Source organism: Panthera uncia, assembly GCF_023721935.1.
Source record: "Panthera uncia isolate 11264 chromosome B3 unlocalized genomic scaffold, Puncia_PCG_1.0 HiC_scaffold_1, whole genome shotgun sequence".
In the NCBI taxonomy this organism is placed as follows: domain Eukaryota; kingdom Metazoa; phylum Chordata; class Mammalia; order Carnivora; family Felidae; genus Panthera; species Panthera uncia.
Window position 1 is genome coordinate 60745711 of NW_026057582.1, and position 72089 is coordinate 60817799.

Below are 72089 nucleotides of genomic sequence, written 5' to 3' on the forward strand. Positions count from 1 at the left end.
CTGAAGTTACAGGCATAGGTTGAAAAACAAGGGTTTTTAATTTGAAATTTGTTATTTCTTAAATAACCTCCTTGTACTCTTACCCTTTCATCTTAGTTATACAGTTAACCATATATTTAATCGTCATCAGTCCTTATTTTGATGTCTTTCTGGTCATTTCAAATGTGTGAAGCTCATTCTCTTGTAGATTCCTTAGGCAGGGTTCACTGGAATAATGTTCCCTGAGTTCTTGCTTGTTGACAATGGTAACCTAATTTTCTTTTCCTTATAAGTCACCTGCTCTTTTTTCCTAGATATGCCCCAATTTGTTCCTTTTCCTTTACGTTCAGTGATTTTACTAGACTATGTCTTGTCGCTGGTCCTTCTGATTCAATATTCTCAGTTATGCTTTCAGTATGAAATTCAAATGTTTGTTTTTTTTTTCAGGAAAATTCTCTTAATTATAGTATTTAGTATTTGTTCTGTTCCTTTACTTTGGCTTTCTTCTTCAAGGATGCCATAATTCATGTAACTAATCTTCTTTGTCCATCCTCAATATTTGTTCCTTCCTCTTGACTCCCTTCAATCTCATACTTCATTGATTTTTGTTGTTGTTGTTTTTTAATTTTCCTCCTTAACCTTCTGTTTCTTCCAAGGCAATATGTAATGGGTTTGTTCAGTCTTGTGTTCCTTCTAATTCAGTCTTCACTTCTGAAATGAATTTTTCCTCTATTGTTTATTCCTTGCTGAGTTGTCACCTCATTTCTGAGTTTTTCTAATTATGATATATAGTAGACACCCCTTATCTGTGGGGAATCTGTTCCAAGGTGCCCAGTGGATGCCTGGAACCACAGATAGTACCAAACCCTACATATACTATATTTTTTCCTATACACACATACCTATGATAAAGTTTATAAATTAGGCACAAGAGATTAACAGCAATAATAAAAGAGAACAATTATAACAATCTACTGTAATTAAAGTTGTGTGAATGTGGTCTCTCTCTCAAAATATCAGACTGTACTCACTCTTATGACAATGATGATGATGATGTGAGACGACGAAATGCCTACATGATGAGATGAAGTGAGGGGATGATGTAGGTGCTGTGACACAGTGTTAGGAGACTACTGACCTCTGATGATATGCCGGAAGGAGGATCATCTGCTTCGTGACCACAGATAACAGAAACCACAGACAGCGAAACCATGAATAGGGGCGGACTACTACTGTGTTTTGTTTTCTCAGGTCTTGTAACATTTTAATATCTTTCGTCATTTCGAAATAGTAGATCACAGGATTTTTGTGTTTAAATATGGAATGCTTGCAAACGTGCATGCCATCCTTGAGCAGGGACCATGCTAATATCTGTATCATTCCAATTTTAGTATATATGCTGCCAAAGCAAGCACAATAGATGACAGTTCTGATCTGTATTGTGGGCATGTCTTTCTGGAATAGGAACAGTAGTGTACTTCTCTTTATCTTTTTATTATAATAACTTTGTATGGGAATTGGCCTTAATACTTTTTAGTTATTTAATTTATTTTGTTTATTCATTTTTGAGAGAGAGAGACAGAGCAGGAGCAGGGTAGAGAAAGAGACACAGAATCTGAAGCAGGCTCCAGGCTCTGAGCTGTCAGCACAGCCCCAATGTGGAGCTCGAACTCAAGCTGTAAGATCATGATCTGAGCTGAAGTCGGTGCTTAACCAACTGAATCACCCAGACACCCCTTAGTTATTTTTATATAAAAATGGCTTTTCTGGCCACCTACACTAAGCAAGTTACGGGAAACCTTCTCTAACATCACAGAGTTCTCTCTTTATTTGTTTTTGTGTGGGGCTCAATAAAACAGTGCCTTAAATTATGGAAAGAGCCCAAATGTCCACCAACTGATGAATGGATAAAGAAGATGTGGTATATACATACAATAGAATACTACTCAGCAATGAAAAAGAATGAAATCTTGCCATTTGCAACAACGTGGATGGAGCTGGAGGGTATTATGCTAAGTGAAATCAGTCAGTCAGAGAAAGACAGATATCATATATTTTCACTCCTATGTGGAAGTTGAGAAATTTAACAGAAGACCAAGGGGGAAGGGAAAGAAAAAAATATATTAAGTTACAAAGAGGGAGGCAAACCATAAAAGACTTTTTTTTAGATCTTTTTTAATGTTTATTTATTCTTGATAGAGAAAGACAGAGTGCAAGTGGTGGAGGGGCAGAGAGAGAGGGAGGCACAGAATTTAAAGCAGGCTCCAGGATCTGAGCTGTCAGCACAGAGCCCAACGTGGGGCTTGAACCCATGAACCGCAGGATCATGACCTGAGCCTAAATTGGAAACTCAACCAACTGAGCCACCCAGGCGCCCTGTAAGGGACTTTTAAATACAGAGAACAACCTGAGGGTGGAAGGGGGGAAGGAGGGGGAAGAGGGGAAAATGGGTGATGGGCATTGAGGAGGGCACTTGTTGGGATGAGCACTAGGTGTCTTATGGAAGTGATGAATCACAGGAATCTACTCCTGAAGCCAAGACCACACCGTATCACTATATGTTAGCTAACTTGACAATAAATTATGTATATAAAAAAACAGATCTGAAAAAATAAACATGTGACAATTTTAAAAAATAATACGGTAGCTTGTTTTCTGAGCTTTTCTTCGTTCTATTGCCATACCCCACTTTAATCTACACCTTCTCTTTTCTTCATCTCTGTTGTCTCTATCCTGCTCAATTTTAATTCCATTTCTTCTTTGGAAGCATTTGACTATACTTAACCTTTTGTTCCTCCACAGACATTTCCAAATCAAGTCTGTCAGTTTCCTGGAAAAATCCATTAGAATTTATTTTCTATATTTCATTTGAGTATTTAAAAATTATATATATCTCAGGACTCCTGGATGGCTCAGTTGGTAGATGGAGCATGCATCTCTTGATCATAGGGTCCTGAGTTCAAGCCCCATATTGGGCGTGGAACTTACTTTAAAAAGAAAAAAAAGGCAATAAATATTATATATGTATCTCTTTCATACATTAGAAGGGTAAATACTGTTTCAAGATAGTTTTGTTTTAGATGCATGTTTGTATATGTGTGTGTAAGTACACATGAATGTATTAGGATATGTAACCGTGTCAAAAAGTATGGAAACCACTGCCCTTGGTCATCCAGAAGGGTATTGCAGCACTGATTCCCCTTTGGGCTCCCTCTTTTCCATCTGGTGTTCATTTTCTTATTGACTACTTTAAAACTACCTTTTATCGGGGCGCCTGGGTGGCTCAGTCGGTTAAGCGTCCAACTTCGGCTCAGGTCATGATCTCGCGGTTTGTGGGTTCGAGCCTCGCGTCGGGCTCTGTGCTGACAGCTCAGAGCCTGGAGCCTGCTTCAGATTCTGTGTCTCCCTCTCTCTCTGCCCCTCCCCTGTTCATGCTCTGTCTCTGTCTCAAAAATAAATAAACATTAAAAAAAAAAAAAAAAAAACCTACCTTTTATTTCTGGGCTCCATACAGATCTCTAGGGGAGAACCACTGACAGTGGTGATGGAGCCTGAAAGGGGGCTGGGAGAAAAAAGCCAGGGAGTTTCCTGCCTCCCTCAAATTTCATACCACAGGACCATCTCTTACACATCTGCTCATGCAGTCAGCAGGGAACTGCTGCTGGATTTTTTAGCTAGCCTTCTCATCCCTTGCCACACGATCTACAGGTTTGTAAAATTAGACAGCAAATCATAAGAGACTAAAAAAATGTTAGAAATGTCTTCACTCTTAGGAAAACAGTTTGAAGACAGTCTAGGCTCCTGCTGGAATTCTAACAGATAAACCTCAAAGCGCCCTCTGCTGGCAGCCAGTATTAACCACCACCTGTCAACAATTACAAAATAATGCAGACTTCATTGGTACATATTTTTAAGATGGTGATCACACATAGGGATTTATTTATGGTTATTTATATTTACTACTATATTCTACAACTAAAAAATTGAATTAAAGCACCACAAGTTAAAATAGCTCTAACTCATACACAATCTACAATTTTGTTCTGTTTTGTTTTTACTACAAGTTTTCAAGTATTACAAACAAATCTAAATGATATTTGAAGATGAAATGGACTAGTCATTTATAATTGTTGAGAATAGTGCTTGCTGCAGCAGCATATATAATTGTTGGGAATAACTGTTACACTGTTTTGGACATTTTTATTATGAACAGGTGTAGTATTTCTGGAATAAGTATATGCTGTGTGTCGGTGCTTCTAACTTCATATTTTTCCCTGGTCAAAACAAATAAACTCATAACTATCCTCTTTCAGTCTTTACGTAAAATTTCTAACTGCCTAAGAGAGATTATCATAAGGAAGAATAAAGACAAATTCTTGGATTTATGAAAATTAAATTTGCATTTATCAAAATTAAGAGTAGTTTATTACTATAGTACAGCCTTAAAATAAAGTTAAATGAAATTATATGGAAGAATGAAATAACATCTTGAAAATTTAAACCATTCATTTTAGTACTTTCTAAACTGATAGTTATTCATATATTAGCATAGTCATAGGAAGATATTTAAAATACCAACATCAAACATCAAATATCTTGCTCAACAAAATTAACTACTTTTTTGTGTGTATTTACACAATGATATACACAGTACTTGCCTAACTTTTTCCTAGAAAGATTATAAAAATTTTATAGTTCCTCATTTTCAAATCTTGTGCCTATCTATGTACTGAGGTCACTAAAACCTCACTATAACTTTGGATATAACTCAATGCACTGGAGACAGTATTTATCCTCAAGAGAAGAAACTATGAAACAATCTAGTTCTAGATCTTTACACAAAGGATCAATAAAGTAATTTATTTCCCAATATGAATATTAATTAATTTGCTATTTACAAATCCTCTATATTAAATTATTAGTTAGGCCATTCCTGATTAATAAGTCTAGAGAGTCTATTGATTTAAGTAGATCATTGGGTAAAAACACAACTGTACAAAATTCTATTTTAAGAATGTTGAGGATAAAATTGGGAAAGTGTGGGGCAAAAGGTTACCAACAAGGTTATAAATTTCATAGGCAAATATAAACTGTTTAATGCCACATCCTTTCAGAGCACTTTGGCTTGTATTAAAGTTCTGATGTTTCCTTTTGTTTAATTACATACTTTGTTTCTATAGTAACTCTAAAGCATATAATCCGTTGCAACGTTCCTAAGCCTTTTACATGGTGATTCTTTTCAGTCAGTAAACAGTAATAACAATATAATCCTTGTTTAGATCTTCATCTTCTTCCTGAAGATCCCTTAATTAGTACACAGCAGAATTAAATGCAACTGCAGTCTCACTATGCAATTTTGAATAATTAGAAGAAAAAATACAAATTCTAAACCAAGTTCCTAAGTTTTCTAGGAATTTACTGCCACCTTCAGGTTTTAATCAAAATGCATTAGTATTACAGCTTTTACATTTTTAGGAGTCCCTGGTTAACGCAGTAGAAATATTAACATTATTTTCTGGTTTTGAAAGCAGAGCGCTCTCTAACTTAGATTGCAGTACAAATGTCTTTCATGAAACGTGCTTTCATTTTGTCTTGTCTTTTATGATTCTTCTATAACATGTAATTGAAAATCAAAGCCTACGGTTTGTTTTACCAGTCATTACAACTATAATTACACACTGGGAGCTCCCAGAAGACTATCCAAAATATACTTAAGGATCTTTAGGTTAAATCTAATGAAAAACCCTTCAACAAAAACAACAAAAAAAAAACTGTCTTAAATGTTCCATGTCTTTAGCCCTCTAGCTAAAGACCACCAGGAACATACCTGTAACTGAACAAGGTGGGCCTCTTGCTCATTGCAGTGAGAGAGAACACATATCAGAGGGAACTGTGGGTGTCTGAGAAAGAAGGTGTTTAAAAAAAGGACTTACAGGGGCGCCTGGGTGATTCAGTCAGTTAAGCATCTGACTCTGGTTTCAGCTCAGGTCATGATGTCAGGAATCGGGAGTTCGAGCCCATGTTGGGCTCTGTGATGACAGCAGGGAGCCTGCTTGGGATTCTGTCTCTCTCCCTTGCTCTGTGCCCCCCCCCCCAAAATAAACTTTAAAAAAAGGACTTAGAGAATTGTATCATATAAGGAGTTTTTAGTAGGGTTCAAAGAAGTGTCAGGAAGTGGGGGCAATTCTATGATTGTGTATCTTAATTAATCTTATTTATAAGACAGGAGGTATGAAACAAGGCCAAAGATGTAATTAATAAAGCAGCAGCAGTTGGTCATATTAGCAGTAGGGGGCAGGTTTAGTATTTTTGTTGTCTGCAGACTGGCCTTGTTTCTATAGTTAAACAAGATTATGAGAGGGAGAAGGTCTTGTGTTCTTTGTCTCACTTCATCACAGCCACAGAGTGGCCTTGTTTGATGTGGGTGCTTTATGAGATTGTTTCTAGTCAACAAGAGAACGCCGAGGCCCAGCAGCGAGGGCCAGGCAGTTCCTGGTTTCTTCCTTCTCACGTGTGCATTTGCGACTCTACCAATATCTTTAGTTTTTATTCCTTGAATTTGTGGTGAAATTACAAAAGTTCATTATCCTTTTTTTTTTTTTTAATATATGAAATTTATTGTCAAATTGGTTTCCATACAACACCCAGTGCTCATCCCAAAATGTGCCTTCCTCAATACCCATCACCCACCCTCCCCTCCCTCCCACCCCCCCATCAACCCTCAGTTTGTTCTCAGTTTTTAACAGTCTCTTATGCTTTGGCTCCCTCCCACTCTAACCTCTTTTTTTTTTTTCCTTCCCCTCCCCCATGGGTTTCTGTTAAATTTCTCAGGATCCACATAAGAGTGAAAACATATGGTATCTGTCTTTCTCTGTATGGCTTATTTCACTTAGCATCACACTCTCCAGTTCCATCCACGTTGCTACAAAGGGCCATATTTCGTTCTTTCTCATTGCCATGTAGTACTCCATTGTGTATATAAACCACAATTTCTTTATCCATTCATCAGTTGATGGACATTTAGGCTCTTTCCATAATTTGGCTATTGTTGAGAGTGCTGCTATAAACATTATCCTTTTTAAGATGAAAGTCAACAGAATATGAGCCCTAGTGTTTGTGATAAATGTTACAAGGGTCAGAAACCCAACTCAGGGGTTGTCAGGCATGTAGGAGGGGGAGCTCTCCTCTCTGCTCCCAGTCACGGCCCAAGCCCGAGGGAGCTCTTAAGGGAGCTCTCGGCACCAGTCATGGCCCAAGGCCGCTCTCTGAGCAGGAATGCCAAGGCAGGGGGAGACCCAAGGAGACACTGCCATTCTGGCCACTCTGCCTGCAACATGCCTCCTGTTCCCTCACCTGGTTCTCTGGACTTTCCCTTTTTTCTACCTCCATTTTGAGCTTTAAAAGATTCTCTGAGATTCTGGCCCTCTATTGGTTCTGTTCCTGCCAAGTGAATAAACTAGGGCACAGCAGGACCTATTATTTACAGTAAAGGAATGGTGTGTGTATGCTGCTGCACTTCTCGTTTTCTTTTTTAATATAATATGTCGTGGTGATCATTCCAGATCAGCCCCCACAGATCTCCTTCATACTTTTTAATGACTGCATGGTATTCATGTTACGGAAACAACCATGTGCAATTCCACCGTATGGAACTGCTGAACAGTTAGATTTTCTCCTTTCCTTCCTTCTTTCTTCTCTCTTATCAAACAAGGCTGAGGTGAATCCTTTTGGACATATAGTTTTGACCCTGGGAGAGTATACTTGTAGCACAAATTTCAAGTAAAACTGCTTAGTCAACTGGTGGGGGATTTTATAGTTTATTAGGTATTGCTACATTTTCCTGCAAATAAATTGTACCAATTTACACTCCCACTAACAGTATACAAGGGTGCCTATTTCTCTTTATCAACAGAAACACAGATTCTGGTGATAATTTTCATCGTCATTCTTCTCCCTTCTCTTTTATTGCTGGTTTTCCTTCACGCTGCATAAGCCGTCCTTTCAAGCCCTTTTAGAAGTTTTTGCTCGCTTCATTGACTTTAGCTACCACTTGTGCTCTCACAATCCCAAATCTAAATCTCTGCCCTCACCCAAGTTATATATTGTTACCTGCTGGGCATTTCCATCTGGCCGTCACACCTTTTGAACTTAACACATAAAAAAGAAACACAAATATTATCTCTTCTTTGCATCCCTCCCGCAGTCCCAGCTGTACTCCTCTTGTGTTCCCACCCTTGATTCATGCAATGATCCACCCAAATTCAGACCTTAGGGATGCTGGGGTACGTGATTAAACTCATGGCCTTCAGGGCAAGACTAACTGCGAACTCTGCCACTTACCAGCTGTGTGACCACGGGCAATTTCTTAACCTTTGTGTGCCTCACAACGTCCTCATCTGAAAATGAAAATAATGACACCTGATGTTTCATAGGGTTGTGAGGAAAACTCAATGAATTAATATATGCCATGAGCTTAAAACAGTGCCTATGACATGATAAATCCTACGTAAGGGCTATTTATATATTTCAACCCCTCATAGATTTTAACTCGGAAACATTTTCTAAAATCACCCTTTTCTCCTGTGCCACTGATGCTACCCTAATTCAAGCCTTTAGTATATTTACAAGGATGATTGTGATGGCCCAACTGGTCTCCTTGCTTCCTGCCCTTTTCTCGATAGCAAATGTTATATTTCTAGAACCCAGAACTGTTTGTTTTTGGTTTTGTTTTACACTCCCTGCTGGACCTCAATTCTTTTATCTGCAGAGCACTGCAGTTCCACTTTTTCCAAGAAAGGCTTTTCCCCCAACCATGTGGCTCCCACAGGAGCACCTGTTTCTCTCAGGCTCTGCCAGTCTTGGTCACAGTTGTTTCAGTGGGCATATAACTCAGGCTGCCCCAATTAGAACCCTTCGCTGGGATCTCTCAAGCTACAACGGTGGAAATAGAATCAGTTTCCCTCTCACATTGATACCGACCAGGAAGGCAACAAAGTTTGAGAACGACAGGCAATTAAGTTTCCTGAGCTGTGGAGAAAGATGACACAGAGAGCCGAAGACACGGAAGATGAGTAATTTCTTGGCATTTAACTTCCTGCTTCCAGCTGGCCCACAGCCCATCTGAACCCCGATCTTCCTCGTGTTACATGAGTCTTCTAATAAATTCCCCTTTGTCTATTTTTCTGAAGTTGGTTTCTGACCCTTGCAACATTTATCACAAACAACAGGGCTCATATTCTGTTGACTTTCATCTTAAAAAGGATAATGAACTTTTGTAATTTCACCACAAATTCAAGGAATAAAAACTAAAGATATTGGTAGAGTCGCAAATGCACACGTGAGAAGGAAGAAACCAGGAACTGCCTGGCCCTCGCTGCTGGGCCTCGGCGTTCTCCTGTTGACTAGAAACAATCTCATAAAGCACCCACATTAAACAAGGCCACTCTGTGGCTGTGATAAAGTGAGACAAAGAACACAAGAACCCCTGGGCATGAGAGGGTGCAACTCACATGGGTGTGTAGCAAAGACCCAGGCCAAGCTGACCCTGTGTAGTGGATACTGTTGTTATAAATACATATATAAAGTATAAAATATAGATTAACACTGTGGAGTGTTAATGAAAATGAAAAACTGCCATAGTCCATGAGTAATTTAAACAGTGCCTGAAGTCTTTTTTTTAAATCAGTTTTCCTTAATAAGTACAATTGCCCATGGATGTATTTAAACACAATGTACTAAAATCATAAACTTATCGTCAAGTGAGTGAAAGCACTTTACTGTTTCTGCCATTAACAATGCCATTTTCGGGGAGCCTGGGTGGCTCAGTCAGTTAAGCGTCCAACTTCAGCTCAGGTCATGATCTCGCCGTCCGTGGGTTTGAGCCCCGCGTCAGGCTCTGTGCTGACCGCTCAGAGCCTGGAGCCTGTTTCAGATTCTGTGTCTCCCTCTTTCTCTGACCCTCCCCTGTTCATGCTCTCTCTCTCTCTCTGTCTCAAAAATAAATGTTAAAAAAAAAATGCCATTTTCAAATTCTTTCAATAAAAATGAAATAGGATATTTCTTTTCACATCTCTCTAATATAAGCCTCAGCTGAAGGATCTGGTTTTCTAAGCAGTTTGACATAAATTGTAATCTGCTCTGGTAGAAATGAAATCGTCCATGTGGCCTGCTTCTGGACTAGTGTGCTGGCAAAGCCACCCACCTCAGACCCACATTAGACACAGAAAAATGGATAGGACAAGGAAAAGTAAACTCCAAAGACTGTTATTACATAACTTTTTCCCTTGACCTTACTTGAATATAAAATGTGTCTTTGAAGACAATACATTAGCTTCAAGTTTGGGAGCAAAGAAATTTTAGACTTACAAGTTGCTTTCTAGTGATGGATAGATAGATGCATGGGTAGATGAGTGGGTGTGTGGGTGGCAAGGGAAGGAGAAAGATAAACACACAGTTCTCAAAATGATTAGCAACTTGAGATAAAAGCAACTGTTTTGGAGCACTCCAAATACAAGTTCTGCCACAGTATATTGCCTCTCATAACTTGTGAAAAACCTCACGAGCAGAAATTTCTAATAATATAGGATAAAGAGTAAACATATTAGAATTCTTACATTATGTTCATTTTGTTTTAAACACGAAAAAAATTAAATAACAATGCTCTGTTTATACATTAAACATAGTTCCTGATACATAGCAAGCATTAAAAATTAAATACTATATCACTGGCTGCCCATGTGTCAGGGTCTACTCTGGGAAAGCCTATGGTACAGAAAGAACTTAGAGCGGGAAAGTGGGCAAGACCTGCAGGGCCCATTAACAGAGGAGAGATCTAGGGGCGCCTGGGTGGCGCAGTCGGTTAAGCATCCGACTTCAGCCAGGTCACGATCTCGCGGTCCGTGAGTTCGAGCCCCGCGTCAGGCTCTGGGCTGATGGCTCGGAGCCTGGAGCCTGTTTCCGATTCTGTGTCTCCCTCTCTCTCTGCCCCTCCCCCGTTCATGCTCTGTCTCTCTCTGTCCCAAAAATAAAAAAAAAAAAAAAAAAAAAAAAAAAAAAAACAGAGGAGAGATCTTGGTTAGCAGGGCACCAGGAAAAAAAAAAGTCAAAAGTAAGATGATAGCAATATATCCAGCACAATACCAGAAATGGGGCAGCCTCACCAGGAAACCGGAGACTCTGAAGTTTCACCAAAACAAATCTTCTGATCACAAGGTGGCTTTACACAGATTTTCCTAGAAGGAAAGAATTGACTTGAGGAGTCAGGTCTCCTTCTCATTTATACTTCCCAATTTAAATGATTAAATTGTCACTTGGCTGCCCCTTCGATCCACTGTGGGTCAGTCAGCCTGACTTACCCAGAAAGCTGTCACGTTGGGGCATGTATCAGTTTGCCAGGGCTGCCGTAACAAGATACCGTAGACTTGGGTGGCTTAAACAACGCAAACTTACTTCCTCACAGAGCTGGATGTTAAAGTCCAGGATCAAGGTGTTGGCAGGTTTGGTTTCTTCTGAGGGCTCTCTCCTTGGCTGGCAGAGAGTTACCTTTCTCTATCCTCAGAGTCTCCCCTCTGTGCACATGTCTGATGTCCAAATTTCCTCTTCTTGTAAGGACATCAGTCAGATTGGATTAGGATCTACCCTAAAATGATCTCATTTTAACTGATCAACCTCTCTAAAGGACCCTATCTTCAAATACAGTCACATTCTGAGGTGCTGGGGGGTAATGCTTCAGCATATGAATTTGGTGGAGGGGGTGGAAGGGGGAAGGCACAATTCAGCTCATAACAGGATATATAAAGTTCAAGTTTCTGGGCCTGTGAAGTAAAGGGCAAGACTGGGCCGCAGTGACCCAATGGGGGAAACTGCCTCAGTTAATCCCACCTGACCTACCAGCCACAATTCCTGAGTTCATCCATAAAGACAATGTAAGGAACATAACGTTTTTCTCTAACCCCATTCTAACCTTTCATGTGCTTTTTAAAAATATTTTAGATTTCCTAATCTTTAGCAATTAAAATAGTTTATATTCCAATTTGGCATGAGACTACATAAATCCTAACTAGTATATTCATCCTGCATCCACTTTTCTTACCTTATAAATTCATTTTAGTTCAGTTTTAGTGTACTGAACTTATTCGGTCCACAAACCAAACCTTGGAAATAACAGCTGACATCCTTGTTCTTCTTTTTGAACAATTATCAGTGAGGTGTACACGTTCTTGGAGTGGTGTTTGAGTTCTGAGTAGCAATAGGTAATATGTGTATCCGAACAACTTTCACATGAGGAAGGCTGCAATGAGAAGTATCAGTGCTCCGGCAACCAATCAGAGGAGTGTGCTATTAATATTTGTTAATCATTATTAATAATGCATTGGATTAGTGATGGTTGGACTTTTTTTAAGTGGCAAATGGCAGAAAGGGGTGGGCTGAACATGAAATACTAGGAGCGGTGGCAGGAAAGGCCCATAAATTGATCCTAAGACAAAGGCTGATCATAAACAATAACAGCAGCAGCAACTGATAAATTGTACTTCACAGATTCTAACAATCCTCCTAAACTAAATCCTCCTAGACTTTTTGACCAGACTCTAATGGCAAACTGCCAATAATAAAACACATTTTATAGTACTTTAATTACAGATGAACATACGCTTACCTGAATCAATGTCAATATTTCAGTTGCTACATGATACAGTATTAGGCTGTATATGTTTTGAAAGTAAATGCACTAAATCATAGTTTTTGAAATAATGATTTTCTATTTAGAATTTCAGAACATATACAGTACATGTTTATTAACCTATAACATATATGCATTTAAAAAAATTTTTTAATGTTTATTTACTTCTGAGAGAGAGAGAGAGAGAGAGAGAGAGAGAGAGAGAGAGAGACAGAGCATGAGCATGAGCATGAGCAGGGAAGGGGCAGAGACAGATGGAGACACAGAATTCAAAGCAGGCTCCAGGCTCCAATCTGTGAGCACAAAGCCTGATGCAGGGCTTGAACTCACAAGCCATGAGATCATGACCTGAGCTGAAGTCGGATGCTTAACCAACTGAGCCACCCAGGCGCCCCATATATGCATATTTTTAAAATAAGTATTACTTGGCCATCTTGAATATCTATACCCCAACAGAGGTTGAATTGTGGTTTAGGGAAGCAGAAACATCAGTTCAACACTCCAGTTCTCTGTATTTATTCATGTAAATTGGCCCAAATCATTCTTAGAGGTGGACAGGTTGTAACTCATAAAGAACTTATGCACCCATAATTCAAGACACTACAAATGACACTCAAACACATCTTTTTATTATATACTAAATTTAAAAATACAAATCTTATTAAAAATGCTTATGAAACATTGTATACATAAGTACTGTCAAATACTATTGGATTATGACATTATGTACATTTGCTAAGGTTAATTAGAAACAGAACAAAGTACATAACTTTCCTGATAACAAATTTCAGAAGTCAAATATTTTAACATTTGGCAACTGTGAAGTAGTGATCTGCACAGGAAGATGTTTGCAGAGGTAAAATAGTAAGAAAACAAACGGAATAATGCAGATATTCCTGCCCTAAGTGTTAATAAGTAGCTCTCTTCCTCATCCTCTTCAGTCTCATTGTAACAGAAATTAAAGTGCACAAGACCACCAGGAATACTTGATTTGGTTGTACCCTAACATATACTACAGCCAACTGTGCTGCCATATTGAGGGCTTCAATTCTTTGTACTGTTCCTGAGGTTTTAGAAGCTAATTTTGAATGTGGCTAAGGGAAGAGAGGTCAATACTTTCTAAATTGCACCAAGTGGCCTTAAAGTGTAGAAACACCAAAGATAAAAATATTAATTTGGGAATAGATTCAAGAAAATTATCCCTGTCTACTTTGCCCTAGGAATAAAATTAAGATAAGAACCTAGTTTTACCTCTGGAAAATGCTTACTAAAAATCTGTTTCAAAAGATCAGACATGTACAGCAAGCACCACAATACTGTCGGTTACTATTCACCACTTATATACCACATCATAAATACCAGGCACAAACACCTGCCCTCTAAAGGTTCACGAGAAATATAGGTAGAAGCATGTTATTACTTGACACTAATTTTACTAATTAACATTAAGTGTAATTTGTAAAAATAGGTCACCACCATACAATCAAGGAAGAGGAGAAGGAAAGCTGCTAGTCTACAAAAGTGCTCCCTTTAGCTTTCAGACCCAATAGCTTAATGTTGGGTAAAACAAGATTGTAAAGTAAGGCCATCAGTTCTAAATTAGCTGATGATGCCATATATACATACTCACGTATATATGTTTAAATTTCAATTCTGATTTAACACTAATGTACTAGTACAAACCATTTATAGGAAACATTTTATGAGGCTTATTTACAAACACAATGAGTGACAAAGATACAGAAAATCAAAGAAACTGCAGACAAATATAGCCACTTAGCAACATAGTTCACTAAAGATAAGACAGATTTGCATAATATTTTTAAAAAACAAAGAAAAAAGTTTAGTAAGAAACCCCTACCATATACACCTATTGGTCATTGGACCTAAAAGGCAAATAAATGTAATGATCATGATTAAGTTTTTATTACTGTCTCATTGACATATCAATATGAGGTCTACTCAGAGTACTACCTACAAATAGTCTCTCATGATTTGATGAGAATATTAAGTTATTGAATACATTTTTAACTCCCATGGCACATCACACTTGATAACACTAATAAGGTAGCTTTAGATAACACTTAAATCATGATTATGAATGTTTAATTGAATATTTTCCTTTCTGTAGCTGTGAAATGTAAAGCTTAGATTTGCTTCCATCAGGCCTCTTAAACCAAACTTCATCATGGTTAATTGTTGTAATTACAGCACTAAAAAAGGGGGGGAGAAAAGGAAGGAATGAATGAATCGCAATATGCCGCCTCCACTCATTTTAGAGTAACTAGTTATAAAACCAAAATAACTGGACTGTAAGAGTAGATTCAGGTATATAATTATCATTTACCACAATGCTGCTGCATTATCAGCAGGGCATGCTGTCAAAAACATCACATTCAGCAATCTCTTTTCTTCCCTTGATAGAATTGGTCATGTTTACTATTAGAACTATTAAATGCACATCATTCCTACTACATCCCTAGCCCCCCATCACCTCCCCAAGAAAACACAGTGGAACTAAGAACACTAAATATATAGTATTACACCTCCAGTTCAGATCAGCCCTGGCTGTAGGATATCTTTCAAATACCAAACCCTAATTCCCAGTATTTCCCAGTATCAAACCATCTGTGGTACTTGTATGGGTTCTTTTTTGACACTACTTATCCAGTATGTAGAAATAGTTTTAAAAACAGATTTGTGTTTAACCCTCTTATACTATTTCATCTCTTTTTAAATCACATTTATGCTAAGCAGTAAGGAGAATGCCTTAAAAGTAGTAAGATAAAGCAAAGAATCTAGGGGCATCACATATAACCTAGTAATTAGCTCAATGGGCTTCTCTGAGAAAAGTTACTATACACAATGCTCCTAGGATCCTAAAATTTTAAAGATGAAATTACAATTCAAGTAAAACCACATTTGGAAAATGAGTATTCTTCACTAAATACAAACACTTCATTTACCATTCATAGCTAGAAAAAGACACCTTCTTACTGTAGAAGGCTACCATTCTGAGAATTAAATCCTAAACTACTGAAGGAACAGAAACAATAATTAGCATTAATAGTTTCCAAATGAGTGACAAAACTTAGATAAACCAGGTAAAACTTAGAAGGCTATAGGGGCACCCGGCTGGCTCAGTCAGTGGAGTGTGTAACTCTTGATCTTAGGGTTGTGGGACTGAGCCCCACACTGGCTGTAGAGATTATTTAAAAAAAATAAAGTCTTAAAAAAAACAACTTAGAAGCCTATATAGATAATTATATAAACCTTACTTAAGCCAGACTGAGTTTTTTAAAAGGCAGCTTTTAGTTTTCAAGTTGTATTGTAATTACTGTTACTCTTAAGGTTTTCATGAATTTTCCATTACTTTCCTACTCTAACTGATACACATTCTTGGTGTCCAAAAAACTGTAACACCCAAAAAAAAAGTTAAGGATTAATATGCCCACCAAAAACTTGTAATGGTCTGATCTAAAGATCATAATATTAAAACCCTGACAATTCATCTATTATAATAACTAACAGACAGGACCACTTACCTGACTAAATAATTCCAACATTTCCTCTTGTGTTAATGCTTGTGCTCAAGAACTTAATATGTGACACTGGTGTATAAATATTAACACTGGTGTACATACATGCTAAACAAATCCTATGCCAAGAGAAAGGAAGGATCCATAGGCAAATAATGGTGCGTTACGAATGCACTACGGACGAGGCAAATATTTATTGACAACAATTGTAAATTTTAATACTGAGCAACACTGAAATGATAGTTTTTACCTTGTAGGACATTCATCTTTTTTATCAATACATATTGTTTGTCCACGTATATACCATTCACCATCATAATATAATCTTCCTTCTTCAGATCTAGCACTGTGCAGATGTTTTTCCAGTTTCACAGGCGCTAAAGGGATCAGTTCAAAAACTGTTACATTAATAAGACATTGTCAGAAGAACAAAAGTGCAGAACATTAAGAAGTAACACCAATCCATGCATATATGTGAAAAAAACACTAAAAATATTTCTTAGATATTAAGTCCAAATCTAATAGAAATAAGAGAATTTAATTTCTTACATTTCTTTATAGAATTCACTAAGTTTTAATATAACTACAAAATGAAGCTGTACAATGTACGATAAATCATCGGTGAACTAGACAAGTGCCAGAAGAAGGGGAAGCAGTTACATTATCAATTATGAGTGCCAATTTTAAGTAGGATTTAAGACATCATAATTCCAAGAGTAGTGTTCACTAATGAAACGAAACCACTGATGGTGGGGGGAGAGCTCTTTAGTATGTGGATGACTTAATGGCCCTGATCCAACAAGTCTCCACAGAAGAGATCCCTGCACTTAGGTTATATGACTTACGTTCTGTCTTCACTCTGTGTGGACCCAGTGTAGCCATTGCCTAATTAAAAAAAGAAGACACTGACTGAGTTTACAGACTGAAAGTATATCTGGGGGTCTATTTAATGTATACAACACTACTCAGGACCTCAAATAACTAACAGTGAAATGTAATCTTCAGCGACTCTAATAAATTGTTAATGTCTAAGACCATAAGGAATATGTATATGTAAAGAACAACCATTTCTCCTAGAGGTGTTATCAATACCTGAAATGATCTCTCTCAACTAAGAAGTTTCTGAAAACGGAAAAATTTTAAGAAAAATAAGTCTCCACCTTCAAACAAGCACAGAAAATTTTGTAATTCTTGAATGTTTAATGACAGAACACAAGACATACAATAAAGTTCAAATACCCCTTTGAATTCATTCAACAGGTATTTATTGAGTGCCTTCAGTGAGCCAGGACTGGGCTAAGGACTAGGCACAAAAAGGTTAATTATTATTTTGGGGCAACCTAAATAAATGCTTTTCTGTACTTTTGCATAAATTATTAATTACATTATTACAGGAAAAAATACAATCAAATTGCTGACATGTCTCTCAAAATATTCTTGCAATCCACTGTTACCTGTATTAGTATTAACTGCCATTAAGAGAATGTTGCAAAGTAAAGTATATTAACAGTAATATTTTGATGTAGTAGTGAAAAACCACAGAATCTTAAAAAAGTAGACTATAAGAAGATACTTGTATTCCATTGCTCTTTAATCATACCTTCCTAATTGTTGTCCAGTCTTCAAGAATATCAAGATCTTGTAGCATATAAACTATATATGGACGTGGAAAAGTCAAGGTCAATTTAGCTGTAAGAATTTCACACTTTGAATTGTATTTCCAAACTTCCGTTTTTCAGAGAATTAGAACAGTGATTTCTGGACATAATCCTTTGGCAGGCTGAATTTTAACTTCAAATTAGTCTCCAAAAAACTTAGTACCAGGATAAATATATTCCAATATTTTAGATGCTATAAACCATATTCTGTTAATTCTTTGATATCATTGATTGTAAGACATACCACCAACCTAATCACTGTATTGAGGTGGGAATGGGAAAAGGTAGTGGGGTTAGGGGAGGGCACCACAGGGAACACCAAGATCGAAAGCATATATTATTTTAATTTAAAAACATTCCGGAGCCCCTGGGTGGCTCAGTCGGTTATGCGTCAGACTTCAGTTCAGGTCATGATCTCACAGTCTTGAGTTCGAGCCCCTCATCAGGCTCTGTGCTAAGAGCTCAGAGCCTGGAGCCTGCTTCAGATTCTGTGTCTCCTCTCTCTCTGCCCCTCCCCTGCTCATGCTTGGTCTCTCTCTCTCTCTCTCTCTCAAAAATAAATAAACATTATTTTTTTTTTTTTTAGGATCTTGGGAATATTTTTTTTTTGAAATTTATTGCCAAATTGGTTTCCATACAACACCCAGTGCTCATCCCAAAAGGTGCCCTCCTCAATACCCATCACCCACCCTCCCCTCCCTCCCACCCCCCATCAACCCTCAGTTTGTTCTCAGTTTTTAAGAGTCTCTTATGTTTGGCTGTCTCCCGCTCTAACCTCTTTTTTTTTTTTTTTTAATTTTAAAGACACTCCAATTTCAGAAACATTGAAAGTGTTAAAAAATAAACATATGAATTAAACAATCATGCTATAAAGAGCAAGTTCACATCAAAGCCTTTGCGAACTACAAAGCCATATTAATGGCTCAACTTCTACTCCCTTTAGAGTAGTAAACTCCCTCCCTACCCCTCTTAATCCTAAACTATATCCTTCTGCCTTCATTCAGTTTTATAAGTCATCTTTTTCCTATTACAGAATCATGTAAATAAAGTCAGTGTATACTAATAAAAATTACAAAGATATGCACAATGCAAAACCATATGCACCAAGGCAAAAACAAATTTAGAAAAGGATATCTGAAACAACAACTGGCTTCTTTTTGTCAGGACTGAAAGGATCCTTCCTCTTTTTTCTTGACTGAAGCTCATCATTCCACAGCTCTGGCAAGTAAATAAAATTGAGTATTAGCTGATTTCTGGAGATCAAAGTGGGGGAAAAGGCTATGTAATTTCATGGTAGCAAAATTTCACTGATAGTATATATATGTGACTATGTAATTTCCTGAGCAGCTATATATTTATAAAATTTCCTCTGCCTTTATTAAAGTAAAAAATCAACTTGGCACTTAATGACTAATAACTGATGAACCACAGGTCAGGTACTTTGTTAAATATACATTACATGCATTGCCTCCTCTAATCCTCAAAGCTATCTAGTCCTATTATTTCAATTTTACAGATAAGGAGACTGATTTAGAAAAGCTAAAGTAACCGTCACTCATATTCACCCAACTAGTAGGGATAGGGGCTCATCTGACTCCACCGTGCCTACCAAGAAATAAAACTTTTAAGAGGTAAAGTAATACACACAAATGACCTGTAGGATAACCCAATATATCTTCAACCCACTGTAGAAAGCTTTTCCATAATACTCCTGAAAATACCAGTTTCTCACTGGACTGATCTAATTATTAAGAAGTTTTTCCTTTTTCTCAGACAAAAATCTACCTCCCTGTAATTTCTATCTAGTTTGTGTGTTACCAAGAAGAAAAGATTTTTATTCCTTCTTCCACCTGATCTTTCAAGATTTAGAGGGAAGAACATATGCTGTAGTTGTCTTTCAATACTATTCATACATTATAATAATATCTTTATTATTCTTACAATATACTGTTCTTACTTCTATAGTTCCTGTCACACTTTCCTTTTGTCCCTTTTCATGTGCTCCATTTTCTGTCTTTCTGAAATGTGAATTCAAATCAAAGCAACAATCACAAACCTATCAAGTTCTTTAGAAGCCTCCCCCTTTCCCCTCTTATTAGGACTTCATTTACATAACATTTATATTAGGAGACTAGGATATTATGAGACACTCCAGTAAGCCACAGGTTCAGTGTCACTTAAAGTAAATATCACACATATCACACCACATCATTCCCATTACCTGAGGTAATTATCTTTTTTTTTTTTTTTTTTTAAAGAGCATGCATTCACAAGCACACATGAGTGGGGGAGGGCCAGAGAGGAGGGAGAGAGAATTCCAAGCTGGCTCCAAGCCCAGCACAATGCTGGGCTCAGTCTCACGACTGACCGTGAGACCATGACCTAAGTTGACATCAAGAGTTGGACACTTAACCAACTGAGCCACCCAGGCGCTCCCACCTGAGGTAATATCAATGCTGTGCCTATCCTCTTCAAGCCTTCTTATCTTCTCCTCCAGTTCACTCTGGACTGTATCATATAACAAAAGCTTTTCACTCTGAAAAAAAAAAAAACAGATTATGCTTAAGTAGAAATAAAAAATCAGTCCATCTTAACTGTGAGTACTAACTTACTCTTAAAGTACTTTAACACATGATGCTTTTGTTTGCTAACTTAAAACCTTTAAAGATAAAATGCCAAATACATGAAAGAAATAAAACCAGAAAGCACAGAATCTAAATACATATTTAAACACATACAATTAAATTGTTTAAGAACATCTAAATTTATATGTGGTATGGAGATGAATGTTTATTAAAAAAACTAGTAAGCTCCCATGGCCTCTTTTAAGTATAACCAGGTCCTACCTGTCCGTATAATGGAGAACCTGTCCTATAAAGTGTGTCATTATAAAATGGGTGTTTTCTCTCTGCAACAGTAATTGGGCCTTTATTCCTCACTAATATCTCAACATATTAAAATAGACCACTGTAACACAGAGATTCAAGTATGAATTCTATAATCGTTTAAAACAATCTAATTATAGTCAAAATCGTAAAACTATACACTACATCCAAAAGACTATTTACTGGCAAATCAGACTAGAACCCAGGTCTACTAGTTCTAGCCAATTGTTCTCTTAATTATAAAACACCATATGCCTTATTTTAAAATCCATAAAAGGTACATAAGTATAACATATAGATTCGTTATATAAAAAGCTTCTGACAGATTCCCAACTCACCACATGCTTACTCTAGTAAGTATAGTAGGCTCCTGAGACATAGATACGGCGTTCTGGTAGAGACTACTGGAATACAGGTAGATAGGATTTCTTGTGAAAGGCACAAGCCACACCCACTTGGCAGCACTGCTAAGTGTGAATCATTAAGTCCTCTCTTACAGGTTTGAAATTTAGAGTCTACACATGCTTGAAGGTTCTCGTGAGTGGTAGAGAGAAGATAGCTTTTGTCAATTTGAGGCGAGCCAGGACCTAGAGAAAGCAAAGCTGAAGAAGACTAAAACTAGATCTCATATGAAAAATCTTCCAGGCTGCTCTCTAAACTCACTTCTTTTTGGTTGTTTCCTCTGCCTTTGGTAAACTGTTATGAAATATTCCGGCCTTATCTACATTGTGCTACAAGCATTGGGAAACATTATATACCAGAGAAAAATGGAGAGCAGGCCCCAGTCACAGTCAAGAGAGTGTGACAACTATAAATAGATCCAGATTCTCCAACCAAAGAGGACTCTGAATGCAGAGTGAAAGTGATAAAGATTTTAAGAATATGAAACCTTAACTGCTGCAGTCTCTTTCCTTGTTACTGATAAATTTGCTCTAGGCCAAGCAAAAATTCTAAAATGAGTCCACTAATGGACTTTCTTTATAAAAACAAAAAAACACCACCACAATGGGCCTGAAATGTTTGATGCTTTGAAGGCATCTCTAAAGATATAAGTTACAGTTTAAAAAAATGTTTTTAAACATTTTATTTTATGTTTTGAGAGACACAGAGAGACAGAGCACAAGCAGGGAAGGGGCAGAGAGGGAGACACAGAATCAGAAGCAGGCTCCAGGCTCTGAGCTGTCAGCACAGGGCCCAATGCGGGGCTGGAACCCACAAGTGCGGAGAGATCATGACCTAAGCCTAAGTCAGATGCTCAACCGACTGAGCCACCCAGGTGCCCCTAAGTTACAGTTTAAAGTGTACAAATAGAAGTGCCTTGAATCTATTCTCAGTCTTATTTCTTTGTCCTTGTCTCCCTATCCCCAAGCCCATAAGCCCTCAAAAGACTTTCCTGAATTGGAAAAGAAGTCATTGAGGAAGCAGCTAGAGGACACCTAGAAAAGAAAGGCTCATCCAAATTCCCTTGCTTTGGTGCTTGTAGAGACTTCTTTGTTCAATAGGTAATTTAGTTTATTTAAAATACTTATATATTTGTCTTCAAGGTCCCATATCCTTCCAATCTCCACACCTAACTTCCCTTTGAACGTGGACAGGAGTTAGTGACTCACTTCTAATGGATAGAACGTGGTAGAAATCTAGGTCATAAAAAACATCGTCGCTTCAGTCTTGTCTCTTGGATCACTCGCTCTGAGAGATGCCAGTCACCAGGTCATGGGGCTCTCAGGCAGTCTTTGGAAAGACCCAAATGACTAAGGCTTGCAACCAAAAACCATTAAAACCTGCCAGCCTTGTGAGTGAGTCACCTTGGAAGCAGATCCTCCAGCCCCCAGTCAAGCCTTCAGCTAACTGCTTCACTGGCTGACCTCTTTACTGCATCTTTATGGGACTCCCTAAGGCAGAACCAATCAGCTAAGCTGCTCCCAAATTCCTGGCCACAGACGCTGCAAAATAACAAATGTTTATTGTTGTTTTAAGTCACTAAGTTTTAGGGTAATTTATTATAACCAATTGGTTATATTGTATTGGATAACCAATACAAGAGGTCTCAAAAAACTTACTCCTATACACCTTGTCCCAAGAAGCCACTCTACCCAAATGAAAAGGAGAAGGAGATCTAGTGGGAATGATCTAGCGGGAAAGATCTAGCAGGAATTTCTACGGTGGTGGTGAAGACACACCCACGAAGACAGATGCTGCTGGCTTAGAAAGCATCTGAAGGAGGCTGCAGGATGGAGCAGGAGGACAGGGGATCTAGGGGTAAAGGGGATGCTCCTCATGGATTATCTGATGCATTTGATCACAGGGAAAACAGCATCAGCAGGGCTTTCATAGATCTGCTAGAGCTCTGAGAAGAATTGACAAATAAGACTAAAAGTAAATGAAGCAATTATTAATTCCAAGGCTACAAATAGAGTTGTACAAGGAGGGCAGTTTGAGCACAGTATAACTCTTGGCTCAACAAACAATATTTACAGTTACAACAAAAACAAAAACTGAGACATAACAGTGTAAGAATAGGATGAGGGAAACTATTATGGAATCTTTAGCTTTCATAACAGGACACAAATAGATAATATTTAAAACTGATACTATTTAGAATTATGAGGGCAAATTCCAGAAGCAGTAACTAAAAGAGGTAACCGCTGCTGGGACGTAGAATTTAGAGATGGGAGAGGGGGCTGCTGTGTTTCATTAGAGGCCTGTGTTTTCGGAAATATGTACATACATTACCTGCTAAAAACAAATGTTTAAAAGTATTTAAGCTGTATTAGCTAAGTATTTAGAGCTGTAGGGAAATCCTCATAAAATGCTGCCTGTAAAAAAGTTATGATACAAAATAGTATATATAGTCATACCAGTGATATGAAAATCAATTATACACACATACACGTAACAGATTTCCTCTGCTTGGTAGACTATAGTTCGTTGCATTTCCTCCTTTAGACCTATTTCTCAAGTTTTGTTAGTACTTATTAACGTTATAATCAGAAAAAAATTAAATAAATAGATAACCAAAGTCAGAGCCCTAAAGAGCCTCAATCTTCTCAAAAACTAGAATCCTGGGGCGCCTGGGTGGCTTGGTCGGTTAAGCATCCGACCTTGGCTCAAGTCATGAGCTCGCAGTCTGTGAGTTTGAGCCCCGCGTCGGGCTCTGTGCTGACAACTCAGGGCCTGGAGCCTGCTTCAGATTCTGTGTCTCCCTCTCTCTCTGCTCCTCCCCTGTTCATGCTCTGTCTCTCTCTGTCTCAAAAATAAATAAATGTTAAAAAAAAAAAATTTTTTTTTTAAAAATTAGAATCCTAACCCTGAACCCTCAGGGTCTGAGATCTTGCCACCACCTGCTGTTGATCTTAACACTCATCTCCAGCTCTGTGGGGAGGCTTAAATGAGAGAACCTAAAAAAAGCATCACCACCTGTCCCAGTGTCTGGCACACTGTAGTATTCTATAAATGTGATCTCCTTCCTTATTTTGACACAAACCATCTGCTAACTCGATTGCCTCTGTGGAGTTCTGGCATGTGCTCTGTATGTATACCCACACAAACATGTCTAATCTCTGGTCCTGGCCCCTCTTTCTACCTGCTGCTAATCAAACTTATTTTGACAATTGGCAGTGAATCTGCCTTCTTCCCACTTCCAGTGCCTCTCAGTTATTTCTATATGAGCCAAATGTAGAACTAAGAAATAAGCAAATAAAAAGCCCTGAATAACAAAGTTCAGATTTAATGGTAAATTGCATGAATGACTAGAAACATCAAAGGATTTCAATCCTGGTTCTGCTGCTAATTGTATGACCCCATGCAAATTACTTAACCTCTCTGAGCCCCATTCATAAAATCAAGATAATTCCTTTCATAAGGTGTGGTAAGGATTAAAATGAGCGTGAATATAAAATTTATAACACTCTAAGTTCCCTTCCAGCCTTTATTTCCTCTGTCTAAAATGCCCTTGAACTACTGGTGAGTATTATATAAGTAAATAGATCATTTATAATATTAATATTAAGCATTTAAAAAACAAGCCATACCTAAATTAGAAGAAATTTAGGTAAATAATTGGCATCTCTATGGAGGAGGGAAGACTTTCAAAGCTGAAAAATGATGGAAGAGAAAGAATATCAATATATTTGTCTATGTAAAAAATATTATTTGAAAATACCTTGTGGACTTTTATTTCTGACAATATAGATGAGATATTGTCAAAACAAAAACAAAAATACTCAAAACCAAACAGAACTTCCCAACATACCTAGACAGATATTCTAAATAAAATACCACAAACATCTTTTTAAAAGTATAGTTAAGCTCTTAAAAAAAGTAAGAGATATCCTCAAGGACCAAAAATAAAGAGCTAAAAACCGGCATGCTAACCTGGTTTGAAGCTATGGTTTCCTTGAGGTTATTTGCAGGTGTCAATAACCTAGAGGCATGGTTTTTAGTGGCTGTTTGGGAAAAAGATCTGGGGCCTAAGCAAAGCAGGGACACAAGAACTGGGATTCCTGCATAGCTCTGAAGGGTTATACCTTCAAGGAAAAGGCAGACTAGAAAAGATTCGCCTGAGGGAAATGCATCTGTGTCAGGCAATAAATGGAAAAGAAGTTTTTCCAGCAAATATGTCATCTTGGGCCTGACCTCTACATATCTGAGATTCAAATATAGATTACCTGCATCTTCTAGGAAATTACAAGCCAAAAAATTAAAGCAGATGTGCTATTGGCACAGCAGGATGCCTAGTTCAAACAAACTAGCAGAAATAAAAGCAGATACTATCTGAAGAACCACATCCTCTGTCCAAGGCTCACAGAATTGCTAACAATAAAGCCTGCTATAGTCCAGAATCATGAAATAAGGAAAAAAGCTGTGAAATTTGTCAGAAATTTAAAAAAACACACACACACAGCAGAAATAGACTCTGAAGAACTTCAGATAATGTTATATTAAATATAATGAAAATGAAAGAAAGGCAATACCAGAAAAGATAATATCTGAGAAACTTCCAGAATGAGTGGAAAACAAATTCTTAGATTCAGAGCACATAACAAATCCAAGTAAGGAGAGAAAAATAATCTCTGTGGAGACACACTGTAAAGGAACTGAATAACAACAATAAAAAAGGCTTAAAAGTAGCTAGTGAAAGGAAGGAAAATAAAGTTATCTAAAAATGGGACTTCTAAGCAGACTGTGGAAAGTAAAACCCTAAAAATGCTAAGAGGAAACAATTGTCATCCTACAATGTTTTATCCCCTTGAACTGTCCTTCCAGAATTATTACAAATAAACCTATTTTGGACAAATAAAAACTGAGCTTACCACTAAGGGACTCTCTGAAGAAATGTTAGGATGTTCTTCAAGAAGCAAAGAATGAATATGCAAGGAGGGGTTGCAACTCAAAAACAGTGAGCAAAAAAAACTAGTAAAGTACGCATAAACCTAAAAAGAACTACGTCAACTAAATCTAGGAGATCAAAATAATGCTTCATTTGAAAGGTAAAAAAGCAAAATGGAACTAAAGTACTGAAAACTGTAACTTGTACTTTGGCGGGAGTATCTAGAGTTAGAGAGTTCAAGTGTCCTTTAATTCAAGAGGAGGACAGAGTTATTAATATTTGATTCTAATGTAGATATGCATGGTGAAAAATTAAGCTAATCATTATAGAAATAGAAAGTATAAATGTATGATAACAAGTTTTAAAACTCAATAAATCACACACAGCCAGGAAAGGTCAGAGAATAAAAAAGGATAAAGCAGAAAAAATAAAACAGGTTGGTATTAAATATCAAAAAATCACTACAAATATAATTGGACTAAATTTACCAGTTAATAGACAGGGATTCTTAAAATAGTTTTTAAATCAACACATTAGCTCTTTATTTACAAATAACATGCCTATAATATACCATAAGAAAGTTGGAAGAAAAAAAGAATAGAATAAAATGAAGAATAAAATTTGGCCAGTAAATGCCAGGCCAAATAAAACTACAGAAGCTATTTTAATTATCAGACAAAATAGACTTTGAGGCAAAAATCATTGTTACAGAGTAAAGTGCTTTTAAAAAGGATAAAATGTTACACTTATTAAGAAATATAAAAATTCTAAAATAAACTGGTAGATATATAAACCATGAGAAATTAACATATGCCATTTACAATAGCATAAAAAAGAACAAAATACTTAGGAATAAATTAAGGAAATGAAAGACTTGTATACTGAAAACTATAAAACACTGATGAAAGAAATACAAATAAATCAAGACCTTCCTAGACTGGAAGACTTAATATTGTTTAAAAAGTCCATACTAAAGTGATTCACAAATTCAATGCAATCTCTATAAAATCTCAATGGAATTTTTTTTTACAGAAATAGAAAAAAAGACTAAAATTAATATGGAACCACACATACACACACACACACACACACACACACACACACACACACCCCAAAGAGCCAAAACAATCTGGAGAAAGAAAAAATGAGGCTTCACATGACCTAATTTCAAAATATATTACAAAGCTATGGAAATTAAAACAGTATGGTACTGGCATAAAGACAGGCATATAGACCAATGGAAAAGAGCTCAGAAATAAACCCATGAACACATGGTCACCTAATCTTCAACAAGGGTGCAAAGAATACATAATGGGGAAAGGCTAGTCTCTTCAACAAAGGTGGTGTGGAAAAAATTGGACAGCCACATGCAAAGGAATGAAATCTGACCCTTACCTTACACTATACACAAAAATAAATTCAAAACGGGTTAAAAATTTTAATGTAAAACCTGAAACTATAAAGCCCCTAGAAGAAAATATAAAGGATAAGCATCATGACACTGCTTTTAGCAATAATTTCTTGAATATGACACCAAAAGCACAGGGAACAAAAGCAGAAAGAGATAAATGGGATTATGTCAAACTAAAAAGCTTCTGCACAACAAAGGAACAATGAGAGTGGAAAGGCAACCTACCGAACAGGAGAAAACACTCAAAAATCATGTATCTGATAAAGGGTTAATAATATTAAAAACACATAAGGAACACAATTTATTTATTTTTTTAATCTTTATTTTTGAGAGAGAGAGAGATACATAGCATGCAGGGGAGGGGCAGAGAGAGTAGGAGACACAGAATCCGAAGCAGGCTCCAGGCTCCCAGCTGTCAACACAGAGACCAACACAGGGCTCGAACTCATGAACTGCAAGATTATGACCTGGGCTGAAGTCAGGACGCTTAACCAACTGAACCACCCAGGTGCCTCTAAAGAACTCAATTTAAAAATTAGGACTTGAGGGGCACCTGGGTGGCGCAGTCGGTTAAGCGTCCGACTTCAGCCAGGTCACGATCTCACGGTCCGTGAGTTCGAGCCCCGCGTCGGGCTCTGGGCTGATGGCTCGGAGCCTGGAGCCTGTTTCCGATTCTGTGTCTCCCTCTCTCTCTGTCCCTCCCCCGTTCATGCTCTGTCTCTCTCTGTCCCAAAAATAAAATAAACGTTGAAAAAAAAAAAAAAAATTTTTAAAAAAATTAGGACTTGAATAGACCTTTCTCCAAAGAAGACATACAAATGGCCAAGAAGTACATGAAAAGATGTTCAACATCACTAATCATCAGAAAAATGCAAATTAAAATCAGTGTGCTATCACTTCACACCTATTAGTATGGCTGTTACCCAAAAACCAAAAGTTAAGTGTTGGTAAGGATATGGAGAAATTGGAACCCTTGTGCACAGATGGCAGAATTATAAAATAGTGTGGTCACTATGGAAAACAGTATGGAAGTTCCCTAAAAAATTAAAAATAGAACGAAATGATCCAGCAATTCTACTTCTGAGTATACTCCCAAAAGAACTGAAATCAGGATCTCAAAGAGATTTGCACTCCCATGTTCATTTCAGCACTATTCACGATGGCCAAGATGTGGAAAACAACCTAAATGTACATTGAAGGATGAATGTGTAAAGAAAATATGATATATACATACAATGAAATATTATTCAGTCAAAAAAATTAGAACATCCAGGGATGTCTGACTCTTACCTTGGTTCAGCTCATGATCTCACAGTTCCAGAGATCAAGCCACACATCTGGCTCTGCTCTGACAGCAAAGAGCCTTCTTGGGATATTTTCTCTCTCTCTCTCTCTCTCTCCTCTCTCCTCTCTCTCTCTCTCTCTCTCTCTGCCTCTCCTCCGCTCACACTCTTTCTCTCTTTCTCAAAATAAATAAACATTTTTTAAAAATTACGAAGTCCTGCCATGTGCTACAACATGGATCAACCCCGAGGATAATATACTAAATGAAATAAGCCAGTCACATACAGACAGGTATTGCATGATACCACTTATATAAGATATACAAACTAGTCAAACACGTAGAAGCAGAGAGTAGAATGGTGGTTGCCAAAGGCTAGGGGAAAGGGGACATGGAGAGTTGCTGTTCAATGGGTATAAAGTTTCAGTTATACATCATGATTAAGTTCTAGAGGTCTGTTGTACAAAAAGTGTGCCTATAGTTAAAAATATTGTATTACACACTCGATATTTGTTAATAGGATACATCTCATATTAAGTGTTCTTAACCACAGTTAAAAAAAATTTTTTTTAAGAAGAAAAAAGAAAAAGATAAAAGAAATTCCACAGGAGATAAGTTTCAGCCGGGAGCTCTGGAATCATGAGCATTCAGTCCCCAGGACTGTACCATCCTTTTTGATCAAAGGAATCCACAACAGTGGACATGCATTGTGGGGCATCTCATTATCAGTACCTTTGGCCTCCAGATCTGAAATGGTGAATGACTTTACTACTGTGAAAAGAACAGTATGTCGATTTTCTTAGGGCATAAAGAAGAAAACTAATAATAATAAAAAAACAATAAAGGAGGTATTAACAAATCCACCATCACACGGAGAATTCTAACACACCTCCTTCAGTAACTGAAAGATGAAGCAGACAAAAAATTAGGATAAGTCCATACATAAATAAATGAACGGAAAGTGTTATGAGGAATAAGATACTCGCACAAAGTATTTCTCCCCAAAGTACTTATTAATCACAATAAGTAAAAAAAGTAAGTTTACTTAGAGAAACTTGGAAGACACCACCGAAGTCAAGTGATCAAAGTGTACATCACCAATAATGGTACATGTCAAAATTGTGTGCTACCTAATAGAATTCAGTGAAAAAAACACATCACTATTGTGATATTCTTACTGAGAGGCAAAACCCAACTCTAATCATGAAGAAAAAGCAGACCAATTCAAAACTGACATTCTATATAATAACTGGACTGAAATTTTCAAATTTGTAAAGACCATGAAAGTCAAGGAAAGACTGAAGAATTGTTCTACATGGAAGGAAACAAGACATGACAACTAAATGCAAGACAAAGACAAGTGATCCGAACTGGATCTCTTTGCTCTAAAGGGTATTGTTGGGACAACGGCTGAAACTTAAATGGGGTCTGAGGATTAGACAGTAATAATGTATCAGTGTACATTTCCTGATTTTGATGATTATAGTATCGTTATACAGGAGAGTGTCCTTCATTTGTTGTATTCAGGGGTGATGGTGCATCATGTTGCCAACTTATTGTCATCTTCATCAGAAAAGTTCTTTTGTACTTTCTTGCAACTTTTCTATAAGTATGAGGCTGTTTAAAAATATACAAAGACAAGATGTACTAAGCACCCATGGAACTGATGAATGCAATCTTAACTATATATTTCCATGGAAGAGAAAAATATGGGATATTCCTAACTCATTTTATGGATCTTGAGATCAAATCAAGGACAGTATGAGACTTAAAAATTAAGTCTCACTGATAAACATAGAAATGAAGCTTCTAAACAAAATATTAGCAAACTGAATCTGGTAATTCACAGTAAAAATAATTATTCCAGGAATCCAAGGATGGTTTAACATTAGAAAATACATTAAGAGCAAAAAACATGACTAATTCAACAGATGTAGACAAAGCCTTTAATACAATATAACAACTATCATGGTAAAAAAACAAAACAAACAAAAAAAAAAAACCTTAGAAAATAAGAAATAAAAGTAAATTTCCTTAACTTGATAAAGAGTATTTACCAAAACCCAACAGTAAATATTGGAAAACCATAAGAAGCACTCCCTTAAAATCAAGAACCCAACCACAATCTGCTTTCACTGCTTCTAGTTTATGATGTTCTATCAGTGCCACTAAGACAAAACAAGTAAGAGGAAGATCAGAATAGAAGAAACAAACTGCCATTATTAACAAATGACATTACTATCCACATGGAAAATCTAATGAGTTTGTAATTAAATTATTAGAATTAAGAAGAGAGGTAGATAAGGTTGAATATCAATATACAAAATGATTTTTTATACAGCAGCAAGAAATAAAAAGTAAATTTTTAATTTTTTTTTTTTCCTTTTTTTTTCAACGTTTATTTATTTTTGGGACAGAGAGAGACAGAGCATGAACGGGGGAGGGGCAGAGAGAGAGGGAGACACAGAATCGGAAACAGGCTCCAGGCTCCGAGCCATCAGCCCAGAGCCTGACGCGGGGCTCGAACTCACGGACCGCGAGATCGTGACCTGGCTGAAGTCGGACGCTTAACCGACTGCGCCACCCAGGCGCCCCTAAAAAGTAAATTTTTAAAAAGATGTTACTAAACAAGAACAAAAAAATTTAACAATAACAAGTATAAGAAGAGCAAGGTAAAATTATCAGTTTATTGAACTACCAAGACTTACTAGACTGAAAGCAAGGTATTATGTTACCAGTGCAGAACAGTCAAACAGACAAATGAAACAAATTTAAATGGCTATAAACAGGGGTGTCTGGGTGGCTCAGTTGGTTAAGTGTCTGACTCTTGATTTCAGCTCAGGTCATGATCTCACAGTCTGTGAGATCAAGCCCTGTGCTGGACTCTGCGCTGACAGTACGGAGCCTGCTTGGGATTCTCTCTCTCTCTTTCTCTTTCTCTATGCCACTCCTCCCCAAAATAAATAAATAAACATTAAAAAAAAAAAAAACAAACAGCTAGAAACACTCTGGCATATAAGTGGACATTTGATATAAAAAAGATGAAGAAAAAAGATGGGGGAAAAAGATGGAATTGCTGATTCCTGGTATAACAACAGAGTATGGAATAAACAGTGTCGACGTTACCTATCCATATGCAAAAACAAATTAGATGCATACTTTATACCACATGCAAAAATGAATTAGAGGTAGTCTAGCAATCTAAACGTTAAAAAGCAAAATTTCAACGTTTAAAAGCAAAATACATTTTTTTTACTTCAAAATGGGAAAGACATAGAAAGCACATATCATAAAGGAAAGATGATAAATTCAGCTACATTAAAATGTAAAACGTTTGTTCACCAAGTTATCAAAAAGAGTGAAAAGACATTCCATTGCCTGGGTAAAAATATTTGCAAAGCACATAACCAGCAAAGCATTTATATCCAGAATATATAAAGAACCTCTACAGTTGATGAGGAAAACACTAACAGCCCAACATAAAGGCAAAAGATATGAACAGGCACTTCTTAGGAAAACAAATCCAAACAGCCAGTAAACATCAAAAAGATGTTTCATCTCAGCTGTAATCAAGAAAATGAGGGATGCCTGGGTGGCTCAGTGGGTTGTCTGACTGGATCAGGTCATGTTCTCACAGTTCATCGGTTCAAGCCCTGCACAGGGCTCTGTGCTGACAGCTCAGAGCCTGGAGCCTCCTTGAGATTCTGTGTCTCCCTCTCTCTCTGTCCTTCTCTCTCTCTCTCTCTCTCTCTCTCAAAAATAAATTAAATAAATAAATAAATAAACAAATAAATAAATAAATGAATGAATAAAATGAAACACATTCCATCATTTTTTTAATCTACTCTTAATATTTTAATAATTTACAAAGATAGAATAAAATAATAAAAGATAAGAATGATGACAGAATTTGTTATCTTATTTCCACTAATGTATTTATGATCTTACCTATGTTATATGAAAAGTTATCTGCAAAATGAGCACTAGTTTTAAGCACTATCCAAAGAGACTTTCTCCATAGAGAAAAATACATCTATTTTTCCCCATAAATAGAGAATTCTGTCCTAAGATGAGGAAATAGATCTAGAGAGTCAAATTAATAATAAGCCCAACATTCCAACTGTACCACTAGATTCACACTTTTTTAGTCTAAACTTGAATATTATACTAATTACACTAATATTTTCAGCAATGCCAAATGACATGATCATGACAAAGTCTTTTTAAGGTAACAGTTGCAAAACTTCTAAAATTATCTCCCTTCATTCTTTTCTATGGTCCCTTCTTTGTGTCCTATTTACAATACAGCTTCTGCTGCACTTGTATTAAAAAAAAAATCATACAAGTGATAAACTAAAGCACAATTTAATTTTGTTTCACTTATTTTATTTACTTTACCTACCACACTCAGAAAGACTTGAAGGGTTGAAATTAGATTAAAAGTAAAAGTAAAATAACAGTACCTCACAATGCTGGCGAGAGGCTTGAATTTCACATTCATATTTGTTCTTTACAGATTCTAAGCAGAGCTCTCTATAGATTCCTGCAACCAAACACAATTACTCTGATTACGTTAGCATTAATGAGTTTCGTTAACACTTCCCTACAGGAATTCTGTCCAACTGTATTTTATAAGATGAGTCAGGAAGAAACTGACAAGTGATTCTAACTTAATCTTTAAAAATTGAAAATAAAAAGGCTCAGTTAAAATCCATATCAAAGCAGCCTAGAGAATTAAGAATTTAAGAGCGAGGAAAAATCAACACTGCAAATTTTAGTTCTTACTCCATTCTTCTAAAGAATACTCCTAAAATGTTTGATAGAGAATGAGAAAAATGAAAATAAAACTCCTTTCCTATGAAAAGTAATCTCTCAGGACTCATAATGGAAATAGTCAATAAACTCTGGTTTCATTAATCACATATTCTCCAAGTAACAAGTGGATACCATAACCAACAAAACCACTATTTTTTTTAACTATTATTTTCAGAGTCCAAACCTTCCAAAAGGATTAATGTATAAACTGATACAACAAAATGTATAAACTGATAATGATGTTTGAGTGCTCCTGACTTTTCTAGAGAATGGATGCTCAAGAGTTTCACTTCAAGCTACCTGAAAGCAATAGTATGAAACAATAGTGCAAAATAGTATAAAACGTGGCGTGCAAATACACCATCACAAAAATGGCAAACAAAGGCTCTAGATGTATACACCAAACTCAGTCCCATAGTTGACCCTAGAAATGTGATTCTTTCTTATACAGTAAAGGCATGGGACAGATATCTGGAACTGTGCCATTAGCAACACATTCGCACACACAATATTCTCTGTACAAGAGGCCACATAGTAGAAAAGTGAATAACTGATTCAAGTAATTCTTCCTAAATATCCAGTAAGTCTCACTTAGTTGTTTTTTTTTTTTTTACTATCTTCTTTTAACCTCTTTTTTTTTTCACTTTTATTTTGCAATGAATATAGACTGACAAAATGTTGCCAACTTAATATAGTACAGGTAGTTCCCTTGGACCTTTCACTCAGTTTTCCCCATGATAATATCTTACATAATTAGAGTACAATATCAAAGCCAAGACATTGACATTCATACAATCCGTACACTATTCAGATTTCACCAGCTTTGTATGCACTTAGTTACTTGAGTATGTATGGGTATAGCTTTATGCATCACTTAGTTCTTTTAGAATGTCAAAGAAAATTAAGGACTTGTTTACTTTTCAGAGTGTGGTAAGCCAACTTGTAAAAATAGCAAGTTAAGTATCATATCATCTACATATTCAATATTAAGCATTCAAGAATAAAATTTGGTTTAAGGTAGAAATGATACAAAAAGAACCTATTATGAACAATGCTTTAGGTATTACATAATAGGTACAGGAGGATCAATTAGTGTCCCCCAAAAAGAAAAAAAAATCAGCACCTCCATTAGTTAAAATTCAGTTTTAGTCCAACTATGAAAAAACATAAGTGATCTTCAAACAGATGTATCCTTTGTCATGTGTGCTAGGACACAATTCTGAGGCTGGATTCCAATAATAACAAAAGACTGAAATTTAACCATACAAGTATAGTATATTTTCATTTATTCATAGCCACAAATCAGTGACCAAACTTATCAAAATAATAAATTATCATTAAATTACAGAGTTGAAGACTAATTCCCTATTCCATAACATCCTGATCAAACGTTTTGTCGATGTTTTTATAAATAAAAAAATCCTTGTCACTCCTATAGATGAAAAGTACTAAGAGTACTAAGTTGAAACTTAATTTAGGTAACAGGAAAATTCAACTGAAATACTAACAGTTGCTCTTAATAAAAGTATCATGTCTCTAATTGTTTCACATGTGGAAGTATCGTCTCAACAACACTGCTAGCAATCTGATATCCCACAGCAGCAGAGGAAAGCAAGAGGCATTTAATAAATGATTGTGGGCTGATTGAGTGAAATGCTCTGTTCACTGTAAATATATTTGTGATTTCACTAACAAGAAACACTCACTTGACAAACACCTTTTAAATCTAGTGAAGAGTTCATATTCTACTAAATGGAAAAGATGTTTCACTTTCCTACCTGCTACCTTTGTACGAATTTGCATATTTTCTTGTAAAGTTGCCAGTGGTTCCAAATATTCTGGTGCTTTTCCAGCTATGACTTCTTGTAGTTTTGCATCCACCTGACTTAATCGTTCTTTATAAAGTCTTAACAAAGCAAAAATTAAAATATTAATTTTAAAAGCCCAACAAAGGCTAACATACCATTTTAAACATTATCTCTTCCTAATATCATTCATATTCTAATAACCTACCAAGTGTATTTTTTTCTTGATCTTAAGTGAAAAACTCAGTTACATTACTTGACTTTATGCACATAATCACAAAGTAGATTTTATATTTAGATATATCATTCTTCAATAATTAACTCAGTACAAAAAATACAACTAAGCTACTACTTTTTTGCACTCTACATGTTTGGTTTTGTTTTAACTGCAGGACAATAAATCAATTCAAGGAGAAAAGGTTATTTAAAACACTTTTAAAAGAAACAAAAGACATCGGGGCGCCTGGGTGGCTCAGTTGGTCAGGCATCTGACTTTGGCTCAGGTCATGATCTCACAGGTTCCTGAGTTTGAACCCCGCGTTGGGCTCTGTGCTGACAGCTGAGAGCCTGGAGCCTGCTTCAGATTCTGTGTCTGTCTCTCTCTCTCTCTCTCTCTCTCTCTCTCTCTCTCTCTCTCTCTCAAAAATAAACATCTAAAAAATTTTTTAAAAAACAAAGAAATCATTTTGAACACTTTAGATATAAACATTACTAGTTGTCAAAATAAAAAATTCCCTGGCTTCTCTCCACCTTTCCTGAAAAACAGTATTATAATATTCAGCCTACTTGGTTTTTAAAGAACAAAGAGGAAGTAGAGTGATGAAGGTAAAAACCAATGGCTACAGAACTTGTGTTCTGGCATACCCAGTTTGTCTGGACTGCAAATGAAGAAGGTATAACAAAATGGTTGCTCAGTGGATGCAGAAATGAAATATGGGGCTGGGAACCCCTGTTGCTCTATTTGTGAGTTTACATACAAATACTCTAATTTGCCAGCTCTCACACCTTTAACTTCACCTTGATTATCAATGACAGACAACTCAAAGTTTACTTCTGGCAATAATCCTACAGGATAGAACTCTTTTTAAGGATGGATGTCTACATTGTCATTCTTTACAAAAGGCACTTGTGATCCTGGCTTTGTGCATTTCATAGATATCCTAAAAATTTCAAAGCAGGTTAACAATTTAAGATCATTTGTAAATTCTTTTTTTTGACATTCATTACTTTATCAAGGGTGAAGAATATGTCACAAGGATGGCATGTAGTAAGTTCTAAAAGAAACCACTGATTATGCTTGTAGGTGTTAGTATAACTAGCAGTTAGCTTTTGAAAACATTACAATACCTGGCTTTCATATAAAAATTATCTTTCTTCGTGAAAATATGAAGTGGGGGCACCTGGGTCCTTTAGTTGGTTAAGCATCCAACTCTTGATTTCAGCTCAGGTCATAATCTCACAGTTCATTAGACTGAGCCCCACACTGAGTGCAGAGCCTGCTTGGGATTCTCTCTCTCTCCCTCTCCTTCTGCCCCTCCCCAACTTGCTGTCATGCACGCTTGCACACACTTGCACATACTCTCTCAAAAATCAATAAACTTAAAAGATAAAGAAAATATAAACCAATACAATTAAGACAATCAGGGAGGGGGCTGGGAGGATGGGTTAAATAGGCAATAGGGATCAAGGAACGCACCTGTGATGAGCACCAGGCGATATATGGAATTACTGAATCACTATAGTGTAGACCCGAAACTAATATAACACTGTATAGTAACTAGAATTAAAATAGAAGCTTAAAATAAAGACAAGAAAATCAATATTGAATGTCTATAATTGATCATTATAATTAGCATAAAGATTTGTATGATTTTGAAGTATTCGAGCAACTTTGAGTATTAATACAATAAATATTTTTCTAAACAAAAATGGAAAAATTATCTGAGTTAACTACCAAAATAATACATTATCATCTCTGGGTTAAATTTTTCTAAAACTCAAGATACAATGATAAATGAATGTGCAAAGTCAAAAAACTATAATGTGGTAGCTACAGCTTTTGAAATCATAAATACAACTTCAGGCAAAATGCTAAAAATTCAATACAAATGATGAATGTACTGGAAAAACATCAGCCTTAAAATATCAATAAGGTATCCTGAATAGGTGAACAGTGTCTTGAATGAAGAGGCTATGTGAATTAACAATATTCAATTAACTACCCTTTTAAAAGAATAGATTCCTCAAAATCAGTATCATTTCAACAACCTTAAAATTCAAGTATAAACTCACCAAAGCCAAGAATCAGGAGTCCCTTAGCAGCAACCACAATACTATTCAGAGTAGATGCCCAATTAATGTTTACTGGATACTGAACATTGAAATACATGAAAATTTGGGCAGTGTAAGTTCCTCTATCTTTTTTAATGAAGTGGAAGAACCTTCCACCAATATCCAAACTGCCAAATGGTGGATTTTCTGCCTTATGAAAGAAGTGCTATTATGCCCTCTGGTGCTAGAACAGGAGAAGCAGGAGAATTTGTTGATGTTGTTATCATATCTCCCACCTCTTCTACAGAGGATTTGAGACTGCTCACAGTACAACAGAATAAAAATAGCAACAATGCAATTGGGGCAGATAAAAAAAAAGATAATTATAAACCTGATGCAAGGATTATTTCTTTCTAAAACACATTTCTGAATACCAATTTCTTTTTTTTAATGTTTATTTTTGAGAGAGAGAGACAGAGCATGAGAAGGGTAGGGGCAGAGAGAGAGGGAGACACAGAATCTAAAGCAGGCCCCAGGCTCCCAGCTGTCAGCAGAGAGCCTGATGCAGGGCTCGAACCCACAAACCGTTTAAGATCATGACCTGAGCCAAAGTTGGACACTTAACCAACTGAGCCAACCAGGCACCCCTGGATACCAATCTCTTGAGAAAGAATCCTATTAATAGTGGTAACGGGTCTACTGTTAATATGTTTCTGAGATGAATGAGGCTGGTGGGAGAAATGGCTGGTAATGAGCCATGAAAATGCAAAATTCAAGGCAACTGCCAGCCCCAAGATGAGCAAGAGTAGGCTTAAAGACTGACTAGGTGCAAAGTTCTCCTTTGTAATATATTATATTAGAGCTTTACAGTACTTTTCATTTCTTGGATAACCATAAAATACACTTTAAAAGCTCAATAGGTGTATCTTAATTGTGTGAGAATTATTCATTCATGGATTACCAGTGCTAAAATATAAAAATACAAATTTGTTTCCTCTTTTCCAGAATGATTCTGGATGAACTCTCCATGTTGCCCAAATAATGGATCCCTTGGGGATCCAAACTGATTCAAATTTACAATCAATAATGTAAATCTTTAGAATAAAAAAATGATACCATGTTTTTTAAAGCCAAAGTTTTAAATTTTGGATTATTTATATCAATATGTTGCACTAGCTTGGAACATTTATATGTTCACCTCTCATACCAATGAAAGTTAAGACCAGAAATGTCATAAACAGCAGGATTCATTTGATAAACAAATCTGTCCCCTTTTAGTCTGGCAATTCCAGATATTAACCATGTTTTCATCTGTTCTCTGGGCCTCTCTAGGGAAGAGGTAAGAGAGAAGAATAAACAGCAAAATTATGAAGAATTAATGAACTGAAGAGCCAGCTTCCAAATAAATTAGGTGTCTATAGTCTCAGAAGTTTCTTTCATTTACAATTCCTGACACGTAGCTATGCCCCATGACCTTGCCAGCAAGTTCTGAAGTAAAAGCTCACATTTAAGATTTTTTTAAAATATGTATCTGCATCTATTCTGTTCTCTCAAATCACTGGGGCCCATTCTTGTGTAACCAACTTCTCATAAGAGTTCTGGCATTATAAAGAGGGGGAGAAAACAGTATCTAATAAGCACCACTATGTGCCAGCCAAGACTAAGAATTTCACCTACTGCTCATACAATCCTAACAGTTCACAATAAAATAGCTACTATTACACCTTTTTAATCTGTGAAAAAAGCCTGGATTCAGAGCCTGTGCTCTTTCTACTCCCCTATATTTCCTCCAAAGTAATGCCTTAGTGGAAGGAATGTCACTAGGAAGTCACTAGTCACTAGTACTAGGAAGCAGAAGGCCTAGCTTACTACATCACTTGCTGATGAACTATGGGCAAATCACTTCACTCCTCTGAGCATCAATTTTCTCACAGGTAAGGATGGATATCTGCCAACCTTACACAGTTGCTTCCAGAGGCAAACTAATGTGAAAACATGTATGTATTACCCAATGTTGATTAAAACAAAAATCACATGCCATTTTGGGGAAATATTCTGTTATTCTAAGATTTTTAAAAAGCTATCTTTATTCAATCATTTAACAAAGAAATGAAAGAAGCAAATTAGAACCAAGGGTCCAACCACCCAGGGAAAACATCTTAATTACCAACATCCACATAGAAATCTTATTATACACCCCCAAACCTGTCTCAAAACCCTTAGTTTAGTTAATGAGGTCTTCAGAAGGCAAATAGTTGAAGCCTCTTTTAGAATAGTCTCATAAAATACAAAAAGGAAAATAGTTCAGTGAATAGAATTTCTCTTGTGCCAGTATACATGTGACATGGTTGAGATTCAGTGACAATGACCTTCTGACATCACTACTTACTGATCCTTGAGATCGGTAAACTGTTTTTCTAGATTGGACATTTCATCTAAACATTCCATTCTTCTTCTTTCACAGTCTTCATCATCCATTTCTATTAATAAAAAGACAAATAGCAAAGAAAAAAATTAATTTTATGTTCCAAATTATCTGAATGTTAATTCAAATGGCTAAAGAAAAAAAAAGAAAGAAAGAAACTGTAATACGAAGTTAGATATGCAAGGCCTATATTAAGCCTTAAGAGAAAATTAATGTTTATCCAAAATAATTTCTACTAAAGGTTTTAACTTAAAATATAATTGAGAGTTAAAGCTATAGCAATCTCTAGACCTTTTTGTTTTTATTCATTTTCAAATCACTTTAAACGGCTGACATCAAGCTTTACTCTTAAGTAATGAATCCATTTTTGGTTTATGTTCCTTCAACTCAACAGAACTTAAACACCAAAACGATTATGTCCATTAAAGGCTAATATTGCTCAAAAACACTTTTAGAATCCTTCTTTCAGAACTGCTTACATGACAGATTTGCCAGTTACAAAAGAAGAAAACTAATCTCATTCTGTTTACCACCAGATTTGTTGGTCTCTTACTCATATTCTCATTGTTCCCTCTCCCCAAATTACTGTAAGTGAGAAAGAGGAAAATGAAAAGAAAAAATAAGCAAACTTTTGAAGGAAAGCAACTGTTAAATTACCAGCTATCTCCTATATTCCTTTATCTTCTATTTTTACATCGCATATATTTCAACATAAGTGAAATAAGCGAAGCGTAAAATGATCTGCATCTCGACCTTCATTAAATAAAGGTCAAGCTATGGTAAAGAGTTAAATACACCAAGGAACAATAGGGTTCATTTTTTTTAACTTTCCTAAAACAGATTAAAATTATTTCTGATTCTTAATAGCTTACTCCTGGGCTATTTAAAACTTGGTCACGCAAGATGACTCACTTCCCAGTATCTCTGGATAGTAGAGGTTTTTTTCTGTAGCTTTAGGACCTGCTCAGTACCAATGTTTGAGAAGAACAAAACTGTGGAAGTTTAACATGAAAGCCATTCAGCAGAAAAGAAATGCTTTCACAAGAAGCAAAACTGCATAATTTATTTAAATAGTTTCTTTGCGCTTAAAAAAATCTGACATAGGGGCGCCTGGGTGGCTCAGTCGGTTAAGCGGCCGACTTCGGCTCAGGTCATGATCTAGCGGTCCGTGAGTTCGAGCCCCGCGTTGGGCTCTGTGCTGACTGCTCAGAGCCTGGAGCCTGTTTCGGATTCTGTGTCTCCCTCTGTCTCTGACCCTACCCCGTTCATGCTCTGTCTCTCTCTGTCTCAAAAATAAATAAAAACGTTAAAAAAAATAAATAAATAAAGATGATACAACTGAAAAAAAAATCTGACATATAGTTCAAATTATTACATTCTTCACAAATTAAGTTGTCCATTATTTTCTGGGAAGGAATAAAAAATCAGTGAAAAATCACTGAGAATTTTAACAAATAGATGTCACTTTGTGAGATCTTCAGCTCTCATCAAAAAAACAACACTTGGAGATAAAATGTTTTACAAATCTAAAAAATGTGTTTACACACAGCCTAGGTGTTCTTTCTCTGTATTGCTCACTTTTGAAATCTCACCTACTTTCACGACTACACGGATGAATGACTTCCAAATCATGCTTCCTAGCCCAAGCAGGTCCCAATGCTACATTTCCATCTGTCAGTTGACACTCTGACTTAAATATACCACAAGCACCTCAAAAGCAACATGTCTGAAATACTCTATCTTCCACCTTCATCTCAAATATTTCACTTTTCTATTTCTATTCATGCTACCACCATCTCCTCGTATCTGGGGTTTTCCTCTTACCTTCACTCCTAAACTCACATTCACCAATTGTGCATTGTGGTTTTTTTTTTTTTTTTCATTTTTGAAATCTTTTACATCTATACTTCTTTCTCATTCTCTAGCTCAAATCCTCCCAACAAAATCGGTTTCTCACTCTTTTGAATAAGCCTTAAACTCTAGTAGCCTTTGCATTTTTTTCTTACATTCCTCCCAAGCCAACATATCACCCCAATCCAAATTCTACCCCCATTCGTCAAGATAATTGAGGTAATCCCACCTTCTTCAACTAGCCTTTCCTGGCCACCCTATTCAGAAAAGATTTCCTCTGGTCTCTGAAATCCTATAGCATTGTTTACAGTTAAGTATTTATTTGGCAGCTTAATCAAGTTCTGGTTTATGACAACTGTTTAATTGAGAACAGATCATAACTATTTATTTACACCTCACAGAGTAGTGTCCAGTGCATCTCAAGGAAGTCACTCATAAAGGCCTATTTAGAATGGCTAGTTTATTGACTGAAATTACATACTTCCATGGAGATTTGCTTTTAAAGAGAAACCTGAAAAGAGGGTGTCCGGGCATTAACAGATTGTCATCAGTCCTTGCTTTACATAACCAATAATCAGGCCAAGACGAGAAAGTTTAAGTTTAATTCTCATCATATGGAAAGAAGAAAATCCAGGCTGGCATATATTCCATTTCTCTTTTTAATAACCATCCTGAAAGTGTGCAAAATCCATCTGTGGTGGTAATCTGCCCCCCCCAGTCCCCCAAAAAACGTACAAAAAACCTGAAACAGCCCCAAATTGGAAAAGATTACAAGAAAGAAAAGATTTGGAAAATTTCAGAGTTGCCCAATATCTGCCAGTTTATAAGTATATGAAGATCCAAAATCACCCCTGACGGGCTCTCAGTCTTGCAAAGTTCAGACAGATGCTGTAAATGGGACAGCTCCAAGTCGGCCCCCGCAAGAACGCTGATGTCAAGTGCTGACTGACAGGCTGACTTGGAAGCTGAGATTAACAAATTCTAAACCAGCCAAGAGCCGGCACAATTCTAACCGACCTCGGCCCTGACAACCCATGTTGAGAAGTAAGGGTTGGAAAGATGAAAAATAAGGAAAGAAGCCGGTGGTCTGGTGGTAAGAGGCATTTCCAGGGTCTCCCAGACAAGCTGCAAGGCATTCCCCACTTTGGTCGACAGCCGTGGGCACTGCCCGGAGGTCCCCAAGGCTGGTCCGACGGCGAGCAGGACTGCGCAGCGTCCGGGAGCTGGGCGAGCCCAGGCCCGCGCTGGGTCCCGCCCCGCCAGCAGGGACCTGCCTGGAGCCAGGCAGCGCCCCACGATGAGTCCGGGTGCTGCCGAGGGCCGGGAGCCAGTCTCCGCCCCTTCCCTCTCTCCCCGCCCAGCACTCCCAGCAGGACGCAGCTGCCCGGCGTGCGGAGAGCGGCCTGTCGTGCGCCGGGCGCAAGGACTCAGGGTCCCGGCCCCGGTGGGTTGCACACCTGAGCTATCTCCATCCTCGGAGACCGACGAGCTCTCCGTGTCCTCGTCCTCTGAGCTGCTCCCCTCATTTTCGGCGTAGTCCACCTCCATCTCATCGTGATGGTTCGTCTCCTTCTTATCCCCTCGGGAATGGACTGGCATTTTCCAGCCGCGCCGTCGCTTCCCACTCCCGGCGCCCAGCCCAGCCACCGCCGCTTCAATGAAGGGCGCGCCGAACGCCCCGACCCACCCAGCGGCCGAGCGCGTTCTGAACCCCCTCAGCTCCTCCCCGCCCCCGGCCCGAACCTCACAACCTAACCCGCAAGCTCTGCGCTGGGAGCTCTGCCATTGGTGGAAGCAGTCCTCGAGCCGGGTGGGGTGGAGCTTGCCTTGCTCGGGTACGGTTGGTTGCCCGTAATTACGGCGCGGCCTTGCAATGTTTGTCGGGAGTTGTAGTCCTTACTGCTTAGACCTGCAGGGGCTGCCGCCTTCCAAGCTTCAACAACCGCTATCATTTCTTGCCTGTGGACTTCAAGTCCCACAAGGCACGAAACCTGATAGACTCGATCGCAGTATATAAACTAAACAGAAACAGATTGTGTGAATTTGGTCTGTATTTATTCTTTTCCCGCCAAGTGATTGTCTGAGCTCCCTGGCTATCCAAGATGTTACTGTCAGATGTGAAAAGGTGTTTTGCCTGAGGGTTTTCCTCCTCGTCGAGCCTGGAGGAACTGGAGAAAAGTCTCTTATACCTAAGTACCTTTATTACTGCTAATAAGCTATTATATTTAATAACTGCAGACGATAACTTGCATTTTCTGTGTTGCACAAAAATCGTTAAATCGTTCTTGAAACGTTTGCAATCAATAATATAGAAGGAAAGGAAATTTTATCTTGTCATTTTCATCTAGTATTTTTTGCATTCATTTTTTACTACTTATAGCCTGGAGATGACACCAGGCTTGATTTAACTTAAGTTTCCGATGGAAAACATACATATTTGACTCAGTGAAATGTTATATTTTCTCAATGATAGGTAAAATAGACAAGGAAGGCTCAGTAAGTATCATAATCACGATAACTCATATTAATTGACTATTTTTACTCTGTGTTAGGTATCCTGGTAAGCTCTTTACATGAGTCATAATGAGTTCAATTCTCAATTTAATAGCCCTGAAGTAGGCGCTATTATTATCCCCATTTTACAGAGAAGGAAACTAAATTTTCAGACAAATCTAAAAACTGTATTTTAGCCACTCAAACTGTATTTTAGGAGACAGAGCTTCTTGTTGAAGTGGCAATTTGCTATTGAAATGTTTCATAGAATATTGTGGATTGTACAGTATTTGTTTCTAAAACAGGAGGTCCAAAGACATTTGAAAGAGGATGGCAAGGGTATCCAGGCATAATTGCATTAAAGTTGGATTTAGAACTTAATGGCAAACCATTTCAAGTTCTATCCATTTCTACAGGGTAAGATACAAACTTTAGGGCTTTTATTGTCTAGTGTCAGCCTACTTCTCTCCTTCTTACTATATTCTCCAAAACTGAGCTTTTCAGTTGCTAAACACACAAACTGTTTCCCATTTCATTGTCTTTGCCCATCCTATTTTCCCTGCAATCCTCTTCTACTACTTTTCTTTTTCAAGTCTGCTTTCTTGACAACATGCATTACCAGCACAGCACCTCCACCATTCAGTATGCCCTCATGTTCCTTCAGACTGCTGCTGTACTCTGTACTTTGCAACTTTGTACGTGTTCTCCATCACACTGTATTGTGAATTGTTTAGAAGATGCATCTCACCTGTTGGATTGAGTTCCTTGAGAGCAGAAACTGCCTTAGTCTAGAATGCAATTTCAAAGGCATGCAGACATCAGGCAGGTAAAGTTTAAAGATGGAAACTGGAAGGGTATGAGTACATGCATATACATTATGTGAGTGGTGTGGACTAAAGGGGGCAGCTATTTTAGCTCCAGCCAATTGTTACTACATTAGAATTCTGACTTAGATGTTGGACCTTCCAATTTTTAAGAGAAATTGGATATTTAGATCTCTATGTGAAATATCCAGATTTGTTAACATTTGCTCAGATATAGTTTTGTTGTTGGTGGTGGTTTGGTTTGCTTTGGTTTTACTTAAACTCCAGACCAAACAAAAGCAGCTATGGATAAAATCCCTGGCCTCTGTTGGGGCACCCAGCTGGCTGAGTCCACAGAGCATATGACTCTTGATCTCAGGGTTGTGAGTATGAGCCCCAAGTTGAGTGTAGATATTACTTTTAAAAAATCGATTTTAAAAATGTCCCTGGCCTCTGTTAATCTCTGTAATATCAGCAGCTAGCAGAGTGGGTGCTGAATAGAAATAATATCTTAGATTTCTGGTCACTCTTTATGTGCATTAATTCATTTAATCCTTATAACAATTCTATGAAGTAGATACAATTGTGCTTTACATTTTGCAGATGAGAAAACTGAGGCACAGAGCAGTTAGATTATGTGGCCAAGGTCACACAGCAAATAAGTAGCAGATTTACAGTTTGAACTTAGAGAGTCTGACATCAGAGCCTATACTTAACCACCAGCATACAGTTCCCCTCTGGCAGGTGCATTCTGTTTCTGCTGTTCAAAGAAAAATGGGAGGCAGGGGTACCTGGGTGGCTCAGTCGGTTAAGCGTCTCTTGATTTCGGCTCCTGTCATGATCCCAGAGTCATGGGATCAAGCCCCACGCCGGGCCCCTAGAGGAGCATGAAGCCTGCTTAAGAGTCTCTTTCTCTGCCCCTCTTCCCAACTCACATGCTCTCTCTCACTCTAAAATTAAAAAGAAAGAAAGAAAGAAAGAAAGAAAGAAAGAAAGAAAAAGAAAAACGAAAAACAGAAGTTGGAGAGGTGGCGTAGATTCTAACCCTGGTCCTGCTAGTCACCAACCACTTAATTTGGCAAACCACATAATCTGTGGTCAGTTGTAAAGTGAGAAGGTTGCATTATATTATCTTTAAGTTATCTTCCAGCACTAAAATTCCTGTCATTATTATATTTGTGTTTAAGGCAGACAGAATAATAGAACATTATGCAATTAGCTACATGATGGTGTTTTGCTTAAAAGGAGAGTTTCTCTCGCACCTCCCCAAACAGAACTTAGAAAAGATGTATAGGGAATGTAAGAAGAACCATAAGGAACAAGAATTAATACAGCTGGGCAAGAATATTGTAACTTTAGAAAATAGAAGTTAATGTAAAGAAAACTAGGAAAGCAAAATGAAGTTTCCTTAATCAAGGCAGTTAAAGAGGTTGTAAGGATGTTTTCCATTTATGTAGCGATTTACATTTTCCATAGGTCCTACACAATCATTAGATACATTCTAAGTCTCACTTTTCATTAATCCTTTCATACTTGGCCATTTATTGAGAGTCATCAGCAAAATCCATTATATCTTCACCCTCTCCTCTGAACAGATCCTTAACTTTCTTGTTCTAAAGAAAACATGGCTTTTCCCAGGACCCTGCTACCTTTGCACCCCTGCTCCCAATGGGCCCTGTCATGGAGTGGGTGTGTTCTTTGTCCTCCTGGTTCCTTCCAGATGATGCTTTCTCCCTCCTGCCTAAAAACCCCCAGCTTGTCATCAGGATATGACACAGGATCTCTACTTGTGGCTATCATCTGCATACCCTTCAGGTCACTCCCCCTCATTTTTTGAAGATTTTAGCTCTTGGCTCATTCTCTCCAATGGGACGCCTATCATAATTCTTGGTCATTTTAGTATTCAAGTAGGTGATTTTATACCACTCCATTTCCTATTGTGTTTGCTTTGGTATAAAGTAGACATAAGATAATTTTGGCCTTATCCTTTTAGTTTTCCTCCCATATCCCCCCTTGGGGTACTTTTAAAAATCTTTTTATGGAATATTTTAATATTACATAGTAATTTAAACACATAATAAGATATTCAGCATATTATATGTATAACACAGTACCCATCTCTTAGTTTTCTCAAATCTTACATTTAACCACATTTGCTCTAGACCCCTCCTCAATCCCAATTCTCCCTTTCTCTTTCCAAAATAACCATTATCCTGACTTTGGTGATTTTGATTGTCACCCACATGTACATACTATTTTTGTATATTTATGTATCCATAAATAATATATAGGATTGTTTAACATATTTTAAAGTGCTCACATTTTATTTTTTAATTTTAAATGTTTATCTTGAGAGAGAGACAGTGTACACAAGAGCAGGGGGAGGAGCAGAAAGAGAAAGGGAGAAAGAGAATCCCAAGCAGACTCCTCACTGTGAGCCCAGAACCCAACTCAAAGCTCAGTCTCACAAACTGAACTGTGAGATCATGACCTGAGCTGAAATCAAGAGTCGGATGTTTAACCAACTGAGCCAACCAGGTGTCCCTAAAGTGCTCATAGCTTAAAGAGGTGTCATATACTACACATCATCCTACAACTTCCTTTTCCCTCATCAATTTTTTGAGATTTATCCATGGTGATATGGGTAGCTCTAATCCAGTTATTTTAATCTGCTGTCAGGTATTCCACTGAGTACATATATTCCTTCAAATGAATATTTAAAAATTTATTATTTGCCTATTAATGGACGTGTAACTTCAAAATTTTTTCTTATTAAAAATAGTTGTCTCAATGAATATTGCATGTATCTTTTGGGCCCTATGTGTGAGGATCTCTCTAGGTCACTGGTCTCCAAAGTGGGGCATATGTACCCAGGGAGTATATCCCGGGGGACAGGAAGAAAATACTAAAACTTCCATGTGTATTATGTTCAATTTCATCTTTGTCTAGAATAAAGTAGATATACAGAAGCAGTTTGAAGTCCATTTTTTACACCGATTCACCCTCATTATGTTCCTTGTGCTTACTTGTTTTTAATCAGCAGATCCTGCCTCTGAAGGGAGACAGACTTAATTCCAATTGTCACCACATGGTGGAGCTGAGACGTCAATGTACAATCCACAAACCTTGTCCCTGCTGAGTGACCCTGGCCAGATGCTGGTGGCTGGAAAAACAAGGGCAGAACACCACAGGCTGCAACTAATAGCTTCAAATCAGGGTAAACATTTGAATCATTCAAACTAAAGGGGCTTTAGGGACCTACACTGACAACTAGATGAGACCAATTTATAATTATACCAATTATATGAGACCATGATTTCAATTGCTTAAGAATGAAACCACCTAAAAGTGCTTTGAAATAGCTTGTTCACTGGCACAGGACCCATCCCTGTATTCTCTATTTGCAGAAATTAATTCTGGGATTAGTTGAAGTATAAATCTGATGACGTTTCTGCTAGCGTATTTATGTTATTGTTATTCCACTGTCTCATGGCTCAAATTATCATGTTCTTTTCTGTAGTCTAATTTTTCCGTTCTTTTCTGTAATTTTTAAAAAAAATTTTTTTAACGTTTTATTTTTATTTTTGAGACAGGGAGAGACAGAGCATGAACAGGGGAGGGTCAGAGAGAGGGAGACACAGAATCTGAAACAGGCTCCAGGCTCTGAGCTGTCAGCACAGAGCCCGACGCGAGGCTCGAACTCACGGACCGCGAGATCATGACCTGAGCCGAAGTCGGCCGCTTAACCGACTGAGCCACCCAGGCGCCTCTGTAATTTTTTTAAGTAGAGAAATTTTCTTTGTCTCTAAGATTTTTCTCAAGGGTAAATATTTTATATGCAGTTTTATTTTTAATCTGTATTGTTCCTCTAAAGATAATTTTTCTGTGTAAAGTGGCTATCTTTTGTTTTGGCCTCCCCACTCCCCATTCCCTTTTTGAGGTAATAGCTTCCTGACTTTCCCTTCAAGAACCCACTCTGCTCCATTCAGCCCATATGCTTCAGGTGACCAATCAGAATATTATATTCTCTAGTTCAGGGAAGGACATGTAGACCAACGTAGGTCATGATGGACATTGCCAGAACTTTTATTGGAACTATCATGAAGGAAGTTTGTCCTGTGAAATTAAAAGTTCTATTAAGCCTATATGAGCTTAAGTTTGCTGGGACCATTTCTCCTTCCACGTGTGACTGGAACAGGGCAGCAGGGATGGGAACCAACAGAGAGGAAAAGTAATGCTGAAATAGAAAGATTCCTGATTGACGTTATTTAAGTGCCTGCATCCACATGTGTTCAATGTTAATCCTTAGACTTTCAGTTACATGAACCAATAAATTCCTCTTTCTACTGAGGCTGTTTTGCTTGGTTTTGTTTGCTTCTTGCAGCTGAAAGTGTTCTGACCAAAGTGGCTAAAAACATACATGTTTTTTGAATGGAAGAAATTAATATTTTTAAATATCCCATTGTAATTTCTTATCCATTCTTATTAAAAGTCCCTTTTCATATTTATATATTAACTATCTAATATATACTACATGCCAGATACTATGCTGGTTTCAAGAGATATTCATTGGTTAACAATACAGAAACAGCCTATGCCTGCATAGAGCTTACAGAAAAGGGGAGGGGTAAATACTAAAAATTAACTATACAAGTTGAGGTATGCTTTGTGTTAGTGATTTGAGAGTATATAACATGGAGACCTGACTGAGAGGAGGAGTGGGTGTTAGGTAAGGCCTCTCTAAAGAAGTAATATTTCAGCTAAGACTTAAGAGGTAGGTAGGAGTTAGCCCAGCTAGAAGGGAAAGGAAGAATCTTATAAGCTGAAAGAATAGTGTATGTAAAGGTCTTGATGTCAGAAAGTGCTTAGAGTATTCATGTTTGAGGAATTAAGAGACTGCTGTGGATGGTCATTAGTGTTCAAGGTTGAAAGGGGCATGGGGTGAGGTTGGTGAAACAGGCAAAGGTCACATATCTGGCAGGGCCGAATAGATTATGGTAAGACAGTTGTTTTGTTTTAATCTTAAACGCAGTGGGTTGCCGTTGGGAAGTTTGTAGGAAGAGATGAGAAGATTAGATGAGTGTTAAGATTGCATTAGTTTTAAGATCAGATCTTTAAATGATCACTGGTTGCTTAGTGGAAAACATATTGGATAGGAACAAGGGAAAAGAATAAATCAATCAGATGTTGAGGTAAGATAATAGTGGCTTGGACAGGGCAGAGGCTGTATGGTGAAAAGAAATGAACAAATCTGAGATAGCTGGGAGGTAAAATCAACAAAACTTAGTAATGGATTGAATTTGGGGCATGAGAGACAGGATATAGGATATAGTCTACTTATCTCCCTTCTCTTAGAATTCATTTCATTTCACTATGCTAATAAATAACGTCAGCAGTCTTTGCTTCAACAGACCTCCTTAAAAGTATATTTCATTTGAGTTCTATATCCATTGTATATGATTTGCAGCTCTCTCTGTCCTTAACCAATTATAATATTTCTTCTAGTGTTTCTTGACTTCTGCATGAATGTTGCGTTTTCTCTAAAAATTAAATCTTAATCTATGAAATTACAAACAGAAAGAAATGACAAAATACATTGACATTGGAACTGATGGTGCTAAAGCAGTGCTGGGTAAAATGGGCTAAAGCAGTGCTGGGCAGGTGAGCATGAAGACAGTGGCACCAAAGTGCACAAATATTCTTTATATTCTTCACTGCCAGTTTCACTTACAAATGTCCTTGATGAAGCAGTAAAATTATTCTGAATGAAATCCCGAGTACTGAGCACACATCTTTTTAACATTTTCTTTGGCAAAATGGGAAGTAGTATAGTGCAGTAATGCTGCACGCTGACGTGCACTGGTGGTCTTAAGGAAAAACACCTGTGCAATTGAGTTGTGTGCTGACCTAGCAACTTTATTCAAGGAATGGCATCTTTACTGGAATGAACTGACCAACTAAAGATATTCAGAGTTGGTTCTGTGACAAATAGTTTCACAAAAAATCAAATAAACAAAGTGAGCCTGTTCCTTTTCGTAAAACCGTTGACACTGTTTGTTTCCCAAGATAAAATCCAAGCTTCCAAATGAAAATTAGGAATTTAGAAAACTTTTACCCACCGTGATGAATGTAACATCTAATACTTAAAGGATTTTCTGATGTATGTGATTTTTTAATTTTTATATTGCTTAATGAACTGTATTAACATTCGGAATGTCTGTATAACTTGTGAACAATTATTTTCCAAATAGCAATTGCATAATGTTACAAAATTATGTCTGGGTAGAAGATTCATGTAAAGTGCAAGATTTTAATGTAAAGAATACCAAAAGTTTACTCATGTGCTTTTGTATTCCACATTGCAACTAATCTTTAAGTTGTTGGGGCGCCTGGGTGGCTCAGTCAGTTAAGTGTCCAGCTCTTGATTTCAGCTCAGGTCATGATCTCACAGTTTGTGAGTTTGAGCCCCACATGAGGCTCTGCACTGATGACACAGAGCATGCTTGGGAGTCTCTCTATCATCCCCTTTCTGCCCCTCCCCTGCTCTCATTCTCTCTCTCTCTCTCTCTCTCTCTCTCTCTCTCTCAAAATAAATAAATACAACTTAAAAAAAAAAAAAGAAACTGGGGTGCCTGGGTGGCTCAGGTCAGTTGAGTGTCCGACTTTCGGTTTCAGCTCAGGTCATGATCTCATGGTTCGTGGGTTTAAACCACATGTCAGACTCTGAGCTGACAGTGCGGAGCCTACCTGAGATTCTCTCTCTTCCTCTCTCTGCCCCTCCCCTGCTCTCCCTCTCTCTCTCTCTCTTTCTCTCAAAATAAATAAACTTAAAAAAAGCAACTACTGCATGTTCATTTTAGCTTAGTTTAGTTTTAGTGTATTGTCAACAATTATCTGAAAGAACCTATTAAAATATTCCTCTTTTCCAATTACATATCCTATGCAACCACATTTTTCTCATATACTTCAATCAAAAGAATATATAGCAGGGCATCTGGGTGGCTCAATCAGGTGTCAGTTAAGTCCGAGTTGGTCACTCATGACTTCAGCTCAGGTCATGATCTCACAGTTTGTGGGCTCAAGCCCCACCTCGAGCTCTGTGTTGACAGTGCAGAACCTGCTTGGGATTCTCTCTCTCTCCCTTTTCCTCAGCCCCTCCCCCACTTGCTTTCTCTCTCTCTCTCTCTCTCTCTCTCAAAAATGAATAAACTTAATATATGGCATCATAAGAATCTAGCTGTCTTCTATTAAGCCAAATATAAAAGAGATTTGCAAAAAAAAGGAAAATAATACTTTTCTCACCAAATAGTTTCTGTTTTGAAAAAATAGGTATTTTGAGGCACCTGGGTGTCTCAGTTGGTTAAGCGTCCGACTCTTGATTTTGGCTCAGGTTGTGATCTCACAGTTTGTGAGTTCAAGCCCTGCATTGGGCTCTGTATGGACAGCACGGAGCCTGCTTGGGATTCTTTTTCTCCTTTCTCTCTGCCCCCCCTGAACTCACATTCTCTCTCTCTCTCTCTCTCTCTCTCTCAAAATAAATAAGCTTTAAGAAAAATAGGTATTTTTATTTTTTCATAAACATGTCTGTTCAAAAATATATATTTCTAAAAAAATCATAAATGTTATCATCCACTGGCTTACCATTGTTATTTTTAAGTATTAAACTAATTTTAAATTTTCTCAGGTTACATTTTTTAAGGAGACTTTCATTTATTAGGGCAGTTTTATTTTTATTTAGTTTTATTTTAAGTCATCTTTACCCCCAATATGGGGCTCAAACTCATGACACAGAGATTAAGAGTCACATGCTCCACTGACTGAGTCAACTATATTTCCCTAGAACAGTTTTAGATTTATAGAAAAAAACTGAGCTAATAATACACAGAGTTCTCATATGCCCTGCATCCAGTTTCCTTTATTTAGAGATGATATGGTACATCTGTCACAGTGAACCAGTAATGATACATTATTATTATCTAAACTACATAGTTTATCAGATTTCCTTAGCTTCTATTTAACATCTTTTTTCTACTCCAGCATCCCATCCAGAATACTTTATAAAATTCAGTTATTTCTCCTTATGTTCACCTTGGCTGTGATAGTTTCTCAGACTTCCCTTGGTTTTGATTACCTTGACAGTTTTGAGGAATTAACTGGTTAATTGGGGATTTGGCTAATATTTTTCTCATTATCAGAATGAGGGTATAGGTTTGGGGGAGGAAGGACAATAGAGGTGAAGTGCCATTTTCATCACATTATATCAAGGACGCACACTGTCAAGGTAACTTCCCACTGTTAATGTCGACCTTGATCATGTAGCTGACGGTGTTTGTTGTTTCTCCACTGTAAAGTTATTCCTCCCACCCCTTCCATTCTGGACACTTTGGAAGAAATTCATCATGTGCAGACCATATCTAAGATGTAGGGTTATTTTCCATATCCTTGAGTATCTACATATGTTTTTTGGAATTCCTTTTGCGTGGCAGATTTGTCTTCTCTATTTATGTGATATTGATATAAATAATAATTTTAAATATTTTAAATAATTTTAAATTATTGTTTATATCAATATGCACTCATGGATATTTATGTTATATTTTGAGTTATAATCTAATACTACTTTAATTTTTTTTTGTCATTCACATTGTTTCAGCTTTGACCACTGCATGCTTTTTTAGTTAACATACTTACATCGTGTGTGTGTGTGTGTGTGTGTGTGTGTGTGTGTGTGTGTAGCATTTCCTTACTTTCTGGCACTACAAAATGGTCCAGGCTGATCTTGTACTTTCCTGCCCCAGTCCTAGAATAAGCCATTGTTCCAAAAAGCCTTGGTTCCATCAGAAAGTAGTATTAAAAACCAAGATCTGGTGCTAGGCATGCTTGCTGCTACTAGACTATCATTGCTTCTAAGCCCTGTCAGCTGACAGAGCAAGGAAATACATAGGAGTTTACTACTCCATCTGTAGAAACATATCTGTAACTATTTCTATATGTAACTATCTGTATCTATATTAAGCTAAATATGTGCTCATATTGATGTCTCCAACTGGAATCCACTACCAAATGGATCATTCTACCTTCCTCCCCGTGCTTATCTTAAAAACTCCTACTCCAGGGGTGCCTGGGTGGCTCAGTGGGTTGAGTGTCCGACTTTGGCTCAAATCATGATCTCACTGTCTGTGAGTTGAAGCCCTGCATCGGGACCCGTGCTGACAGCTTGGAGCCTGGAGCCTGCTTCACATTCTGTGTCTCCCTCTCTCTGCCCCTCCTCCACTCATGCTCTATCTCTCTCTCTGTCAAAAATAAACAAACATTAAAAAAAATTTTTTAACTCCTACTCCAACAGTGAGAAACTTGAGTCCCACCATCTGTCATCTATTTACTTATTTAATTTCAGTATACATGTGTAGTAGTATCAGAGTAACCCATACCTACATGGGAATCAACTTTATCAACTAGAATGCAGTGTTTATGTGCATTTTCTTTAGCCTGTAATCTCATAGATTCCATTCATTTCCTTTTCACCCAGCTTCTTCAGTGAGGTTATTTCATACATTGTAATACAGTTAGATTATTTTGTCACATTCTGTGTCCCAACTTGGGATCCTCTGCTCTCCTAAATGATCTTTTAATTTGCATATATTAGTATTTACTCTATGTGCTATGAAGTTCTATGAATTTTGATAAATGGATAGAGTGAAGTATCTACAACTATAGTATCGTACAGGGTAATTTCACCACCCTAAAAAAATTCCCTGTGCTTTACCTATTCAACTCTTTCTCCTTCCCCCTAGGTCCCTGGCAACCATTGATTTTTACTGTTGCCATAATGCTACCTTTTCCAGAATGTCATATAATGACAATCATACAGTATGTAACTTTTGCAGACTGCCTCCTTTGCCTCCCTTCACTTAGTAATATGCAATTTTTATTAAAATTTTTAATGTTTATTTTTGAGAGAGAGGGAGGGGGAGAGAGAGAGAGACAAAGAGAGAGAGAGAGAGAGAGAGAGAGAATGTGGTGTGAGTGGGGGAGGGGCAGACAGAGGAAGACAGAATCTGAAGCAGGCTCTGTGCTGTCAGCCCAAAGCCCAACATGGGGCTCAAACCCACAAACTGTGAGATCGTGACCTCAGCTGAAGTTGTACACTCAACCAACTGAGCTCCCCAGGCACCTCTAGTAATACACATTTAAGATTCATCCCTGTATGTTCATGGAGGAACCTTGGTTTCTTTTTAGTTCTGAGTAATATTCCATTGTATGAATGCACCATAGTTTGCTTATTCATTCATCTGTTGAAGGACATATTGGTTCTTCCAGCTTCTGGAGTTATAAAAAAAAAGACACTATAAACACTGATGTGCAGATTTTTGTAAGGACTTATTTTCAGATCAATTGGTTAAATACCTTGGAGTACACTTGCTGGTTCCTATGGTAAAACAATGTTTAACTTTACAATAGACTACCAAACTGTCTTCCAAAGTGGTCTGTACCATTTTACATTCCCACCAGCAACAAATAAGAGTTCCTGTGCCCTGCATTGGTGTTGCCAGTGTTTTGAATTTTAGTCATTCTAGTATGTATGCAGTAGCATCTCGCTGTTGTTTAATTCTTCCCTAATGACAAATGATATTGAGGATCTTTTCATATGCTTATTTGTCATCTCTATATCTTCTTCGGTGATGTGTCTGTTCAGCCTTTTGCCCATTTTTCAATTGGGTTGTTGGTTTTTGCATTATTGAGTTTTAAGAGTTCTGTGTATATTCTAATCAAGTCCTTTATGTGTTTTGCAAAGATTTTCTCCCAGTCCATGGTTTTTCTTGTGATTCTCTTAACAGTATCTTCGCAGAGCAGAAATTTCAATTTTAATAAAATCCTACTTGTCAATTTTCTGTCCTACATAGATCATGCTTTCATGCTATATCTAAAAACCCATCATGGGGCACCTGGGTGGCTCAGTCGGTTAAGCGGCCGACTTTGGCTCAGGTCATTATCTCACGGTCCGTGGGTTCGAGCCCCGCGTCGGGCTCTGTGCTGACAGCTCAGAGCCTGGAGCCTGTTTCAGGTTCTGTGTCTCCCTCTCTCTGACCCTCCCCCGTTCATGCTCTGTCTCTCTCTGTCTCAAAAATAAATAAATGTTTAAAAAAAAATTAAAAAAAAAACCATCACAAATTAATTAATTAATTAATTAAAATAATAAAATAAAAACTCATCACTGAATGAAAGCTCACCTAGATTTTCTCCTATGTTTTCCTTTAGAAGTTTTATTTTTTTTTAATGTTTTATTTATTTTTGAGAGACAGAGAGAGAGCATGAGCTGGGGAGGGGCAGAAAGAGAGGGAGACACAAAATCCAAAGCAGGCTCCAGGCTCTGAGCTGTCAGCATAGAGCCCGACGTAGGGCTTGAACTTGTTTACCGCAAGATCGTGACCTGAACCGAAGTCAGAAGCTTAACCAAATGAGCCGCCCAGGCGCCCCCTTTTAGAGGTTTTATAGTTTTGAATTTTACCTTTAGGTATGTTCCATTTTGAGTTAACTTTTGTGAAAGGTGTAAGGTTTACATATGGAAGTCCATTTGTTCCAGCACCATTTGTTGAAAAGATTATCCTTTCTCCATTGAATTGCCTTTGCTCCTTTGTCAAACACCAGGTGATTATATTTGGGTGGGTCTATTTCTAGGCTCTCTATTCTGCTCCATTGATTACTGTGTCTAATTTTTCACCAATACCATGCTGTCGGGATTACTATAGCCATATAGTAAGTTTTGAAATCAGGTTGCAACAACTTTGTTCCTCTTCATTATTTTTTTGGCTATGCTGGATCTTTTGTCTTTCCAAGCTACAAAATAGCTTGCTGGGATTTTGATTGATATTGTATTGAGTCTACAGACCAAGTTGGGAAGAATTGACATTTTTTTAAAACGTTTACTTATTTTTGAAAGAGAGAGAGAGAGCAGGGAAGGGGAAGAGAGATAGGGAGACACAGAATCCGAAGCAGGTTCCAGGCTCTGAGCTGTCAGCATAGAGCCCGATGTGGGGCTCGAACCCATGAACTATGAGATCATGACCTGAGCCAAAGTTGGTTGCTCAACCAACTGAGCCACCCAGGTGCCCCAGGAAGAAGTGACATCTTAAAAAAATGTAATGTTCTATTCATTGAACATAAGAGATCTCTCCATTTTTTTTGTATCTTTGATTTATTTCATCAGAATTTTGTAGTTTCCTCAGCTTTAATTTTTAATAATGCAATAGATTAGCAAAGCTCTTTGGTGATTCCTTAATAATTTTGATCATGACACTAAAAACTTTGAGAACTGCTGGTCTACCTCTTTTTTTTATTTTTTTAAATGTTTATTTAAATGTTTTATTTAAATATTTTTAAATGTTTTTGAGAGAGAGAGACACAGAGTGTGAAAAGGAGAGGGTCAGAGAGAGAGAGAGAGAGAGACACAGAATCTGAAGCAGGCTCCAGGCTCTGAGCTATCAGCATAGAGCCCCACATGTATCTTGAACCCATGAATTGTCAGATCATGACCTGAGCCGAAATCGGATGCTTAACCAACTGAGCCACCCAGGCACCTGAAGAACTGCTGGTCAACCTCTTGATCACTTCTTTGGGTTCTTAATTTTCTAACTGCTAACTTCAGGTCCTTGCCATTTGTTTCATTAGGATTGACTTGGCAAGCATGCTTCTCCTACTCTTACCATTGTAACACAGTTGGCATTTAGACCTTCTCATTCACAAGTAATGATACTAAAACAGATACAATGTCTAACATAATAGAAGTACATGTACAAAAATAAAAAAAGTAAAACTGTACAAGCTTGTAAAATAAAATGCAATCAACTAAGAAATCAGGACTGCACATAGTGATTTCCCTCCAAAAAGTATGGTATAAAAAAGGCAATTACATTGGAGAAACCTGACAAACCTGACAAACTACAAGGTAATCAAGGTCAACGTTAACAGTGATAACTCGGGGTGCCTGGGTGGCTCAGTGGGTTAAGCTCTAGACTCTTGATTTCAGCTCAGGTCATGATCTCATGGTTGTCAGAGTCCAGAGTGGAGCCCTCAATCGAGCTCCGTGTCCACACTGAGTGTGGAGCCTATTTAAGATTCTCTCTCGGGGCGCCTGGATGGCGCAGTCGGTTAAGCGTCCGACTTCAGCCAGGTCACGATCTCGCGGTCCGTGAGTTCGAGCCCCGCGTCAGGCTCTGGGCTGATGGCTCGGAGCCTGGAGCCTGTTTCCGATTCTGTGTCTCCCTCTCTCTCTGCCCCTTCCCCGTTCATGCTCTGTCTCTCTCTGTCCCAAAAATAAATAAAAAACGTTGAAAAAAAAAATTAAAAAAAAAAAAAAAGATTCTCTCTCTCCTTCTCCCTCTGCACCTCCCCCACTCACGTGCACATGTGGGCATGTGCCTACACTCTCTCTCTCAAAAATCAAAAACCAAAAAAACAGTAGTAACTCATGCTGATAGTAGATAATATAATGTAATGAAAAGAAAACTTAGGCTCTGTGATCTTTTCCCTAAAACCCACAGCCTTTGTCTAATCATGAGAAAAACATCAGACAAATTTCATAGAGAGGCATCCTTTAATAAACCTGACCACTTCTCCTCAAAATTCTCAAGGTCATCAAAACCAACAAAAATGTGAGAAATTATCACAGCCAGAAGGAGCTTAAGGAGAAATGATAACTAAATGTAATAAACTATCCTGAATAAGATCTTAGAATGGAAAAAGGACATTAGATCAAAAAAAAAAAATCTGAATAAGCTATGGAATTTAGTTGATAATAGCATACAAGTATTAGCTTAGTAATTGTGATAAATATATCATGATAACATTAGATGTTAATAATAAGGGAAGTTTATTACTTGGGCTGTGTGGGAGTTGAGCATATGGGAACTTGCCATACTATTGTAAATTTAAAATTATTACAAAAGTCTATTCAGTAAAAAGATCAGTGGTTGCCAGTGGTTAGGTGGAGGGATGAATAGGTGAAGCACAGAGGACTTGTGGGGCAGTGAAAATATTCTGTATGATTCTGTAATAGTAGACACATGTCATTATACACTTGTCCAAAACCATAAAAAGTATATCAATAAAATTGAACCCTAAGGTAAACTATGCTCTTTTGATGACAATAATATGTCAATGTAGGTTCATCAGTTGTAACAAATGTACCACTCTGGTGGGGATATTGATAACGGGGGTGGCTGTGCATATGTGGGAGTATAGAATATATAGGAAATCTCAATACCTCCCTCTCAGTTTTGCTATAAACCTGAAATCTAACCAAAAAAACAAAACCTATTAAAAATTGATCTATTAATTTAAAAAATCTCAAATTTGAATTAACCTGACTTTATAAAAAAGGGTAATGTAACATGTTCACATTTGGAAGATTGATAATGACATATACTTCTTGGGATGTTCATGATTTTATTTATTTATTTATTTATTTATTAAAGTTTATTTATTTTCAGACAGAGAGAGAGCATGAGCATGGGAGGGACACAGAGAGAATCCCAATCAGGCTCCATGCTGTTAGCACAGAGTCCGATGTGGGGCTTGAACTCACAAACTGTGAGACCATGACCTGAGCCGAAATCAAGAGTTGGAGGCTTAACGGACTGAGCCACCCAGGTGACCTATGGAATGTTCATGATTTTAAACTTAAGTTTTAAATTCTAGTTTTCACAAGCAATATTTCAAAGAGAATTTTCTGGGTTTTTCTTTTCACAATAAATATGTCTCCAGAGGGGAGAGCTTACACTTTCAAAGGATGTTAGTATTTCCATCATTAAGGAAAAGAAAAATCAGTCAGTGGGCTGGGCATGCTATATTGACATGAAACTTATGCCAATGTGTTTTACAATAGTGTTTCCTTTTTGTGGTATGCCAGACATATAATTATTACTAATGATATGTTACATTTTTTATTTTCTAAAATTATTTCATTCATTCACCATTTACTGTGTGCCTGTGCAAGAGAAAGAAATGGGAACTTACATCCATTCTTCCATTCAACAAATATTTATTGAGAACATTTTATTTTTTTTATTTTAATTTTAATTTTTTTTTATTGTTTGAGAGAGAGAGAGAGAGAGACACACAGAGGGCATGCAGGGGAGGGGTGGAGAGACAGGGAGAGACAGAGAGAATCCCAAGCAGGCTCAGCACTGTCAGCACAGAGCCAGACATTGGGCTTGAACTCACAAACCATGAGATCATGACCTGAACAGAAATCAAGTCAACGCCTAACCGACTGAGCCACCCAGGCACCCCTTGAGCACATTTTATAAAGTGCAACTTGCAAGAAGATTGGGATACACCTTTAAACACAACCTATATGGTCTCTCTCCTGAGGGAGTTTGCAATCTAGTGGGAGAGCAAATCTTCAGACAATTACACAAATTGCTCTGTTAAAAGTCTATGAAGTAAAGCAAAGGAAGGTTACATATCAGCCATTATAGAAGTAACTTTCAATACCATTTCTCACCTAATTATCATAATAAAAGCTGTGGTTTATATATAAGGAAAATGGGTCTCAGAGAGGTTAAACTATATGCCAAGGATCCCAGAGCAAGTACATCCTGAAGTGTAATGTTTAATTCAGAGCTATCTAACTCTAAAGATCATGAATGAAAACACTGTATTATTTCCTGAATTTTACAAAACCCTGTGTGGCAGGCCTTATATTGATTTTACTAATGAAAAAACTGATGCTGAGAGGAACTAGAACCCAAATCCTTTAAATAATTCATTTATTTGCCCACTGTATCATAATGCAAGCAAGTCCGTAACTTTTATGATACAAACATACAAGCCATGCATGCAGGAACCGCATACATTTTTGTAAACTTAAAAAAAAAAAAAATGGTGAGATTGTCATTGAAACAAGCCCCTATTAAGCAAAGTATTGTTTTGTTTTGTTTTGTTTTTACATAATTTTGGCAAAATTCTTACAGCTCTCTGCTGAATTTAAAAACTTTTTTATGGTAATCAAATATTTCTAGGGGTGAGAACGTAGGAGGAAAACAGTTCTACAAACAAGCAGCCTCACTTTTAATGAAATTATTTTATAGGGGAAAGTTTCCAAGAACTATTTTAATTCATACCACTCAGAATTTCACTGATTTTTTTTAAAGGCAAATGCATATTCTTTGGGTTTACCCATCAATGTAATAGGACATCTTTAATTTTTCATGCAGAGAAAAAATTGACAATATATCCATGTTTATATGGGGTACAAATAAGAAAAAGAGGCTTAAAAAGAAAAAAAGAGGGGCACCTGGGTGGCTCAGTTGGTTGAGCCTCTGACTCTTAATTTTGGCTCAGGTCATGATTCCAGGGTCATGGGATTGAACCCCATGTCCAGCTCTGAGCTGCACATGGACATTGCTTAATACTCTCCCTCCTTCTGCCTCTCTCCCCCAATTGAACTCTCTCTCTCTCAAAATTAAAAAATAATAATAATAAAGAAAGAAAAAACAACACAAGTAATAGCAAAGGAAACCCAGATTAATTTTGTAGAAAGTGTCAGTAGCTCTGCTTAAGTTTTTTGTTGTCAAATTGCTTGCAGCAAAAACTTGGGATATGTGATAGCAAGTATGAAAAACTATATGAAAGAAAACATATAAGTAGTATATGAAAATATTCTTAGTAATAGGTTGAGAACAGAATAAATTGCCCAAACCGTAGACTCCAAGTTTATCTATCTGCTGAGTCTCTGGTGACCACAATGTATGCTCATTTTCATGGATAAATCATAGAAATGTTTAACAAAGACTATTTTTGTTTTTCTTTTTCTTTCTTTATTCTTTGCATCTTTATTCTTGTCTCAACCATATACAGCCTTCTGATATTTTAAGACCTTAATAGCAATTTTACCTTCACAGTTGAAATAGATCAACATAAAAGATTTTTAAAAATTTCCTTAATCCCCCCCCCCCCACAAAAAAAAGCATAGAACCTATTTCCCTTTGAATCAAAACCTGGAAAGTAAAAGATTAGCTTTGCTTACATTCTGGCCTGCCCCTGTTAAGCACTGTTTCTCCTTGGGGCACCTGGGTGGCTCTGTTGGTTAAGCATCAGACTCTTTCTTGATTTCAGCTCAGGTCGTGAACTCACAGTTCATGGGCTCAAGCCTTGCATCAGGCTTTGCACTGATAGTGCAGAGCCTGCTTGGGATTCTCTCTCTCTCTCTCTCTCTCTCTCTCTCTCTCTCTCTCTCTCTCTCCGCCCCTCCCCAACTCGCATGTGTGCTCTCTCTTTCTCAAATAAAAAATAAACTTAAGGGAAAAAAAGCATTGTTTCTCCTTTCTTTGTCTTCTTACCAGCTTCTCTGCTTTTCTGGTGACCATGTCTCAACCCCAAAACAGGTTACTGTTCCTGAATTGACAGCAGAAACAGCAACTCTATATTCTAAATGCTTATTGAGTCCCCAGTGTTGATTTATTCTTGCTATAAATATGTATTGAGGACCTATCACATGCCAGGTACCATTCAAGAGGGCAGAGAGAGACAGAGAGAGACACAAAAAGAAAGAGAAAGTTAAGAGAGGGAAGTCGGAAAGGAGAGAAAACAACTTGGAGCCTTGGATTATGGATCACAATCCAAGGTCTTCTCAAAACTTGTCTGATATAGGGGAGAGGATGCGTAGACTGATTACAGCAGAGAGTGCAGTGAGCATGATGAGAGAGAAAAAAAGTAAGTGCTGTGGGAGGGCTTCAAAAGAGGGCTTCATGTTGTTTTCAAGCAGTTATTTGTTTTTTTCCTTTAAAAATTTCTAATCCCTATTCTGCCTACCAAATATCTTTAAAATATATAAATCAGGACTTTTCCTGTTGTGCAAGTAACTGAAGCCCAACACAAAGTATTGATCTGTGAAGTAGAAAAGATCATGGCAATTCAAGCAAGTTCAATCCAAATGCCCAAACAATGTTGTCAAAACTCAGTCTCTTCTTTTATCTCCTCTGTTCTTGGAGTGTTGGCATGCACTATTCCCAGCAGATTCTTTTTTTTTTTTTTTTTAAGTTTTTATTTATTTGGAGAGAGAGAAAGCATGAGTGGAGAAGGTGGGGGGAGAGTGTTAGAGAGAGAGAGAGACAGAGAGAGAATGAATCCCAAGCAGAAGCTTGATGCATGGCTCGAACTCATAAGCCAAGAGATCATTCCCTGAGCTGAAGTGGCGTGCTTAACTGACTGAGCCATCCAGGCACCCCTCCCCGGCAGATTCTTTTCACATGTTTGTTCCTAGCAGTTCCAGGCCTTCAGCCTGAAAAAAGAATTTCTCTTTCTCAATAGTTGCAGGAGTTTTATTGGACTGCCTTGGTCTTGTGCCGATCCCTAACACACTTGCTTTGCACAGGATGCTTGAGTACTAAAGTGTAAATGGGGCCATGGGGCATGAGATCAAGTGAGATCAAGAGAGGGGTGGCTTTCCAAAGGAAAACCTAGGTATGATTACCAGAAGAAGGCAGGCAAACCAACATACATCCACTACCATCAATGTAGCTAATTACTTTTTTTTTTTAATGTCTACTTCAATAAGTTTAGAAAGAGTAAGAAACTAGGTCTGCAAGGTATAAAATCTGGAGATGTTTCTAGCTTCTCTGAAATTAGTCCCTCAATGTAAGTTTTATTCTTTGATCTGAAGTGCTATGCATTTGCTCATTTTAAGACAGATATTCAAGGAGCGCCTGGGTGGCTCAGTTGGTTGAGCGGAAGACTTCAGCTCAGGTCATGATCTTGCGGTCTGTGAGTTCGAGCCCCGCGTCCGGCTGTGTGCTGACAGCTCGGAGCCTGGAGCCTGTTTCAGACTCTGTGTCTCCTTCTCTCTCTGACCCTCCCCCATTCATGCTCTGTCTCTTTCTGTCCCAAAAATAAACTTAAAAAAAAAAAAAAGACAGATATTCAAGAACTAATTGCAAGAAGGTAAGACTATGGAGTGTTTTTTCTTTTCACTCTTAAAATTTACATAAAACTGAGTGGATGCTCAAATCCTACTAAGATGTGGGAGCGGGGAGGAAAGAAACCACTGCCATTTCTAGCATGCATAGCCTAAAATGGTGAAAACCTGAACCTAAACAAAGGTTGTGATAATGGAGGGAACAGAACAAAATCAAGAAGTATTTAGGAAGTAGAATCATCAGGTTTTGGTAACTGGACAAAAGAAGAGAAAGGGAGCCTTCAGAGGATATGAGTTTCTGGATTGAAAAAACTGGGCTGATTGTTGTATTATCAATAAAGATACCAGATGAAGGAGGAAGATCAGGTTTGGGAGGAAGGAGGACAAAGCTGACAAGTTTCAGTTTTGTATATATTGAGTTTGAGTAGTTTGAATTTGAGCATATTTGAATTTGAGATTAGTATCTTAAAAAAGACATAGGTACGGACAGAGGTTTCTAAAATCACCAAATAAATGATACTCAGAATCATGGGATCAGATAAATCTTCTACTATCAAAAAAAACTTTTAGTAACATAAACATTTAAAAACTAACAAATATTCATTCTGTGCCATAATAGGACATAAAGATAACTTTTGTAAAAAGCCCTTGTTTTCAAGGAGTTTCTATTCTTACACATACATCTTAATTTGGTTAGTTTACAATTGGTACATTAGATTTTCTTAATTTTCTTTAAAACAACTTCTGTTTTTTAGATTATAAAAGCAATACATGCTTTTTGTAAAGGAAATATAAGCAAAATATAAACAAGAAAATTAAAATCACCTGTAATACACTTTGCAGCTATAATCACAATTTTGGAGTATTTTTTCATCTTTCAAAAATCGTATAAACTTTTTTTTTCAGAGTTTTGATAACATATTTTCAGTTTTGTATCTGATTTTTCACTTACTATTGTCTTGAGTATTTTCCATGTTATTAAAAAATCTTCATATTAGTAATTTTCACAGGCATATTACATTTTACATAGTGGACATTCATTTCCTTCCTTTCTGACAGACATTCATATTATTTCCAATCTTTCAATGTTATAAATTGTGTTAATATTTTTTCATGCTTTCCTTTTTAAAAATTTTTTTTCCTCAATATTTATTTTTGAGAGACAGAGAGAGACAGAGCATGAATGGGGAAGGGGCAGAGAGAGAGGGAGACACAGAATCCGAAGCAGGCTCCAGGCTCTGAGCTGTCAGCACTGAGCCCCACACGGGTCTCCAACCCACGAACTGTGAGATCATGACCTGAGCTGAAGTCAGGCGCTTAACCAACTGAGTCACCCAGGTGCCCCTCATACTTTCCCATTTATGATTTTTTAGAATAGAATTCTAAAAATGGCAGTAAAAAATCAAAGTGTATGAGCGTTTTTAAGTGTCTTGATACAAAATGCCAAATATTAAATTCCATTAAGCTTGTAGTAATTAATGCTTCTTCCCAGAAAGTAATAGGAGCATCTCCGTCTGTTTTAATCTTTTATTTTTTTATTTAATCTTTAATTTATTTTTATTTAATCTTTTATTTTTTTTCATGTTTATTTATTTTTGAGAGAGAGAGAGAGAGACAGATCACAGTGGGGGAGGGGCAGAGAGAGAGAGAACACACAGAATCTGAAGCAGGCTCCAGGCTCTGAGCTGTCAGCATAGAACCTGATGGGGAGCTTGAACTCTGGAACAGGGAGATAATGACCTGAGCTGAGGTCCAGTGTTTAACCCACTGAGCCACCTAGGTGCCCCAAATTTGATTTAAAAAAATTACTAATGTGTGAACATTTTCACAAGTTTTAGTTATGAGTATACACTTCTGTGAATTTTCCCCCATGTTTTCTATGCGTTTTTCTACCTTAGCCTTAGCAATTTCCTCCTGGATTTGTGAGCTTTTTACATATTAAGAAAATTCACCCTTAAAGTTCCCCAGATTTCTTTTCTCTTGTAATTATGCACTCTGTGACTGCATGCTTTGGGGATTCATTTATTTGTGCAAGACGATTTTATTATTTTTGTGTGTGTGTGCGCCAGATAATTTTAATCAAGAGGATGTACTATAACCCTACAAATCTCTTAAACTACAATCTTTAATAATCACTTCGTAAAACAAAACAAAAACTTTAAACAAAATTCAACTTAGGAAATGAAGGGGTGTTACATCCAAGGCCTTCAGAATTGGCATCTAAAATATATTGCACGACTGTTTTGATGTTTTGGAGCTACTTTTTAAGTTACTATGACATGGTTAACAGTGGAGATGAAGGACCTTATTTTTAAACAAACACTACACGACACCACTCAGGGAGCTTTGCGTACAACGGCGCACGCAGTAATTCCTTTCCCTGACTTTCTCGGGCTCTACCTTTGGCGCCTTACACAGTAAAGCAAAGGTGATAAAGGCCACGGATGATCTCACGCTGGCATGACGTCAAGAAGCCTTGACGTCAGAAGGCGGTTGCCACGGGGACCATTCGCCACCGACGGCAGAGTCGTGAAACCACATCACCGCGCTCATCTCCGTTTCGGCCTGTGCAAGGGTCTAAGCTGCTAAAGAAGCTTTAACCTTAAGGGGGCCTCAGGGAGAGAGGAGTTGTGCTGCCGCCGCCGAGAGCCCCACCTCCGCGGCTCCCGGTCCCGGGTCCCGGCCTGTGGCGGCGAGAGGCGGCCTCAGGAGGCAGTGGAGGCGACGGCGGCCGACCTGCCCGGGTCTCCCTCGCTCCGTGCAGGACTGGGAGAGGGTATCCGCCATATTGGAGCCGGAACCGAAGGTGCTTTGCAGCCGCGGCGCGAGGCGGGAGGAGGTGGCGGCCCTGGCCTGGATGTGAGAGGAGTCGGCTGCGCCGGGGCCCGCAAGCCTGGGGAGTGAATGAGCTGCTTAGGCTAGTATCCTCCCCGCCCACTCTCTCCACTTTCCGCCGCCGGGGCCGGAGTCCCCGAGTCGGCTGTGGCGGCGGCAGCGGCAGGATGTTCTCCAAGAAGCCGCACGGGGACGTGAAGAAGTCTACCCAGAAGGTGCTGGACACCAAGAAGGACGCGCTGACCCGTCTCAAGCACCTGCGCATCGTCATCGGTGAGGAGCGAGGGGTGGCGGCGCCTAAAGGCCTTCACTTTTCTGGGAGCCCCTGGGGACTCTCCCTCCCGCCCTAACGCTGTGCGGGAGTAGAGGGCGAGGCGTCGCCTCCGCGGAGACGCGGGGAGGGGGGGGCGGATAATTTGGGGAAGGGAAAACTTGGCAGTTGGCAAATACTAATCACCGCTAACACAGGGCTATCTAATTTTGAGTTAATAGCCCGAACTCATTTTTATAAACTAGTATTACTCTAAAAACTTAGATCTCTTTTAGACTTTCCGGAGGCTTGGTGTTGTCGATAATGGTGTTTATGGAATATGTGTCAGGTGACTACCGCCATCCCAATCCAAGTGAAAAAAAAAAAAAACAAAACCTTCTCAAACAATATAAACCTTAATCTTTCAAGTTTCTTGGCTAACGAGGGCGAGGAAGCAGTTACACCTCTTTGGGAAGTGGCTGGTTTTCAAAAATCTTAGGGCAACAGCCCCGCCCTTCTGTTAGTGTACCTTGTTCATCATTACTGTCATTTAGAGGGAAGGTTATTATTAATTACAGAAAGCAAAGTCGTTTATAGCTTCCTTTGCTTCTCGAGAATTGTTTACGATTCTGTTTTTACTTAGTTAAGTTTTTTTTTATTCTCTGTTGCTCTCTACATCCGTTTGGCTGGCAGACCAAACAGTGCTCTGAATTGTGGTAATAGTGTTAAACGAATCTTTTGGATACTTGCTCATTTCATAGGCTGATGAGGGCTGTACTGGTACTTATGGAGCATGTGGTCCTGTACTTGGATCTTTTTAGATGGAATTTGAGGTGAAAAGGCAAGTTACTTTGCATTGATAGAGTTATTGGCAGAACTGAGTTTAGAACCCAGATGCCTGAATCCTAGTTCAGAGTATTATTTCAAGCTCTTTTCCTAATGAGTGTTGTTCTGAAAAGTGACGTTTAATTCGTGATGTAAGTCCTGTGTTTTTGCTGCATGTTTCTCTACTCTGTTGTTTACTCATACCATCAGGATACCACTAGTAATACCCAACATTTGTATGTTTTACAAGATGATTTCACATAAATTATAATTCTCACAGTAACTGTAGAGGTAGATATTATTATACTCCTTATTTTACAAATTAGAAAGCTGAGGTCTGGAAATGTTAAGTGGTCATCCAGCTACTAGGAAGCAGAGCCAGAACTGGAGCCCAGATTTCATGTCTTTGTTTTTTTTACTCTTCCTACATTTATGGCAGCAAATCTTTATCACAGGTAAGTTGTATTTATTCCTGTGGAATAAGAAAGCAATTAAATCCAGTTTGTCAATATAAAAAGAGATCCAGTTTTCAAGAAAATATAAATCTTAATATAGTTGAGATAATGATCTTTTTATTTTCATTCTACTTCTGAGTTAAGTCATTGAACAAAAGATTTGGCTAAGAGTGCAACAGGGAAAGTCAATGTGTGAGTGTAGGAGATATATCCCAGATAATTGCAGTTTGAAATTGGAGACTTAATGGAATTTGGCACCTATTTGGGACAGACTGTAGCTTGAGTAAAGTCGGAGCTATAAAGTTAAGTTCCAGTAGAGTATTGACATTTCCTAAATTAACTGCTGTATTCCTTAGTTATAGAGGTGAGGGAACGGTTCATACATCTTGGGCGTAAAAGGTTTTTACATCTGGGTGACTTGGTCTAAATTAAGAGGCCACACGTGTCAGGTATTTTGTAGGGTCTGGCTTCCTTGGTTTGAAGACAAAACTAATTAAAAAAAACACTTTTGCTTTTTATTTATGGGCTTTTAAAAAATGAAGCATATGCTGTATATAAACACTTAAAATATCCTTAAGAACCTTCAAATAGAGAATATTGTGCTTTCAAACTCCCTGCCTTGTCAGTGGAGGAGGTCCATAAGAGAGATTACTGTGCTTCCGTAGTCTTATTTTTATTTATTTAAAAATTTTTATTTTATTATTATTTTTTTTAAAAGTACATTTATTTTGAGAAAGACAGAGACAGTGCTGGTGGGCAGGGACAGAGAGATTGGGAGAGAGAATTCCAAGTAGGGTCTGCACTGTCAGCACAGGCTTGAACCCAGGAAGCTGTGAGATCATGGCCTGAGCTGAAACCAAGAGTCGGGCGCTTAACCCATTGAGCCACTCAGGTGCCCCTACGAATCTTTAATTCTAGTGTAGTTAACATAGTGTTATACTTGTTTCAGGTGTACAAAGTAGTGATTCAGCAGTTCCATATATCACTCAATGTTCATCAAGATAAGTATACTCTTAATCCCCTTCACCTATTTTACCCATCCCCCCCCCCCCCCCCCGCACTCACATGCCCAGTAAACATGTTTGTTCTCTGTAGTTAAGAGCCTATTTTTTGGTTTGTCTCTTTTTACACTTCGGTAGTTTCAGAACAGTAGTTCTGAACCAGGGACAATTTTTTCCTTCTGGCGATAATGTCTGGAGACACTTTTGGTTGTCACAAATAGGGGGAGAGGATACTGGCCTCTAGTGGGTAGCAGAAATGCTGCTATATATCTTACATTGCACAAGATAATCCATCACAACAATGTTCTAGCTCTAAATGTCTATAGTGCTGAGGTTTAGAAACCTTGTCAGGATATGGAGTGCAAGATAGACCTCCAAATGTTGTACTTGTTATGGAAAGAGCCCAAATGTCGATTGACTGATGCATGGATAAAGAAGATGTGGTATATATACACAATGGAATATTACTCAGCCATAGAAAAGAATGAAATCTTGCTATTTGCAACGACGTGGTTGGAGCTAGAGCGTGTTATGCTAAGCAAAATAAGTCATTCGGAGAGAGACAAATAGCATATGATTTCACTCATCTGTGGAATTTAAGAAACAAAACCGATGAACATAGGGGAAAGAAAGAAAAAGAGGGAGACAAACCATAAAAGAGACTCTTAATTATGGAAAACAAACAGGATTGCTTTAGGGGAGGTGGGCAGGGGTGGGGGATGGACTAAATGGGTGATGTGTATTAAGGAGAGCACTTGTGATGAGCACTGAGTATTGTATGTAAGTGGTGAATCACTAAATTCTCCTGAAACTAATATTATACTCTATCTTAGCTAACTAGAATTTAAATAAAAACTTGAAATATAAAAAAACAAAACAAGAACCACAAATGTTGTACTTTGTTCTTTTTTTAATGTTTTATCTTTGAGAGAGAATGCACGTGTGATGCATGCTCACTCACAGGAGAGGGGCAGAGAGAGGGAGACAGAGGATCCCAAGTGGCTCTGTGCTGACAGCAGAGAGCGCCCAGCACAGGGCTTGAACTCACAAACCATGAGATCATAACCTGAGCTGAAGTTGGACGCTTAACCTACTGAGCCACCCAGGCACCCCTTGGTTCTAGTATATTAATTAATTGAATAAAATATTTTGTATCTTTAAATGGTTACAGTTTTATTTTGCTTGAAATATGGTTAATGTAATTCCTTAGAAAATGAATGGGAGAAAGTAGAGTGACAAAAGCTGTAAGACATCTTAGAGGGCCACCAATCAGGTACCTTATATTGTAGATGAAAGGGTCATTTCAAATCATTTCTAAAGTAGGGGCAAGTTTGCAAAGTGGGCATTGCCAATGACACAGGATTTTTATTTTTGTTTGGTCCCATCTGAACTATATTTTTAACCCTTAAAATGAACTGCTGTTCGTTCAGGGTATTTGTAGAGAATTCAGTGCATCCAAATATATGAGAACATAATTTAAAGATACAATCTAAAACTTTGCTCTGGCATGTGTTTGCTTGGGACACATAAGACAATTCCAGATGAATTTGTAGAACTTGACTCTGAAGGATTTATATTTAAATTTGCTGTGTTTATTGATATTGCTATATATTTTATTTGTAGGAACTGGAAGTTAGAGTTTTTAAAAAATAGAAATTAAGCCTTGTCTAGTTTCTAAAGTTTTATCCTCTCCCCCCACCCCTTTTTTTCAAATAAAAGCCTTAAGATAATGATACTAAGTTAGCATATATAAAGTAGCTAACATAAGACCTGCATATATTGGATATTGACTAAATGTTAATTTCTTCTGTGGCAAGGTAACAGTTCAGTCTTAATGATTTAAAAATAAAAAGAGTGCTTATTCAGCTGATAAATATATTGACTATTGTTAGATCATTCTTTCTAACAGTTTTATTGAAGTATAACTGGTGTATAATAAATTGCACATATTCAAAACATTTTATTTGAAATGAATAATTTTGATATATATACCTTGTGAAGCCATTATGACAATTAAGATTAGGAACATACTCAGATATTCCAGGTAGCAAATATATCTATAGCCTCCCAAAATTTCCTTTTGCTCCTTTGTAATCCCTTTCTCCCGCCCCTGCATGCAACCCCTTGCCTCCTTTCCCTGGGTGAAACTGTGTGTGTGTGTGTGTGTGTGTGTGTGTGTGTGTGTGTGTGTATGGAATTATACAGTATTTACTTTTTTGTTGGGTTTCTTTTATTCAGCCTTATTTGAAATCCATCTCTCGTTTGTGGTGTGTCAGGAATATATTGCTTTTGTTGTTGACTAGTATTCCATTGTAAAGACATGCCACAATTTGATTATCCATTTACTTGTTGATATGTGAGTTTGCAGTTTGGGGCTATTACACATAAAACTGCTGTGAGATGTACTTGTTTATAGACACCTGCTTTCTTCTCTCTTGGATAAATACCTAGAAATGGAGTGGCTGGAGCATATAACAGTTGTGTGTTTATTGCCATACTGTTTTTTACGATTTTACATTTTTACTAGCAGGGTATGAGGATGATTTCCTCCACATATGTACCAACACTACTTTACTTGGTAT

The 72089-nt window shown here is 37.6% G+C and overlaps 2 protein-coding genes, 1 non-coding gene and 1 pseudogene across 5 annotated transcripts in view; 2 read left to right on the plus strand and 2 right to left on the minus strand.

Moving 5' to 3' along the window:
* Positions 1-1291: 1291 nt before the first annotated feature.
* LOC125910486 (U6 spliceosomal RNA) lies at positions 1292-1394 on the minus strand. The gene has a single exon (XR_007453996.1). It is a non-coding gene; the product is annotated as a U6 spliceosomal RNA (small nuclear RNA).
* Positions 1395-13267: 11873 nt separating this feature from the next.
* BRMS1L (BRMS1 like transcriptional repressor) lies at positions 13268-43629 on the minus strand. Its single transcript, XM_049612881.1, has 10 exons — positions 43387-43629; positions 40043-40133; positions 35356-35483; positions 33226-33305; positions 20295-20391; positions 18990-19073; positions 17798-17862; positions 17043-17082; positions 16448-16574; positions 13268-14871 (listed from the first exon to the last, which is right to left on the minus strand). The coding sequence occupies exons 1-10, from the start codon at positions 43526-43528 to the stop codon at positions 14754-14756; spliced, it is 972 nt and encodes a 323-aa protein (XP_049468838.1). The 5' UTR covers positions 43529-43629; the 3' UTR covers positions 13268-14753.
* Positions 43630-66653: 23024 nt separating this feature from the next.
* RALGAPA1 (Ral GTPase activating protein catalytic subunit alpha 1) overlaps positions 66654-72089 on the plus strand; it is a 270966-nt gene continuing 265530 nt past the window's right edge. For 2 of the 3 annotated variants that reach the window (XM_049612883.1, XM_049612884.1), the window contains exon 1: positions 66656-67249. In XM_049612883.1, coding sequence (XP_049468840.1) covers positions 67144-67249 — 106 coding nt within the window. In that variant the 5' untranslated portion in view covers positions 66656-67143. Of the gene's footprint in view, positions 67250-72089 lie in introns of all 3 variants that reach the window. The other variant, XM_049612882.1, reaches the window with a different exon arrangement.
* The window catches only part of LOC125909049 (small ubiquitin-related modifier 2-like), a 23300-nt pseudogene continuing 18761 nt past the window's right edge, over positions 67551-72089 (plus strand).

Coding starts and splice junctions, on each gene's coding strand:
- BRMS1L (XM_049612881.1), bottom strand. CDS start 43,528: ATGCCAGTCCATTCCCGAGGGGATAAGAAGGAGACGAACCATCACGAT. Junction 19,074..20,294: donor CAGCATTGATATTACCTCAG/GTGGGAGCGCCT, acceptor TTTACTTGCCAG/AGCTGTGGAATGATGAGCTT. Junction 17,863..18,989: donor GAAGCCAGTTGTTGTTTCAG/ATATCCTTTTCT, acceptor TGACTTTTCCAC/GTCCATATATAGTTTATATG.